This window comes from Cornus florida, unplaced genomic scaffold (assembly GCF_030987335.1).
Source record: "Cornus florida cultivar Cherokee Brave unplaced genomic scaffold, ASM3098733v1 CherokeeBrave_3.0.0_Hap2_Chr11, whole genome shotgun sequence".
Taxonomy (NCBI): domain Eukaryota; kingdom Viridiplantae; phylum Streptophyta; class Magnoliopsida; order Cornales; family Cornaceae; genus Cornus; species Cornus florida.
Window position 1 is genome coordinate 74,879,290 of NW_026775581.1, and position 61,955 is coordinate 74,941,244.

The following is a 61,955-nucleotide window of genomic DNA, read 5'->3' on the forward strand; positions in this document are numbered from 1 at the left end:
CTTATTAAATTTCTATTTTTGATTTTTTTAAAATTAATAAATTAGGAGTGGGGCTTATGATTTTATAATAATATAGATAGATATAGTATATAGATAAAGATTTATGAAAAAAGTGGAATGTTTTTAGTGAGTATAGAAGATTTTAATTATAAATTCAAATGAAATATATAAAAATATAATTTTTTTGCCTTATAGAATTGTAAAAGGGATAGGAGATTAATACAAATCATTAAAACATTATGTGCTTTAATGAGGTATGAATAATTTTATGTGATTTAAAGAGATATTTTGATTTGAAAAATAAATGAAAAATGTTTGAAACAAAGAAAAGACAAGTGATGTAAAATATAAATTAATAAAGATAATTTAACCTTAAAAGGTATTAGCTCTTATTAAATTTCTAATTTTGATTTTAAAAAAATTAATAAATTAGGAGTGGGGCTTATGCCTTTATAATAATATAGATAGATAAAGTGTATAGATAAGGATTTATGAAAAAAGTGGAATGTTTTTAGTGAGTATAGATGAAATTAATTATAAATTCAAATGAAATATATATATAAAATATTTTTTTGACCTTTTTAGAATTGTAAAAGGGATAAGAGTGGGGTGACAAACGGGCAAGTTAGGTTGGATTTGGGCATGATCAAATATGGGTTGTGACCCATATTCAACCTACTTGTAATGGGTTGAATATGGATTAGATTAAAATGGGTTGGATCAACCGATTATGACCTATTAACCCGTTTTAAGAAAAAGATATGTTATTATTTTGGACAATCTCATTATTATAGTTTTTTTTTCCAGATGGATAAAAGCTTGTAAAAATATATATCGATAATTGTAAATCTTTTAATTTATTTTGAAAATTATTTAAATTTATATTATTTTATTTATAATTGTAAATTCTCATTGTATATATGTTGCGAATGTAACAGAGCAACATTATAGTACAACAAAGAAATTTAGAGAGAAAAATGATGATGCATAGAGAATTTTAGAAAGAGTGGGAGAGAGAGAATTTGGAATCGTATTAGAGAATTTTAGAGAGGAAGAAGAGATAAATTTGAGACAAATAGAGAATGTGAAATTGTGTCTTTTATATAATGGATGAAACATGTGTCAAAATGGGTGACCTATATTCAACCCATTTAACCCTCGATAAAATGGGTTGAATATATGTCACCCATTTTGATCTATATTTTAAAATGTTTCACCTATATCTATTTAAGAACATACTGGGCGAGTTGGTGGGTGATGACCCATTTTGCCACCCCTTAAATAGGAGATTAATACATTTCATTAAATCATTACGTACTTTAACGAGGTATGAATAGTTTTATGTGATTTAATGAGAATTTTTGTGAAAAACTAAATAAAAAATATTAAGAAATTTCTTATACTTCAGAATAAATATATAGATTAGAATTTTAAAAGGGTTAGGAGATTAATACAAATCATTAAATCATTATTTACTTTAACGAGGTATAAATAATTTTATGTCACTTAATTAGAATTTTTATAAAACAAATAAATAAAAAATGTTAAAAAATTACCTGCACTGTTAGAATATATATATATATGGCAATTTAATGTGTATATATATATATATATATATATATAAACATGCATATGGACAGATCGATGAGGTTACTTGGTTCAGTGAGTTGGGGGATTATACACAGTTTCAATTAAGGAGAAGGACAGCATGGCCAACAGGAAGTTCTTTGGGATCCTCTTTCTGTTCCTGTTTCTCTTGGCTTCTGGTGCTCCCCCCCCCCCCTCCCTCTCTCTCTCTCTCTCTCTCTCTGTAACGACCTTTCATTTTAGAATTTTTGAAGCATTTTTATTTATTTTATTTTATTTATTTTTTAACAAGGCAAGAAGGGTTAGAAGTTAGATTAGTAGGTGCAAAGAGTCGGACACTCCCAAAATCCACCAGAGGCACTAACCACTGAGCTATCGAGACATCTGCTAGAATTTTTGAAGCATGAACATTACAAATTAACTTTATCTTTCCAATACATATATATATATATATATATTTTTATTTTTTTCAAATATTTTAATATAAAATTTGAAAGAAGTATATATACTGGTCACGTAAGCATGCTAGATTTGTGCTTGAACTACTCTCCACTTCACATAAACTCTTTGGCATGCCCAAAGGAGATGTGGAGGTCATAGGACCTAAGTCAAGCTCTCACATACATCTTTTCACTTTCTTTCTTTTATCTTTAATTGTTGACTACATCTTTGGGTTCGTGGCAAGTTAGTTCTAAAAATTTAATGACTTTGAATATAGTAATAACAAACATAAATGGATTTATTTTATTTTATTTATTTATTTATTTTTCATATTGATTGATTGATAGAATCGGAGACAAACTTTAATGCATCATATGATTTTGTGAGAGTGGTCGCCTAATCAATCTGATTTTGTGAGAGTGGTCACCTAATCAATCTCATGAGTTAGTCGGGCAACGTAGTAGTATTCTAATGGAAGTATGTGATGCAAATGCAGACCTAATTATAAGAGGCAACAAAGTATTGTCAAACACTGAGCCATAATTATAAGACGGATTGCAAGGTGGTGGGTGGATGCGACCTAGAATGCAAGAATGAAGGTCACCTTGGTGGTCACTGCCTTGGGAGACAACAGTTCTGCTACTGCAATGGACCTTGCACTTGATCATGAACTTGAAGATCAATGGTAGAACGTACACGTTTATATGCTACTTGTTCCAAACTTGAAGTCTTAATTTATGAATAAAGTTTATTATTACATTTGAATATATATATATATATAGTTTTCTGTGCTTGTTATTGTAGTATTTTGTGGATGGGTATTTATGCATCATTTATGAACTCATATTAGGCCACACGAGAAGGTATGACACACAGTCGCATAATAACATCTCCTTTATTTATTGTAGAAGATTGATCTTTAAGGTCAACTGATCGATACTACAAGTCAAATATAAGAAGAAAATACGTAGGGATATTTTTGTCATTTTACTAAATGATCTAAATTGAATACAACACAATTTTAAAGCAAATTCTTTCCCAATTCACTAATTCAATTGGGTCAATTCAGGAATCCTTGAATTCAGGACGATTTCTTATCCATTGAATTATCGACAATTACACGAACCTTTATTATGGATAATATTTCTCAAAATGTACCAAATATTGAACAAAATGGTTAAAAATTGTACAAAATTAAGAATAAAAATGTTTGAAAATTTTAGTTTTAGTTCTTTATTTAGTCAACAAGCTTATTATACTGTAAACTAATCCTTTCATGTAAGAAAATTTAAACAATATCTGTTAGAATTTAGAATGAATATATAGATTTATCAGGTCACACTTTTATTTAAATAAAAAATACTAGTAATTAGAATATCCATTAATATTAAAAATATTTTTTAAATACACACACAAAATAACATACAAGTGTACAATTGCTCTGGAGGTGCTCCCGTCTCTGGGCAAATTTTAAATTTTATCGTTTTTGTACTCTCGCTCTTGAATTTTCTCATTCCCATTCTCACTCTGTATAACTTAGGTCATGCCCGTTATACATTTACCATGCCTATATATATATATTTTTTTCTAAAAAAAGATTTAATAAAAGAAATTTATTAAAAAAAAAAAAAACACGGAGGGGAGTGATCTAGCCCAAAAAGCCTGCAGGCCCACAGAACAAAACAAAACAGGAAAAAAGCCGCAAACAAAACAGGCCCAACTATTCCAATAGCAGGAGACATAACAGAACCCAAAACAATTGAGTTGGGACATTTGTGTTAGACGTGGGGGTTGCGCTCCGACTTGGAATGACAATTTTGTACAATAAATTTCTAATATAATCACTCTCAAATCACGCATAAAAAAAATTATATTTGTCTCTCCTTATATTCTTCCCCGACTCAAGTTATACATTTATATCGTCCCTTTTACACACACACACACCCCGACAAGAGGAAACAAAAAATTCTCATCCCCATCCTAACTTTCTCTCCCTCCATTGCTCACAATTCCATTCGTAGATTATTTGAATAAACAGACAATTGATTGCATAATGGAATCGGAGATTGAATGATAACATGGTTGATATATATATATATATAGAGAGAGAGAGAGGGAGAGAGAAGAATGTCTAGAGGTGTTAATAATAAAGTTAACTTCAAATTTGAGTCATGGATTCGATACTCACAAACATAACACGAATTTGTAGTCAAATTCTTAAATATTTATTTTAATTAGATTTGTTTTTATTTTTTATTTTTTTTACTCCGTATTATTTAGAGTCACTCCCACTGATTTTATTTTATTATTTTTTGGGCTCCTTTTACCATCTAGCATTCAATTTGAACATTTAGATTTTAATTATATCAAAAGGTGAGAATTGGAGTTCAAATATGATAACTAACCATAATAATCATAAAAAAGAAATCTACTTTAGAAAAGCACTTGGTCACTCATTTTGACTTAAATTTCATACTAGTACAATTCATGTGCCACCAAATGATCCATTAGCAATAACCCCACGCGACCGCACCAACCATCATTATACATTAGTGCCATCCAACAAATGATTGCAACAAAGCTCACGTAACAACCACACAAAAATCAATAAAAAATATTGAAAATGAAAGTGTCATTGCACCTAACAAACAATTGATGTAATCCCATAACAACTTCTTCCCACAACCTTATCTCTATCACTCATTATAGTGGAAACCAACCAACTATATATATAACAACTATTAATTTCATCTTCACTTATCATTTATCTTAACATAAATATATATATATATATATATATATATATATATATATATATATATATTAGTACTTGATGATGACATTAATGATAAAACAGTTCTTACTTATAGAAAAATAGTCCGAATTGCTCACGTACTTGTATCAAAACACTTCGAATTATCCAGCGATCAAATTTTACATAAATACAATTCAAATTGCCGACTGTCAAACTTTAGTACTAATTACATCTTTTGAAGACCATGCAAGAGACAAGATGCTACATATATCGCCAAAGTCGAATCTTCAAATTACTTGAAAACATTCTTTGTCTATTAGTACACATTTATCGACCATGTTTTTTTGGTCCATATTATTTTCCACATATTGCTTTAACAAATAGACAATACACATCATTTTTTTTTTTTCAAGCCTAAAACATCTTTGTCACGTGTTTCTTAAACCCTAATATTCAAATATTCATCCTCTTTCATTTTTCCCATATTCAAGCACACCCTCCATGCCCAAACCCTAGCTTCCCTCCAGCAACATCATACACCACCTCCAACGTCTGCTGCTGCACATTCCCGAAAATTGCCACGTCACCGGCATCACTGTTTCCGGCGAAAGCCAAACACACCTGCGACGTACTCGACGCGTAGAGTATCCCGGACTGGTCTATATCCAACCTCGCATTTCCGCTGAAGATGAAGCTTATTGTAGGTATGTTCACAGTGTTGTAATTGCTGAAGTCATAGCAAGTATCCAATATCGAAAGCGGTTGCGCCATCGGGTAACCCTTCATCTGTTGCCGGAAAGCTGACTTCAAGGGGGTGTAAGCGTCCGGTGGTAGCCGGGTTATCACCGTGCCGGAGTCTATAATCGTCCCCGCAGTTGAAAAAACCGATTTATTGATCGGTAATGTCTTTCCACCGACGGCTATCGCCACAATGTCGATGAAGTAAAATGATGGATTCTGTGGGTTCAAGACCAAGGTGGTGAACTTTAGGGCACTAGGGTTTCCACCTTTCCCGAACGTTAAGTGTCCGGTGGAGCTCGACGAAGACGGAAGACAGTAGGAGAAGTACTTGCCGTACTTCTGAGCAGTTTGGGACACGACGGAGAGCTTGTCCCGGCCTAACCCTAGCAGCCCGGCGGTTCCACCGAAGAGTCCTTGGTTGTTCTGGCCGCAGCCGAAGAGGAAGCCGTCGAACACGTCGGTGGGGGTTAGGGTTAGCTTCTCCTTCCCGAAGAATCCGACGGAGAATGACTGGTCGCCGTATTGTATACCGTAAACACACGCGGAGGCGGAACAACTCGGTGAGTTACCGGTGGCGGAGCTGAGTTGAGAACACACTGCCGAGTTACATGAAATGTTGGAATATGTGGTGGACTTGGAGGGGTCCAGAATGGGTTCTTGCTGTTTATAGCAGACTCGGACGCATGGCTGGCACTGAGTCCAGGTGAGGTCGCTGCCGGTGTCGAAAATGAGCGACAGGTCTCTCTTTGGGGTTCCGAGTCCAATAGTGACGACGTAGTTGCCGGAACCCAGTGAGCTGCCGGACTTGGCTGGGAGGTTGGCCTCTGAGTCCTCCAAACTGTTTTTGCCCGAGTTGAAGCCGAGTCGAGTGTGGATTGAGTTGACTCGGGACTGGTCATGAGATAGGATCTGAGTGAGATCAGTTGGAACTTTGGCCTTGTCTTGACTTGTTTGAAAGCAGGGTCCACGTCTGTCGACAACTTTCATAGATGCCCCTTTGCTGTGATCTGATATATATATATATATATAAGCCAAAAAAATATTATAAATTATATGTATATATTTAAGAGCTAATTGATAAGAGCACATTCATATAAAAGTAATTGCTTTTTCATCAAGGGAAAGCTCCAAAAAATAACAAATACAAAGTTAATTGCAATATATATATATATATATATAAGCTGCAAAAAATAACAAATACAAAGTTAATTGCAATATATATATATATATAATCATCCACTACAAGTGTCTGCAAATTGTGCACTCGTGAATTGCAATTTGCTTTTTTCAATTATTAAAAATGTTGAGTAAGATAACTTGCCATGCAGACATAACATGAAAAAACTTAATGCCTATTTAGTTTAATTTTTTGGGAACGAAAATTTAAAAATTGTACAAAAAATTATTTGATTGCAATTTTTTGAAAAACGCAATTATGAAAATGTATGTTTTTATAAAATTGTCTGTTATAGTTTTTTAAAAATAACTTTTTATTTTGTAAGCTTTTGAGATTTATTTTTAAAAAATTGAATGATATATGTCGTTGTAGAGTATAATATATATATATAATATATATATATATATATATATATATATATATATTTGTGAAAAAATAACCAAAGATTGATAACAAAGAAATAATGATTTAATGACCGGTGGTTACAAAATTTATGTATATATATATATATTTTTTTTTATATATTTGTGAAAAAATAATCAAAGATTGATAACAAAGAAATAATGATCTAATGACCGAATTTGATATTTACAAAATTTACGTGAATGAATACGGGTGATAGTGAATTTCATTAATTATATGATGTTATAACAAAAACGTACGAAAAGTTATAATTACTGGGAGGGATGCCAAAAAATTAGGCAAAAAGGAAGTTCATATTTCACTCTCTTTGCCCTATAGGGGCCATCATGCACTTTATATTGTTTTAAAAAGTACAGAAAACAAAGTTAGACATATGGTTTGATATGAGTAACCAGATCGACCCTTTCCTAAAGGCAATTAGTTTGTTATATACCACATGATCATCATTTTGGATGGTACGTAGCCTAGAAGGTTGTGTCTGACTCCACACCAAGGGATTCTCATCAATCTTCTTGTCCATCTTTTTCGTTGAAAGTGATATATATATATATATATATATATATTATATCTATCTATCTTTATACTTCTATTATTATATTAGTGTGTGATTTTACTTAGATCCTAATTAAAAATGAAAGTAATAATTTAACCTAAATTGCTGAGCAATAGAAAGGGCCGAAGTTGGTGACATCATCATTATGTTATAATTCTAAAATGTGTGACTCTCGAATTATTTATTATTAATTTTAAAATAATACAAGCATTCTCCAAAAAGTTAACCAACATTCAATGGTAAAAACAAACTGAGAACAATAAAAGAGATATGGGTGGGATTTTTTGTTTTTGTGTTTTGTTTTTCTCTAGGAAAGGACCACCGTTGAACATTTGGCACATTTGAGTTTGTTTCCCATAATTGAATTGTTTTTCTTTTTATTTTTCTACTATATATATATATATTTTTTTTTTTTTAAAATTGAGAATTTTATAAACAGGGAAAAAGAATATGTATGAGAATGCAAAGGCATACCCTCAAAACAAAAGAATTCAGAAAGAGATAAGACCAAGCACTAGGCCTAGCCCATAAAAACCAAACACTAAAAAAATTTAAAATTGATATATATTTTTCTCTTTTCAAATATCTTGAACAAAACTTTCAACAGGAATAAATCAATTGTACAAAGTTGATAAATCAAAAACCCGAAATTACCGTAAACCAGAGTTGCATAAATCAATTTTACAAATTTGCTATATGTATAATATAAATCTATTTAATCCAAATTGAAGAGATGAAAAACAAGATTGCATTAGACTAGACTCTACTCTAACTTCAATCCAGTATCTGTAGTGTGTGTGTGTATGACATACAGTTATCCAAATAATTCTCTAAATAATAAAACACACATATATGAATGTTTATACCTGTAAACATATGTGTATGTGTGTGTGTGTGTGTGTGTGTGTGTGTGTATAGATATAGAAAGAGAGTTGTATATAGTTGTGTGAATATAAATTAACCTTTGGGAGAGTGGCTACACACAGAGGACGGTAGCAGAGAGGTAATTTGAATAGTATGATGAGTAGTGTGTTGAATATTTTGATGCTTTTGTGTGGTCTGTCTTCTTTCGAAAGCATATCCATTATTGAAAGAGCTGAAAAGGAAGAAAAGAGAGAGAGAAGCAGAGATTAGAAATCTGAGGATGAGAGAGGAGGAGGAGGAAGAACAGCTGTGTATTGCCGCCATAGTTGTTCCTTCCACTCTTCTCTCAATAATATGAGTAATTTCTTCTTACAAATACTCAATTATATCTCTCTCTTTGTTGGGGTTTGGAAGCTATTCCATTATATAATGGATTTCCAATCTTCCACGTCAACCACTAAGACAACTCGTTTCATTTTATTGGGCAAATAAACATCCTATAATGCTGGTGGGCATATGGACAAATAGGCAATAGCCACGTGGCACCATAAGCCTAACCCACCAAAGGAAAATGAGAAATTATTACATATATAGTCGCGGGGCACCGCGGGGGGTATATGGTCCCGGCCAATAATCAGCCGCGGGGGGTATATGGTCCCGGCCAATAATCAGCCAACACGCAAGCAGTTTTGTCACTTTTACGAGAAATTATTATACGGTCAACTTGACACATTAGCAAATGTGTCAAAATGGTGTAAATTTTATTCATCTTCTTACTAATTTGTTAAATGTTAATTGACAGAGATCAATGATTTCGGGATCATATAATAATTTCTCCACCTTTATTCAGACCTTGCTATCAAAATGATTTACACACACACACAAAAGGTACGCATTTACATGGATAAAAGTGATGCGGAGTATATGAAAATAGTAAGGGTAATTTAGACAAATTAACAATCCACCTCATATTTTAAAGAAATACATGATTTTGAAAAGTATTTATTTTGAGTTAATGAATTTGAAAGTTGCCCTCCAAAACTTCATGTTTTTTTAACTACCCCCCGCCCCCATATATATATATATATATATATACCGAACATTTATATGGTAAAGTAAGACCAATTACATTATGTTTTTAGTTAACCTGGAGTGTCTGAGTAGACACAAATCTTTAGAGCCCCTTAACAACCCTACTAATCTCTGAGAATGTGAAAGGGCGTCTCCCCACTTGGGCAGAATAAGGGATAGCAAAGACTAGTCACAAAAAACACCCAACAACGACCGCTCACCAATTAGCAGAAATGATATAACCTATTCCCTTTGAAAGAAGAGGTAAGAGTTTCGAGTTTCAACCACAGTGAACATGTGTTTTGCGCCTTATGCTCTTTCTCTAACACTAGCTACTAAAGTGGAGATATATTTCTCAATGAAGCCAAACGGAATAGGTAGTCACGAGACAAACATACATGATGGACAAAGTTGCTTATGCAACATCTACACACAATAGATTCCCACCATACGCGTTGATTTGGCTGATTGAGGTTGGCTAGGGTCTAGTACTAAAGTGGGTTCTAGATACATTTAAAAGATTTTTTGTACCATAGATTGTTGTTATATATTGAAATCTTTTTCGTTTTGATTTGATTTTTTGGTACCAAGTGGTTGAGAGATGCATGGGACTCATTTCAGTCAACCTCAAACCTAAACTGAGAGAGGCAAGTGTGGATGGAGAGAAGAAATTAATTTCATGCTTGTGTACTCTTATTATAGCTGAAAGAGTTCTGGTCGGTTTGTTATGTGTCTTCACTTTATTAGTTCAATGTCATTTTCTTTAATATATTGGGACCTATACATGCATATTCTGCTGATTCCTCTCTTTTTAGATAGGGCTATTCGATCTAAACAAGAATCTTAATTTAATTTTGTTAAGTTTTTATGATTACATATATATATGTATGTATATATATACATATATGAAAACTAACGTGAAGATTTTTTTCTTTAATCGCGACAAAAAGTACATTTACACACATTTTTTGTTCATACGGAGACTTGAGCCATAAACTTTTTTATTTTAAAAGGTGATGAGGTATCATTAGGTCATAAGTAACGTGAATATAAATATTTTAAAATTTTGCAAATTATGCAGATTCCTCTTTTAGGGCTATTCTTAATTGGAATCTTAAATTTAATTTTGATCAAAAAATTTATGTTTTACATCATTATATACTATACACACACGCACGGAACTAATCTCTTGTTTATGGCTGGACAAGAAATTTATTCATACCAAACTATAACCGTTGGATGTACCTTTTTTTAATGTAGTTAGAAAAAGAAGATTTACAACGGTTATTATGATTGGTGTGAATAAATTTCTTAGACCGATTATTTTTCGATATATATATATAGAGAGAGAGAGAGAGATAATGATTAGATAGAACCTTTTAGAAAATAGAGGGACAATTGATTATGAAACATGTATTTTGGAGATCTTCCAAAATAAATATATGGACAAAAATTTTGGGACAAATGGAGTTCATTATTTTTATTTGTTCGGGAAGAAAGGTTGGGATTTTTGTTCCCTTTATCCTTTTTATGTTAAAGAAGGGTAAATTAGAATATAAATTCTTAAATTTAAGGACATACATGTACTTAAACTTTTTAAAAATTCAATAGTGAAAGAACTATTCTTTACCGATACCAGCCTTCACTTTTGACTTTGATTTGTTTCAATTCTAATTATGAGGGTAAAATAATTATAGTAATAATAATAATAAATGGAGAAAAATAAAAAAGAGAGGGCAATGAAAGAGGACGACTTTTCACGTTTGTCTTTGGTAACTAATATTTAATCTTTCTTAAAAAAAAAATTAGAAACTCGTAAGTTCATAGATTTTTTCACTTAAATATAGGAATAATTGTTTTCAAGCCGACTCTTCAACGACCAAACCATATAGCATTCATTGAATACGTCTTGTGGACCAAATAATGGGAGAAAATAAAAATAATGGGAGAAAATAATTCTTGTACAGAATAGTTGCGGTGAATTAATGAATTTATTCTTTTAATTAGTCAATTATGTAACAAATAAAGAAGTGGAGCCTTCCACTTAGTTGTATTTGATATAAACAGTCAACTAAAAATTATTCGACTAAACAATTCACTGTAAATATTCGGTGTGAGTATCACTACTCAAGAATGGGTACTACAGTGTAACTATGTTTTGGCCTAAATTATCGGCTAAAGACTAGGTTCTGAATAAGATAACTCTAAAGATAGGATTAATAATAATAGTAATAATATATAATAAAATAAAATAAATCTCTCCACTCAATTGAATGTACGAAGTTGACCTTGATTTCACATATACTTGATGAAACTAGCAAGCTTTAATTTTTGTTAATAATGTTTGGAATATAATGAAAAGGGTGGGTCACATGATGCTTTTATTCTCAGTTCTAATAATGTTTGGAATCTTGTTTGAGCGTGTGGACCATTGAGTGTGTATATATATATTAGCGAAAGATAACTTGAAAATTCATGAGAGAGAGATTGTCATTTATGTTTGGAATCTTGTGTCTCACCACAATTTTATTGGCTAGTGGAAGAAAGCTGGAATCTACCCGTATGAGAGAGAGGCCCATATCAGTTTTTAAAAATTATATATATATATATATATCTTTTTCTATTTCACACCATCTTTAAGTATGATAAAGCATATTAAAATGAAAGGAAGTTGGTATAGTTTCAAATCAGTTGCTCTTACTTCTCAGCAAAATCCACACAACAGTCACCAATAATGATCAATATTAATATGATTGCACATACTATCCAGGAGTGAGGGGTCACAATTTTTTTTCTTCTTGAAAAATAAATAATCTCCATTTGAATCATAGAAATTGAAACGAATGAATTTATATTCAATCATTTTAAAGGTGTATGGCATAAATTTAAAACGAAAATTTAAGTTTAAATCTTAAGAATAATTTGAGAACCAATTATACATGCTCCAATTAGTTGGAAAGAAGAGGGAAAGATGGAGGGACCGAAGAGAGTTTCATTGCTTGTGAGGAGGAAATGGAAGGAATGACGAATGCATTATTCCTTCTCAATCTTAACTTTGCATTCATTTAAAGTAGAATGAAAAGGAGACTAAAGAGAAGGATAACGTAAAGTGATATTATTGTTCTTAATTAATTTTGAACAAATTATATACGGAAGATATAATGATAAAAGAATATAAAATCTCATTTCTTTCATTTTGACCAAATAAGAAAAATGTATACATTCATTCATCCTTACTACCGTTCCTTCCATTCAACTAATAAAATAAGAGCGGAAGACATATTTCCTTTTTTAAAAATGACTCGTCCATCCTTCACCTTTCAACTTGCTTTTCGATCTAATCCAACAATTATTGTAATAAATTACCCTCTCCTACTTCTAATCTAATAGAAATACAAATTCAATAGACAATCTTTTTTCAGACTATAATTTTTTTTTTTTTTCATTTAAAATTCATTCATTTATCAAAATAAAACATAAGATGAAGACACACACTATTATAATAAAGTACTATCTCTCCTACTTATCTAATAGAAATACAAATTCAATAGACAATCTTGTTTTAGACTCAAATTTTTTCATTTAAAATTTATCCATTTATCCAAATAAAGCATAAGATGATGAAGACACACACTTGCTATTTCTAATTTTTAGTGTCTGATTGGTGGTGAGAGACTAGGGTACAAGGCTAGTAACTTTCATTGCCTTCATTTTTTTTTCTCATTGTCAACAAGTTTGCTCTTCGCGTGCACTGTCAAACCCTAAAAGTCTCATTCAAATTGAAAGAGCAAGACTAAAATTTAATGTACACATTATATATCTCGTGGGACTTGGTGGTCCAACCCACCATAGCATGCTGTCTGCAACAATGTTACCCTCATTGTCATGTTAGAAGAAGTGGTGCTACATCCCTCGAGCCTGCTCCGACAGTAGTAAGTCACACACATTATTACGTGCAGGGACCGAATAAAAAATTCCCTTCAGAAGGGGCACAATGTAATTGGCTCCGTCCAAAATTACATTTGAATGAAGTTAAAATTTGTATCTTATAAAATTGCGTTCGTAATAAATGTTGAATATTTTAGATAATTCTTTTTCATTAGATAATTTTATTTTTTATAATGACAATTACACAATTCCTTAATAAAGTTACTATTATCAAATATGACAACATCATATTAAAGGATATTATTGTAAGATTACTAATAGGAGAGGTTAAAAAAATTTTGTTACCAAATAAAAAAATAATAATTTGATTATAAAAGTACTTATTATAATATATTATCAAACATGTTTTTTAACTGACCGCAATTTTTTTAACAGTTCTATTGATAAAAACACTTTTTCTATTTCAACAACTCCAAATGGGCTCCTAATCATCTGTAAAGAATGAATTAGCTTATTCTATTTTTAATTCTATGTAACTTTTAATACATTGTGTTGGGTACGGCTAAACACAATCGATTGTCACAAAAAAACATATGTAATGGACAAAGTTGCTCAGGCAACATGTAAATATAAAATTTGTGTAGGGCGCATTTTGTTATAGAAAGATATATTGTTTTCATTCTCAGTAGAAATGATTGAGAGATGTTTATATTGTTCCAGTCAACCACAAACCCAAAGTGGTAAGAAATTTTCGTGTTCCTTTTTAGTTGTTTTGTTATGTGTATTCATTATTGTGAATTTAGGTCCATTCTTTATATGCATATTTCTTAATGCTTCTATGACCTCTAATTCCATATTAGAATGTTCTAGCTAGGATAAACAAAATCTTATCAGAATTGGTCAAGTAGTGCACTATGAGTATTGCTGCACCCACTGGCTTCAATATGGTATATTAGTCGTGGATAAACCATCATCGATTCTAGTAAATATATATATATATATATATATATATATATATATATATATAATGAGTTGGTTGAGTTATCACACCACAATGAGAATATAAATTAAAAAAAATAAAAGATGAGTTTTTGAATTGGTCAAAACTATTCAGTTCATAACTGATATCATTGGATTTTATTCAGTGGTCTAGTTAACAGAGTACTTAGCTAGTCGAGCGGGTGTGCCAATGTTCGAGATCCCTTTCTCCTAATTTAACCAGAGATAAATAAATAAATAAAACTCGCAAGATAACCCAATGGTTAAAGATTTTTAAGTAGCAAATTGTAAACTCTTGAGCAGCCACAAGTCTAAAAAAATTAACCAAAAAAAAAAAAAAACTATCCAATTTATGGCAGCCTCTCTATCTTACCAATTTCATTAACGTGGCATAAGGCGACTCTCCTCCTCTTGTGAACTCAGTGCTTGCACGTCCTTAATTGAACTATTTTCATTTAAATATACAATCTTTACTCATTAATTTTTTTTTTTTTTATTATTATTTTTTTTTTTGAATTTGCTCAATTCTAGTATATGGTATTATATAATTGGTACTTCAAGTGCTCACAAAATATAGGTGAATCTTCATAAATGTTGCACTCAATTATGGAGTTAGATTCATTCGATCTTAATAAAATACTATATATATTTTTTTTTGGGTCAATAATTCTAGAACGTTTTTAATGATTCACAATGTGGATTTTTTTTTTTAATGAAGTCACATGCTTTAATCTAATCATGGCAATATCTACAACTTGGATTATTTCACTAATTTTTATTTTATTACAAAGTATTTGTCCATCTAATTTATGCATTCAAGTTTAAATAATAAGTCAATGATTATTACAAATAAAGTATATCAAAGGATTACTCTCAAAAATCAAATTAGACAACTTGGTTAAATATCAATTGAGAGATTAAAATAATAAACTCATAATGAAGCATTTTTCCTTTTATTTTTTATACATGTGACACCCACCAACAAGCCAACAATTTTTAGTGCTGCTGTTTGACTTCAAAAGGTGAAGCAGGGAAAAATGGGAGGGAAAAATGGGAGGGATTGGGGAGAGAGATTTTTTCTCCAATGAGTTCAATGACTTAACATCATTATTGTATGGAGTCAAAGTAAGAGCCAAGCAAATGAAAGATTATTGGGTGGAAGTTAAAATGCCATTAAACCAGACAATTTATAAAATAATAAAGGAATTTGATCATAAATTAAATATTTTTGGAAAAATTACACATAATTGGAGTTTTTGGAGTCTATTAACTCAGAAATGGAGTTAAAGTTAATACTTTTTAAAATCTAATGTGGACATAAAAAAACACTGTTCATTTAACCAAATTACCCTTAGTACCTTCGAGTATCACTTTTGTGCATGTAAGTACTACTTTTGTGTACAGAAGTACCACTTTTGTAAACAGAGGTAACACTTTTATCCACTTAGGTACCATTTTTGTGCAAATCAAGTAATTGAAATGGTCTGCACAAAAAGTAGTACTTTTGTGCACAATACCTCTATGCACAAGAGTAATACTTAATAGCTAATCCTAATTAGCTAGGGCTAACTATTCATATATAAGCAGTCCCAACTCGATACCATAGGGGTTTGGATTGCATTTATTTATTATAAAGAGAGTTAATGATATTAAAAACATAATATGTTTCACAAGTTCATGACTTGACCTGAATCATTCAATAACAATCGAAACAAAGTTTGAAGTCACCTACTTGAACTCTCCTTGAACCAAATTATCCCTAGGTCAACTTATTTTGATTCCTTGCGCCTTGTAATAGAAAAATTTTAGAAAGACCTAATAGGTCGGTCAAAATTAATGACCTAATAATTTATATTCCTTTAAGGCAATGAAATTTTAGGTCAAATTATCTATATGTGAACTTAATTCAATTCATTACATTTTGTAGATTTGTACTAAGAAAAATATTAAAAAGACCCAAGGGTCGGCTAAAATTGATGACCTAATCATTTATATTCCTTGAATGCAATAAAATTCGACCGGCCATAGTGGTTGACTTTTTAGGTTTGAATAGCATAATTTCTGTTCTTAATTTGTCAAGTGGACAGTTTTATAAAAACAAAATTTGTTACTTACAGACATATACTTCCACTTCAACACTCTTTTAAAATTTCAAGCAATTTGACGATAAGAATCTTATATGAAAGTTTGATGTGTGAAACCATTTTTCTCATTTTCACCAGACCTTGGTTGCACCAAAAATTTCAAGGAACCATAGGTCAAAAGATAATGACACTTGAGGGTGACACCAAGCTTGAATACTCCTCTGGGCCAATGGTGGGTCCCATAAAGCTCAACTTAGTTCTTTTTAATGTTTGGAATCTTGTTGTACATGATTGATCGGGATAATAAAAAAAAAAAAAAAAATGGAGTCCCTTGTATTGTATACACACACAATATATAGATATATAATTAGAGATTGTCATTTATCTGGAATCTTGTTTCATTGTTGGCCACAACACTCTTCTAGTGGGTGGAGGAAGAAAAAGCTGTAATCTGTCTGTATGAGAGAGATGATCACTTATTTTCAACACTTTCACATTTTGGGATCCATTTTTTTTCTTTTACTTGACCCAAGAGAGTGACTACAGAAATTTGAAAATGAAAGAAAGCTGGTATTAGTGTGTGTGTGTGTGTGAGAGAGAGAGAGAGAGAGAGAGAGATGGTACCTATTGTCAACACTACATTTTGAGTTGGATCCTCCTTTTTTTATTTGACAGCATCTAGAAGTTGGTGTTGGTTCAAATCAATTGCTCTCACTTATCTGCAAATACTCACAATGATCAATAATGAGCAATCAAAATGCCTTTGCAGATTGTATTTAACAGATTTAAGTGGTGAGTGTGAAACTTTGATTTAATATCTCTACAGAAAAAGGATGACAACTTTTTAGCCTTCAAGAAGAAGAAAGCTACTTTCTGTTAAGGACAAACACACATATATATATCATTGCAACTTGCCATTTTTATTTTTTAGTGCATGATTTGGGTGATAGAGACTGAGGCCTAACACTACACTCTTCTGTGTTTATGTTCACATTAGTAGATGCTCTTTGATTTCAGTGTCCAGTCATGTCTATATAACCATAAAAAATTGAAAGGCTAAATAACATCAGAAAGTGAATTTATCATTCAAAACACAGCTCTTATGAGGCCACTAACCTCACATTCTTTTGTGTTTATGTTTACATTTAGTAGGTGCCCTGTGATTTCAGTGTCAAGTCGTGTCCCACATGTCCCATAAAAATTGGAAGGTTAACATCAGAAGTCAAAATGGGAGGTTATGAAATAATTGACATGACAACATAGCAACAACTGGCATAACCTTAGTTGCTTATTGTAAAGGAGAGGTATACTTAGGTTTTGTTTGCAAACCTAAATACACAGCCCATTAGTGTGCTTAGCCCAAAATCACTCTTATTCAGGCAAATATCCATACTAAATTAGTACTGTTGTATGCAAAAATTTTAGGCAACGTAAAGAAATAAACAACCAATTCCAATAAGGAATACAGATTGGAAAGCACAAAAACACAAAATCTTTTAACATTAGCACAACAGTAATAACAACCAAGCATTTTCCCAATTACTGTCGACTACATGAATCCAATGTTTCCGTTCCGCTCTATTTAAGGCCATAAACTCAATCAATCCACATGTTATCGTATCTTTCTTTACTAACTATACTCACATTAAGTTTGGTCTTCCTCTTCCCTTAGTGTTACCCTCAGTGTGGATTATGACACTTTTCCTAACCAGAACACTTGAAGGCCTTCTTGCACATCTCCAAACCATCTTATAACTGATTTCCCATCATTTTATCAATAGCTTCAACATTCATAAACAACTCTTTAACATCCCAAAAACCAACAATCAAGATGTGAAGTCTCCAAAATCCATAACAATAGCATAAAAACATGAAATTATCACGTCATCACAACTATAAAACAATTACAATCTTCAACATTCACAATCAACCACTAAAGGAAATATCCATTATCCCAACAAGAGAAGTCTAGTAGCAGCTCAAAATGAGAAAACACCCGAATTCCAAAAAAGCAGAAATCCAAGCTCCAAGAAACTTCTTTGTACCATCTCCTTAATTCCACAGATGTTCAATTAGAATTTACATCATTTAGTACTTAACAAATCAGCAAATAATAAAAGCCATCAACAATTTTATCATTTACAGTGAAATTTGAGAGGCATAACAATTGAAGATACAGACACAAATTCAATGTCCTTACACTTCAATTATGACCAAAAAATATATAAAATGGCATTACACAATTCTGGTTCCATCACAGCAAGGTCATGGGAAGAAATAACTCGAGAAAACCTAACCTTTGGTATGTTAGAACCACATGAGATAAAGACTTATTTCTTTTCCTAAATATACCTGTTCCATTTCCAACCTTCCCTTGCATCCAATCCTCCATCCTTCGTACCAAACAGACTGTAAGAGAATCTTTTCCAGCCACAAACAAAAGATCCAATTCAGTGATTCAAAACATCCATTGACAGAGTGGGTCTTTTTCTCACGTATCTTCGGATGTGACCTTGGAGATTTTGACAGGGTGGCCCATGTAAATTCAAGTTGATTCAAGAGAGGGGTGGAGAGATTCTTTCCCCACCTAGTTAATCGACTTTATCTTACACTCATTGTATGCCTGTTGGCATTATTGTATTCCATCAATAAAATTCCTTTCTTATGGGAAAAAGAAAGGTGATGAGATTCTTCAAACTTAACCAACATGTTCATATACACCTTGGAATATACCGAAATCTACAATAAAATGTTAATTACCAAAAAAGAAAAAAGAAAATATTGGAGTCCCTAATTTCTTCAAAAACCTTTCCAAACCCCAAGTAAACTAAATATTCATCAAGGTTATGACCACCAGGGAGATACATGCCTAGCTAGTAGCGACCCACAACTCAGCATTGCTAGATATCAACAATATTAAGTTAGTAACATGTTATAGTCTATTCCCCAAATAAATAAATAGAGCGACAGATGCAAGATAAAAGCAAGATGATGCAGATTCAGAAGCGAGATTAGAGTTCGTCAGCACCAAAATATTATGTATTTCTGGAGTTATTGAAAACAAATTAAATAAATCAAATAAAAATTAGCATGTACAGAGGAAAAAAAAAAACCTTGATTAAAGACTATCCAAAATGAGACCAACTGTTTGCAGTATTCAGAATATTCATTAAAATTTCAACTAACAGAAGAAATTGGCTTTCATTCATGAATGGACAAGAGCAAGTCAGTAATTAATAGAATTATGTAATATTGTTAAAAAACATTATATTAATGATCCTATTTTTGCCTCAAGTATACTAACTCATAAGCAGCAATAAAAGTTACCTTCTTTGGAGCCTCTCATGCAATGTTTTTTCTCCACTAATATCCAGAAAGGAACATGTTCACTCAAGCTTTCTGATCTGCAAATTGTGAACTAAAAATTAGTGTGATTGCATGACCTTTTCAGTCATCTTATTCAGTGCATTTTTCTCCAAAACAATCTCAAAGTCTTTTGAAAAGCATTTAACTAAAACTTAATTGCTGGGATCATCAACTCATTTTGAGTAGCATAATCAAATTTACTAGTCCCATTAGGCATCAACGGAGAATAAATGAACCCCACAAGCACCTCACTAGATTGCTACAACAAGTGAAGGTGCTAACAACTTGGTAATGTCATGCAAGAGACCTGGATACAAATCTTCCTTACATTTCAAACATCATTGTAATGTGGTGATGACAGTTGTCATTTTCATGGCACAAGTTCTTGGGATGTGAACCAGTTGAATTTAGTTCAGTATACATAAATCTCTCTATTTCTACCTACTAATATATGTCATACAGATTAGAAAGACAGCCTGAGACCATTTTATCAAACAAGGCATGAAACATGATATGTAGAAAGTTTAAAACATACTTTGTGGTGTCGTAAACAGAGAGACAATAGATGTGAACTACAACATGTACATCATGGAGAAACATAACTAAAATGTAAAACAACAATGTTAATGCCCAATAAATTCCCATTTTTGTTTCTAATGCATGTTTCTGACAATTGTCTACAATTAATGATGGAAGTGTAAGCATTTTTTTTCCCTCATGAGTGAAGTGTAAGTGTTACTTCAAAGAGAATAAGTTCTGGAGTACATGTTTCATTATATTTTCATAAATAATAACTGATACTATCAACAACTAAAACTAAAAATAAAAAAATGTATCCTGAAAAGAAAGTTTTCGTACATTACAAGCATCAGTCGCCATGAAGAGAGGAAGTTAAGTCAAATTATCCACATCTTGAATTAGTTCTGGAACACATATTTCATTATATTTTCATAAATAATAAATTGATACTATCAACTAAAATTAAAAATTTAAAAATGTATCCGGACAAGAAAGTTTTCGCACATTACAAGCAACAGTCGCCATGCAGAGAGGAAGTGAAGTGAAATCATTCACATCTTGAATCACTGTATCAATCTGCATTATCCAAATCATGAATCAAAAAGTTCTCAATTTGCACAATCAAGAAGTTCTAAATTAGTATCATATTCTAAACTCTTTATTTCCTCCAGCAATTCTCCCAACACCTGGTAAATCTCTTTGCAGTAAGGGTGAGAATGATCTTCTGCATTAAAAGCATGCACCTCATTCTTAACTTCTATCCAACTGCAACCAGGTACCTTCCTAACCCTCCTCTCCCTCATTAACCTCTTTACACTAGCTTTTTCATCCCACCTCCTAAGATGCCCATATATGTTAGAGAGGAGAACATAAGTACAGTGCTCTTCAGGCTCTATTTCTAGCAAACGCCTTGCTACTTTAGTTGCCAATTCAATATCACCACAAATTCTACAGGCACCCAATAAAGTTTTCCATACCATTGCATCAGGTTCAAATGGCATTGCTTCAACCAAGGCTTTTGCCTTGTCTAAGCATCCAGCCCGCCCAAATAGATCAATCCCACAAGCATAATGCTCCATTCGGAGAGGAATTCCATATTCAGATTCCATTGAGTTTAGAAAATTGCTGCCTTCTTCTACCAAGCCAATATGGCTACACGCAGTTAGAACTGCAACAAACGTTATATGATCCAGCTTCACATTTCTCTCTCTCATTAGGAAGAAGAGTTCCAGTGCCGATTTACCTTGCCCGTGTTGTGCATACCCAAAAATGATCGAGTTCCAAGTGATTGAGCTGTCTTTAGTGGTTGCTTCAAAGGATTTCCTAGAGTCTTCAAGAATCCCACATTTGGAATACATATATATCAAAGAGCTGGCTACAAAATCATTTGGCTCCAATCTTGATTTTAGTGCCAAGGCATGAACTTGTTGACCCAAACGGAGGGTTGCCAGATCTGAGCAAGATCTAAGAACAGCAGAAATAGCATACTGATCAATCTCTAGAGGACCAGATCGCATTTGCCTAAAGAACTTCAATACATGTTCACTCAGCCCATATTGTGAGAATCCATTCAAAATTGAATTCCATGAAACACGATCCTTAACCTCCATGGATTCAAATATTTCTATCGCGTCTTCCATGTATTTGCTATTTGATTTGAGATACATGGCAATCAATGAATTAGAGATTGATGTTGATTGTTCCAATCCCCCCTTAATTACCAAAGCATGAAAAGATTTACCTTGGTTTGGATGTGCTTCTTCAAAACAAGCACTTATTATACTAGTGTATGTATAGATATCTGGCTCAATGCCAAGCCCTTGCATCTCTAGGAAGAGTTTAAATGCAAGGGCTCCTTGATCATGTGCAAGATAAGCCGCTAGCATGGAATTCCATGTGACCAAGTCTCGGGTGCCAATAGCAGCGTCAAACACTTGCTTGGCATCTTCAATGGACCCACACTCTGAATATGCAGTAATTGTGGCATTGCATACAGTGTTATCAGATACCAGCCCATGCTTTATAATTTTAGCATGGACCTGCATTGTTAGTTTGTAAAACTCAGGGTCATCAAGCAATGTCAAAAGCGAAGCAAATGTGGCATCATCAATTCCCGCACCTTCCTGCTCCATACAATCTAGTAACCAAAAAGAAGTCTCGCGATCACCTACTTTTGCATACCCGGCAATCAGGGCATTCCACGAGACAGAGTTCCGTTCTGGCATCCGCTGAAACACTATATGGGCATCTTCAACTCTATCACACTTCGCATACATGTCTAAAAGAGCACTTGCTGAATACACATTTCCCCCATAGCCAGCCTTAAGAACGATCGAATGCGCTTGCTGCCCGAGCTCAACAAACCCCACATATGCAACACCTTTAAGTATGCTTCCGAATGTATGATCATCAACAGCAAACCCGCATCTTTTCATGGTTTTTAAAGTCTCCCAAGCACTCTCGAATTTCCCACGGTTTACATACCCGCTGATCATCGAGTTCCAAGACACAGTATCTCTGTCCGGAATTTCGTCGAACACCTGGTGAGCAATGCCTAACTTTCCACATTTCGCGTAGCCACTTAAGATATTGTTGGCTGTATAAGTATCTGTGATGGTTCCTAATTTGATTGCCCGACAATGGGTTACCGAAACCTTGGCCAAATAGGCCACAGAGTTTCCAATGAGCGAACGCGTTGACCTCATTCTTTTCTTTTCTTTTTTGCAACAATGGCCTCATTCATGAGTAACTACCATAACTGTTTTCACTATATGTGTGTGTGTGTATAAATATATATGTATATATGAACAGAAGCAGAAGTACTTGTTCTTCACCACCCAATAGTATATAAAGCATGTAAATTTCTCAGTCAGACTGTTGTTTTTGAAGAAACCAAAACCAAACGGATCCATTTTTTTATTCCTGGTGAGCTACTATAGTTCTATTAATATATCTAACTTCATGTTCTCAGAGGCAGAGACGCATCTTATTTCTTGAATAAAATACTAGTAATTATGTTCAATCTGAAAAAATACGTTTAAAAAATAAAATTGAAAAAAATTATAAAGTAAAATATTTTCCTCTATAGTGTAGAGTACGTATAAGAAGATTGTTATAAATTAGAAGTATTTCATAAATTCTAAGCTCTATTAATAGTGAAAAGTGAAAGTGAAGAGACCAAAAGAAAAATAAATTTTTTATTTTGTATTTTATTAAGATAAAATTTTCTTAAAAAAAATTATCATTTATGTTTTTCAGTAAGAACCATTTATGGTTTGAATAACATAAACTCAAGTTAATAATTTTTTTTTTCAATAAATTAAAAATTCTGTATGTTAAGTGGTTATAAAAAGTAATTTTTTCTCAAAAAAAATTATTTCATGCTAACCAAACTTATAAAGTGGTTGAGAAATTTTTTATTTCTTATTATTTTCTTTTTTTCATTTTTTAGTATTCCTATCTAACCAAATCAAGCATAATTATATAAAATGAGAGAAATAATAGTAGTGATCTTGGTTGCTTTTTTTTAATATTTAAGTTTCCCTTCAACAACTATCAAGTATCAAGCCAATCTTCCACTTGTTGTCAAGAAGAGTTGGGTTACTAAAAAAAAGCTCAATCTTCAATTCAGTATTGAAATAGCTGTCAATTCTCTTTATTAACTATTTAATTGAAGGTATTATTTATTGACTAAATTGACAGAGTGTTCAATTCCGTTTATATTTGAGTCATTATTTTTTTAATTTGTCAAAACTAAAATAAAATAAAATAAATCCTACTTATCAATGACAAGTCAAAAGAATAGATGAAACATTAGAAGTACATCTCTCTCCAATTTGTCCTTACCCTGTCAAGTATTAAAATTGACCTTATTTCACTTTGTACCTAAAATTTCACATCCAAGAACATGGTGTATATAGTTTGCTACGTTACTTCTCGTGAATAAATGACATGATGGAGCAACATTACAATAATTTATTTATATTAAATTGCTTAAAGTACTTTTTCTCATGAGACTGAGGATGGCAAAGGGGCAATTTTGGGCTGGTAAACCGTCCCGTCCTCGCAATAGTTTAGAAATTCCCTCTTCATTTTCGTCTAAAATTGTCTAAAATTGCCTAAATGGGGGGCCTTTCCGTCCCATCCCCGCCCTCTTTTAGCTTTTTTACTCCGGCGGGTACCCGCCCTCCCCCATTTAGTTCCATAATTTCTCCACATTTTTAATTTTTTTTCCTCAAATACAAGTGTATAACTATTGAAAAAATTCTTAAAAAATGGGCAATATAAAATTCAAGGGTATAAGCGTTCTTAGTTTGTAGATTCTCTAGAATGGCTGAGAAATTGAATGAATGTGACCTAGGATTTCTAGAGCTAATTATATATACTCATAAAATAAAGGTAATTTAATAATTTACTTACCTAAATGGAGCAGGGCGAAGTGACCTCCCCCGCCCCGAACTCGCACGAGTTTTCATTAATAAAAATTATTCCCATCCCAATAAGCTAAACAATTCTCCAAAATCACTATAAATAGGGCGAGTACATATCCCCGTGGAGCAAATTGCTGTTGTAAATTTACTTAATCTTTTGCTATTTCAATAACAAAATAACCTAGGTAAAAAAATCCAAACCAAACAATTATTTTTTGCTATTTTTGCCCCCATATAGTCATTAGTCACCATATATATATATATTTTTCATCCACTATTAGTGACTGAACAAGATTGCCTAATCTGCCCTTCATCACCTGTCTTCACTTCGATGCTAACCAGCTTCAAGAACGACTGAGCCCAACTCTGGAAAAAAATTCCCTGGTCATTTGCCAAGTCCACAACTTTGGTTCTCGTTCTTGCATCATTAGCCAGAACCGAGTCGGATTGGAAGAGGCCTTTGTGTGCTAAGAGATCCTTGTAGTATTGGTTGTCAAAGAGCTGAGGTGTGTCTGGATCATTGTTCACTGTCACTGAGGCACTTGCACCTACTGGACACTGTTTTGTGAGCTGTGCTGCATATTGTCCGTCTAAGGTTGCATCAATCAGGCTAAGGTTTCCGGTCGAGTCGGCCTTGAATCTATCGCTGAATGCACTGCAATGGGCTGATCCTATGGTGTGAGCTCCTGCAAAGCAACAAAAAAATATATGCTTTAATGTTCTTGAAATGTCAGATGATATCACCGACTGATTAAATACTGATACTGTGATACACAGCATGATATGATTCATTAAATTTGAAGTAAATGATACAAGTTATAATATATTATTGACATCGTGATAGAGAAATCCTTAGTATTATATAGAGAAATCACCATAATTACAAAGAGTGTCGTTGTAAGTAATAATAATAGGTTTAAATTAACCAAATTAATGTCAAATTGAAATATTTTAAACTAGAGTTAATTAAAGAAAATAAAAATGAAGTGAACCCTGCTTAAAACAACTGATTGGATTCAAAAGAACATGTAGAAGTTGTACCCTATGGTGAAGTGATGAAGGTCGGTTTCTTGAAATCCAGAGTACAGCCCATAATAAATTGCGTGCGTGAAGATGGATGAATTGACAGATAAAGGAATATTGAATGTGACTTCAATGCATGCATTGCTGTCACTGACACTTTAATCTGAATTTATCACATCGACACCACCATACGCCCTCTCATTCATAATTCATTCAATGAAAAAGACTATATATATATATATATATATATATGTAGTTTACACTTACACAGTATCGTCTTATCAGTATTTATGCCACAGTTTCTTGGCAACATGCCTCGAAAGAGTAATGTCACACATGCCCACCATCTCACCCGTTTAATGGATGTGGTCTAATACTTTGAGAAGTCAATTTATGAACTTGTTCAAAATTTCTTTCATATTTTATATACACATAACCAAAAAATTATAGTAATGCTATGCAAATAGCTTACAACATTAATATATACATAGGTGTTGAAAATTTTAGGGTAAATTACATACGAATAGATCATTATTACTTTTACCTATCTCAAAATATTTAATGTATTGGACCTTTTGAATAACAGTCAAGAAGATCTTAATTGAACATTTTCAGGTATTGAGCATTCTAGAAAAGCAGTTCGTAACTGATTTATTGTAAAACAAGTTTTAAATCCAATGGGTTTATTTCTTTTTTAGATCAAAATGAATTTTGAATCTTTAGCACAATCTATTTATTGGGGATGATAGCCAAGAAGTGATTTTGAGCGTGAAAAATCAATAATACTTTTATATTATAAAAAATTATTATATTGCATTTATATTAGTAGATCTGTTAATGGCTTCCAAGGCTAAGAATACGTTTACAGTTTACCTAAAATATTGATGGTCGACCAAAAAAATATTGTTATTGCAGAATCACAGTGTTCTAATGAATCAATACTTGGGAATGTTGAAATCAAGTAATTTACAATACCCAATAAGCATCAGTTGCTTATTAAAAATAATAAGTATTAAACAATCAACTCGTAGGTAGGGAATTAAATGTCGGTGTAGTTTACTCAAAATTGAACATAGGTCAAAGTTACATGTACCATTATGAACTCAATATTTTAAACATTATGAGTTCATGTTTAGTATTTACATGACAATTAGTTAGCTAATTAAATATATTGTATGTACCTGAGAGGATAACAAGATCATCCACAGACAACCCTTTGGAGGAGAAGATGTTGATCATCTCATCTAATGTGAAGCTTGTGTCCACTATGTTTGGCCTCACATTCGAAACTTCAGATACCATCCCATCTCTCCTCCCCGTCGGAATCTCAACCGCTGGTCCACCGGTCTGCATGTTTTGCGGAACATAATTGATCATAAAAAAAAAAAAAAATGAGTTTTAAAAGAATTTTCTTGTATTTTAAATATAATTAAATACAATGAGAGTGTGTGTGTGTGTGTGTGTGTATATATATATATATATATATATATATATATATATATGAGTAATTTACTAATTGAACAGCATCTCTTGCAGCCAAAGCAAGAATATCAGCACAAGAAACAACGCCTGGACAAAATATTTCGAGCACTCTTTTGGCAGAATCTATTACTGAATATCCTCCGAGAGATGCGTTTGCCGGATCACTTCTCTCCGTCCCATTTCCTTGTATAAGCACAGATGCATCACAACCCTATTTTAAACAACATCACACACCATGCATGCATGTTAGAGCTAGCTACTACTTTAATTTATATATATATACATATATATATATATGTATATATATTTCTCTCTCAAGTCTCAAGAGAGATGGAAGACTGGTCACCTGGACGAAGCAGTCATGGAAGAGCAAGCGAAGAAGCTTTCCGGGGAGCGTTGGGTCGAAAGAGGAAGCTGATCTAACTGTGTTTTTAACCATCATTTCAGCTGTTGGGCACGAAGCTGCATAGAAGTTTAAGGAGAGGTCGAAAGAAGAAGAAGAAGAAGGTGTAGACAACAACATAACAAGTAGTAGTAACACAAGGTTACAGAGATGAGATGTTGGATTATTAAAAAGTATTACTAGTTTTTGCTCCATAAGGGAACATCAGTAATATATGCTGTTTATGTGCAATGTCTGCTCCTTTATTCAGTCTCTCTCTCTCTTAAACTTCACTTGACATGTGACCAGTTTTTTGAGAGAGAGTTGAAAGAGGTGCTTCACCGTGTATACATAATTAAAGCTAGGTGTGCATTTATTTTGGTTTGGTAATGGCAGGAGGTGGATGGGTTTGTTTAGTCATCCACATGTTGTCAGTGTGGAAGAAGACTGTGGAAGAAGACGAGTGCTAGCTATGCCCGATGCTCTCATCCACTGTCAGAGAGACTCATTAATGACCCTTAATTCTTGATTAACCAAAAGCTCTAATTTGGTCAACGAGCTCTACTTGATATAATTTATGTGAAGTATGATAGCTGTTGTGGTGTTAGCTATTTGCTTTGTGAGACACCGGCTAGTCAACTATGTTGCTATCGGCATCTCATGCTTTGTGTAACATTAGTCATTCGACTAGGGTTGCAATGATAGTACTTTTAAGTGAATATTCTAATTTCTTAATATTTATAAGTTAAATTTTAGAGTAATGCTATCAAGAGAACTCTTTCTTGACAAGAGTCAAAAACTTTTCACGTTTCACTATTGAATTGAAACATTTTTTTGAATTCACGATTGTAACATCTTGAGTTACACGAACTGAATCCCTCAACCCTAACCCAACATGATTAAGTGAACGGATTAATCGCGTTAACCCATTTATAATCCAAATCAGTTTAAAATCAACCCAAACCCACTTATCTCATACTGTGTTGACAGATCATGTTGTAATTTGCCACATAGGTAAGAGTTGAATCTTATTGTAAGTAGAAAACCTAACAAATGCAAAACAATACGCCCAATTAATAATAATGAGATGTTATCATGTGTGACCCGCATGACCAATCTTATACATATATTGCAAAAATTAGCATCATATCCATGTCTCAATAATTGGCCATTGTTAAAAGGAATATTTTAAAGGCAAAACAAGCCTCTGATTCAAGCCGGATGATTAATGGGGAATAAAGGAGCGACCTGAATGTAGAGTTTGGAAGCATACTACTACTACTAATACCTTGATAATTATCATATGTACAACCATATATAATAATATCAAGTAGCTGTCAAAATTTAAGCCATCTCTTCTCTTTTTCTTTGCTGACAACAGCATTTGATGCAGATGCATGGGCTGCCTCAGCCTCCGCCAAAGCTTTGCGCGTCTCATTCAGTTTCCTCATAGCAGCCTCGTAAACCACCTTCTCTTTCCTGTTTCGGTTCACCATTTCTTCCAGCTTCCCGACTTGAGTTTTCAGCCCCTTCACCTCATCATCGTAAGCAACAAGGGCCCGTCTGTCTTGTTTCTTCTCCTCCCTGGAACCTTTATTCTGCTGCTTCTTTGCTGACCCGTTACTCAGAGCTTCACCATGCATTGCAAGCTGAGAATTAATAAGACTAAAGACGTCCGGTTGCAATTCCTCTTCCTCTTTGGCAGCCCTTGCTGCTGCTGCAAACTTCTTATCACGTTTTCTCTTCCCACCTCTGCTCCGTTTCTTCCCACTGTTATTTTTGTTCTCTTTGTTATCCTGAGACCCGAGGGCATGATCAAGAGATTGCTTTGGTGGAAGGACTTTCACGGAGATGGGATCCAGCATTCCCTGTCCGGATACACCTAAACCCATTCCTTCACGGTAGCCCATATTGGCCATGATCTTGGATGCTATGCCCCGGGTGTGATTCTCCCACTTCGAGAAAATGGCTGTTTCAGTCTGGATGCCCCTTTGCAAGGCAGAGCTATCAAGAAATCCTAAGCCTTGGGAGCCATCTTCTTCATCGTCACTGGAATGATCAGACTGTTCCGAACTTGAATCATATTCTTCTTCTTCACTCATTTGGGCATATTCAGACAGTGCAAGACCTTCAACCCCAAGCTGTGAATAACTTCCATCGTCTCGAAAAACAACCTGCCCCACTTTAAGCTCGTCATCCCAGGATTCCAGTTCAGCTTCCTTCCAAATGCCAGCTTTGATATCGGAAATTGCCCAAATACTGGACCCCACAAGCGAATGCTCCCATGTGGTGGGTACATACTTCTTCAGAGAAGATAATGGTGCATCAATCCCTGGTGCAAGAATAGCTCTTCGTCATTCTGAGAAGATTTTCAGAACCCATAGTAGCAACAAAAAAACCTACTTAGGCTACTTTAGCATTCAGAATAAGCTTCTTATTAAACACAACTAATTCAGGAACTGAAAAATACAACAGAGAACACGGGAAGAATCAAAGAAATATACCTTATGTAATTATAAGACAACCTAAAGGTGCATTAGCTGAATGGAAAAGTAGTCTTGGAATGACTAAGTCCTATTTTTTTTTCTCGGTGGGAGCAAAAGAAGATTATTACCATAAATGTCCTTTGATTGTCCAAACAAAAAGAAAGTAATCTCTCTATGTTTTCTTGGAATGATGTAGCCATTCTTTTTCTAGGGATATTCACATTTGTCTCATATCATGCAAACTTTCCAGACACAGATAAATTTGACCAGTGAGAGGTTTCTGAAACCCATAAGACTAGGTCTATTTTTGGGGTATTAATAGATATAATTGCAACATACCATGTGATAAGCGGCAGTTAGTACCAAATCGACATCGCTGCTGCAGAAAGAACTTGCATATCTGCACTTGGGTGGTCTAGCATTAGTAAATTGATGCTACTAAAACCATATGATTCAATGAGTCTACAACAATCTGATCAATAAAACTTTTAGTGATGCCAAACTCGTGTAAGCCTGCTTGAGAATGCAGCAAGCAATATAAATCTTCCTAGTACTTCAACCAGAGAGAAGGGAAAACAAAATAGGTATATGATATCTACAATCCACTTTTGTACTCCATTTTTTTTTGATAAATAAGCAATTCATTAAAAGCGTTCAAAAGGGGAACGCGTCCCTACACAACCACAAAAACCTGGGTACCCTAAGGCCCCAGGGAAGCCAAAAACTCAACAGTCTCCTCAGCAATCCACTCAACAATCCACTTTTGTACTCCTACACTCCATTATTGCCTTTTTTTCAATAAATGAAATGACACAATTGTCCTCAAAGAGGAGTGTAAGAGTACTTTTAGCTTTTCAAGGACAATTACATCATTTCTTCTATTTAAAAAGCAAGTGGAGTGTGAACGTACAAAATTGAAGTGCAAATATAATATTATATATATATATATATATATATATATATATATATATATGTCTCTTTGGACAGCTGTATAAGAACTACATATAACATTTAATGAGTACATAAGTGATGTAGTTTGAAGAATATAGTTTCATTACAAGATGTTATAATGGATTGGATTGTGGGTAGAAAGCCATAAACTCCAAGAAAACCATAGATCAAGAGGGATGAATCTTTTGTTTAGCAAAGTCTTTTGGTGCAGTGAGATTTGAGATTCCACAAAACTCTAGTATGATTATTTTGTTCTAGTGGCTTGAAATGCCTCGGCCTCTCTCTTCTATTTTGTCTATAACTTAACACATCCACATACCAACTTTTCACTGAAAACCCTTAATGCTTCATTTCAAATTCAAAATTCTACTTTAACTAGCTCATGTTTGGTAAAGGGCAGAGGCAGCCATATTACTCAATCATAGGAATTGTGCGGCATTAAATTTGGTATTAGAGCTTTCCTGCATCATAAGCATGAAATATTTGATAGAACCAACTATTACAAACTCATTGGTTTTGTCATTATCATAGCAGAAAAATATAGTTGGCAGTTTCAAAACGATTCCAACAAGATGTGCAAAAGTTTCCATTTTTTTTTTTTTTTTGATAAGTAAAATTGTAATAGAAAACAAAAGTTTCCATTTTAAAGGCAATCAAAGTAAAACTAAGGACTTGTCAAAACTACATGGCTTCGACCAAAATAACTCAAATATTATCAGTACTCTCCAAAACCTTTTAAAACTTCTCAAAACTTATCAAAACTCACCACTTTAGTCTTTATTCACCGAATAAATATCAATATTATCTAAAAATTTATGTCAATCATCTTAACATTAAATTAGGGGTCCACATTTCAAAATAAAATAATCAATATGAGCCTATCCAAAAAAGTATCACACTATTTATAGAATGTAAATAGATCTTTCATATACAAAATGTTTCTAAATATATATAACTACAAAATAATCTCATAAAAAAACTTTTTTCTTTTTTGAGAATATGACAAATTATTACAATATGGAAAATGTAAAAGAATTTGAAAATTGATTTTGGGCATGAGCACACAATTTACTACCATATGGAAAATGTAAAAGAATTTGAAAATTGATTTTGGCTAGAGCACAATAAGTGAACCCAAGAGAAGCAGTAATCATCTCAGGTCAAAGACATGAAAGAGAAGTGAGGTTAATAAGAACATCAGTTAAAGATATGAGAAAGACGTGATGCAAAAGGATTTTACCAAGGAAGCAGATCTACATAGAGGTAAATTGAGTAAAAAGATTCATGTAGCAGAGTCCGAGAAGTTAGATTAAGGTTTTAAAAAGTTGAATTATATGAACAGCCTATATATGATCTTCATAGATCTAATATCTTATAAGTAAATTTATTTAAAGTATGTTGTACAGCATTCAAACTGAAATAAGAGAGTATTAACATAGAGGAAGACACTTAATTATTAAGAGAATCAATACTGATCCTAACTCATCAACAAGTAATTATGCAACCAAGTGTCATGGATTCATGGCCAGAGAGAGAAATGAGCAGTGTGTTGTCCAGGAGGTGAAAGGCCCGCCTTTAACAGAAATCATTAAAAGAGAAAGCACTCAAGCGGAAATCGTTGAGGCGGCATGGATTGGAGCAAGGTACTTCGTGGAGAAATACAAGAGTGGAAAGGGAGATTTGCACTCCATAGAGGTTCAAATCTTTTTTGGTGTGATTGCGGAAGGATACTAGGAAAGGGCAGAAAAATATTTGAAGCAGTTACAAATGGTGACTGGTAACTGAGACTGGGAAGAGAGTTTGATATTGCCTTCATCATTACTTATTAGTGCAATGAAGGCCCTATGTCAGACTTCCGTAGGTCTTTTCAGGATTGCAGTGGACTAATAGGTTGTAAGTACAGATTGTCCCCGGTTCAGAGGGTAGGGTATTGTGGAACATTTTGGGAACCATCGCAAGATTGGGAGTTTGGACAGGTCAAGGTTTTTTCCATATTTTGTATACATAGGCAGTTACTGAGGTGGAGGATGCTGTTTAAAGACGGTTAAAGCAATGGAGAAATTTATGAGGTGAAATCCTATTACAGCTGCTTTAGGTAGAGGACTGTTTGAGGTTACCATGAACTGGGTGTCGCTTATAAAAGCTTTCCTTAAAGTTGCATTCTCTGGATAAACGAATACTCTTGGGAAGATATTGACAATCGACAACCTGAGGAAGAGGAAGCAGTTATAGTTAATTGATCTTCCATGGGTAAATGAGATGAAAAAATAGGTTAATCATCTGTTATCCATTGGCCCCTGGCAAGAGCTAGGATCTGTTTCTTCCGGACCTTTTGGGTAATGCCCAAGTTGATGGAATAGATGCTTGCTAGATGGAGGCAAGGTGGGGCTGTAGAATGGGTAGGACATTTTTTCTTTGATCACTACAAATTCTTCCTTATTATAAAACTCTTTGAAGAGTTTCAGGTGAGATGCAAATATAGCTTGAATAAATACCTTTTGTCTATGCTGCCTGTGCGCATAAGCAGACCTCATCTCACTGGTTAATTGGTGAGATACTTCATGAACATTTTGAATATGTGAAATGACAGCTGTTTGTTTACTTTACGGAAATGATGAAAATATACTCCAGCACCACAAAGGTGATAATGTCTTAAGATCTGGAGATCTCCGCAGAGATGACCATGGAAACCGTGAATAGACCGGGTAGAGAATATAACTGGCAACTGAAGTATTCAAAAACAAGATTCACTAGATATTTGTCGAATGTGCTCGACAAATTGATCAAACTAGGAAAACGAGTACGATCGCAAATTACCCCACCCCGCCCCTATTGGGATGGTTTTGGGGTGTTTAGTGACTTAGTCAGGGACAAGGTGAGGGGATAAAAACCCGTGCAGGTGCGGGGCGGGGACGGATATAATTTAATATATGAATGTAATATTTTAGTATCTTTAGTATTATGCTTTAAGCAGTTCAATGGATATCTTTGCAGTTCAATGGCTATCTTTACTGCTGCTAATTTAATTAATTTCTATTATGTTCAAAAAATGTACCCTTTTTAGATTCATTCTTCAAATAAAAATTCTAACCACATTGGTCATGTAATTTGTAATTAAGATTTCAAGACAATGAGAAGAGTGCATTCATATGTCTAAACAGTTAGACTTACTGAACCAAAATGTAATAATTTGTACATAAATAGTGTTGAGTGTGGTAAAGTTCGGAGAGAAGTGCAAGCAAATAGAACAGCCAAGAGATAGCTTTATTATAAGATGTCTATATCAGAGCATGATAAGAGGAAGCTACTATATAACAAACAGAAGAACTTCAAGCATATGCCGCATATCCCATAATTATGATGCGATACACTGCTCTTGAAAATAGAAAACTTATGGCGTCTATGGACCCAAGCGACAAGTACAAGATTAGAAAGTATTGATGAGAACTACTACATTACAACTCTAGAATCTAGCATGCAGATGCACATAAAATGTCATCGAGTGCCTTCTTAGAAAAAATATTATCACTCAATATTGGTCCCCATTGATCAAAGTTGTTGGGAAGGTGGACTGTGTACACAATAAACATTTAGCATTATATTCACAACATTATTGTGATCATACTCGATCACGCGCACACTTGCACCTGGCACCCCGGCTTTTATTGTTGCACGCCAAGTAATGACACCGCCTAAGGATGCAAAATGATAAAATATAGTAAAATCAACTATCAGGACAAACTAGGGTGCTAGAAGTCAGGAGTCAACATTTGTACCAGGACTGTATGCTTCAACAATTATTACTAATAAAAGCATTTGCTAAATTTCCATATATTACAAGAAATTTCTCTCAACTAAACTTTTGGATGACTCATTGTTGCATCCAGTGATTAATCACTGATCATTATCATCCAGGCACGTGAGATATTCTATATACAAATTGAGTTTACTGCTACCCTCCACGGAAACTTTAGGATGCAACAAGATGTCAAGAGCAATTTTTTTATATTTAAACAGGTTTTGCCTTAACCTAAAGGTGTCATACACAAAAGTAGGAAAATTCAAGAAATAGATAAAACACAAATTAGAAGATCAATTTAAGAAGAAAAGTTGGAACTATGGTACAGTAAAAAGCAGAAAATACGCACCATCATGTTTTCAGATGTCGGTGTGAGGAAAGAAATCCTCGCAGAATCCAAACCTTCCAAGCCAACAATAAGACCGTTATACCAGCGTCCATCAGTGTGTCGAAATCTACATTTCGATCCAATGGAATAACTTTGATCTTCCAGTGATTCTGCTTCAACATCTGTTGGATCGATAGGTTCCGCCTTCACCTCCTCTGAAGTATATTTGAAAGCCTGTGAATCGATAGGCTCCACTTTCACATCCTCAGGCTCCACCTTCACATCCTCATAAGTATATCTGGAAGCTTGTAAAGCTGTATCAACGTCTCGCAACAAGCGTGCTCGTTTCAGGTGAAGAAGCCCTTCCTCTGCATCTTTGATGGACTGAGCAAGTTCCTCGTGAACCTAAGACAAAAAACCATTAACATTTAGCAACTTCAGGGACACGTTAAAAAAATAAAATACACACGTCACCTCCAGATAAATCTTTAAAATATAGTACCTAATAAATTAATATATAAGATGATCTTAAGAAAATACTAAATCTTTTTTAAACTAAACACCATCACCCTTCTTGCTGAATTTTCAAAACTATTCTCCTTAACTCTGGTTTGAACCAAACACACTAAAGTAACATTCGAGGCCTTTAGCAAGTTTATTACGTCCTGAATTTGAGGACTATTCAAGCCTTTATAAAGTGGAATTCTAATTATATATCAGATGCATTACTTTATAAAGAGATGAATCATATTATGTTCCGACCATGCAGCACTAGATAACGATTATTATTATTATTATTATTATTATTATTATTATTATTTTGAAAAGTAACACTATATAACTAAATTCTCAACAAAGCATCAACACCTAGACATGTCTGCTTAACATTCTAACAGGAAGGCGCGATTACCCACAAGTACAAGGCAGCAGCACAAGGTGGCTGATGCAGTACACTGAAGCAGTCATCCTCTTGTTCTTTGTACAGCTTCCTAGTCCATTGCGGATTTGGTGCCCATTATCAACAAATGTACTATCCACACTTAATTTAGACCAATATGTAGCAAGTATATCAAGAAGGGATTGATGCAAAAGAAAATTCACATCAATGCCATAATTCATATTTAAGCATTTTAATATGCACATTAGGGTCTATTTCTATTTGGCTCCTTGTTAGAGTTAGTGAATCTCTCAAAAGAAACAGAACAAGACGTACTTCTACAGACTCTGTACCAAACCAAGTTCAGATTCTCTTACTCTCATTGATTACTCTCACAGGCATTAGGATTAGCATCATAAATAACATGCAAAGATGATTTATCACAAAACAAAGAAACTTATCACCAAACAGCATCATGAAACTGAAAATGTAATGGTCTCGTGCAAAAGGTTCAGCTTAGCCCCATAAATTGTCCAAAACACCAAAATATTTTTTATTTGCACATTATAACTTGATGTGTATTTTATAATAAACCTCAGAATAGTATATTTCAAAAAAAAAAAATCATAACATTAATCATTCAAACTCATAATTTAGTTAATCATACCAATATTGTGTTCAAATCACAAAAAATATCCGCACATAAATCATCAAGCAATTCTTGAACGAAAAATTAAATAACAACACAGATTTAATATATATATATGTGTGTGTTTATATATATATATATATATATATATATATATATATTGGAAATCGTAATTTGTGAAAAGATTAAGAAAGAGAGAAGGCGAACCGTGACAAGCTCATGATTGGTAGGGTCAGAAACTAGGGCTTCTTCGAGAGCAGCGAGTGAGTCTCTCTGCTCCTGTAATTGAAGCTCCAGCTGTTCCTCCAGAAGTTTCTCTTCATTATCCGCCATTGCTTACTGAGAGGTTAGAGAGAGAGAGCAATGAAGAGGAGAAAATTACCTCTAGGTTGTAACATTACAAGAGCGAGAAAGCCAAAAGGAGCTTTTGAAAGCCATAAGCCATCCAAACAGGGCTTAAGTTTTTCTCTCTGGGCAAGACTTGGGTCATATGGGCTCATAAGTTAAAAAGAGATGGGTTATAGATTATGGCTCATTCTTTGCCTGGAGGCCCAAGACTTTTTTGTTCTGGTTCGCAATGGTGGTGTTCGGCTCTTAGCCATACTCCACCAGCGGACACAAGCAGTCGTCTCAGAATTTCAAATGTCTTGATTATATATATATATATATATATATATATATAATTTTTTGTAATTTCCTTTTTTTCATAATTGATTAGTACCAAAACTTCCTTGCTGTCGGACTATGGTGCACTAAAAGTAGGGGTGGGCAAATCATTCAAAAATTCGCAAATTTGAACCGATCCAATTCGTGCAGATCGGATCGGATCGTTACACTCACGGATTGAATTACAAATTGGGTTATTAAAATTCGATCTGATTTATTACTCTGATTCGATCCGTGAAATATATATATATATATATATATATATAATGTATTAGTTAATGGTCATTTAATGGACTCCAATAATGTATTTATTAATGATCATTTAAATATGTGAATTTATATTGATAAATTGAATTACTATGGTTAAAAAATAAACAATATTGGATTATTTAGGAAAAACCCAATTCGCAAATCCAATCCGTCATTCTACGGATTCAATCTGACTTGTTATTCCACGGATCGGTGGCGAATTAAAAAAATTTCAATTCATTGGAAGCGGATCGTATTAGGATTGATGCTTAATCTAATGCGATCAATGGCCATCACTAACAAAAAGTGAGGTGCGAGGTACACCATCACAGGTTGACTTGAGAGCAACATCGGTGCACTGTGTATCACATTTACATAAAATAGTAGGGGTGGTCACAGATCAGATCGGATTAGGCATCAATTTTAATCCAATTCACTCCCAACGGATTAGAAAATTTTTAATCCGCCACTGATCCGTTATTCTACAGGATCGGATCCATGTAATAACGAATCGAATTGGATTTTATCTAAATTATCCATTATTATTATTATTATTATTTTCATAAGTAATAGTATTATTTATTTATCCTTTAATCCTAACCCAATAGATAAAATTTTAATTTATTAATATTAATTCATATATTTAAATAATTATTAACTAATAGAACCTTAGAATATATTAAATTATCATTAACTAATATATTCTTTGAAAAATATATATATAAATTTCACGGATAAGATTGGATTGGACTCACGGATCGAATTGGATTTTTAAAAGTCTAATTTGTGAGTTACGGATTTGATTTTTTTAGATTCAACACTGATCCGTGAGTGTAGCAATCTGATTTGATCCGCTCATCTAAACCGTATTCATAGATTATTTACCCACTACTATAAAATAGTTCACAAGTGCCGTGCACTTAGTGAATATGCAGAGGGCTAGTTGTAGCCCAAATCCAGCGAGCAAAAACACTATAGGCCCTCCAGCGGGCTAGCCAAAACAAATGGGGCCCATTAGCGATTGCGGGCTAGCTCGTGGTAATCAGCGAGCCGGGCCTCGATTGCTATAATTTTTTTTTTTTTTTTTTTGTCTTTTCTTCCTTCAAAACGGCGTCGTTTTGGGCTGCCACTATTTTGTCTTATTATCCCACTCATGCACAGTGCGCCAAACAGTGCCTTAAAAATAGGCACTGTTTGGTAGAATTATTATTATTATTTTTTTAAACCTAAAAATAGGTTATTTTTAGCTCCTTTTAGGAAAAAAAAAAATTAAATAAAATTCATTAAATAAAAATATATTGTTTAGGCACTATTTATCGAAAAAAAATTTAGTTGGGCCAAAAATAAATTCAAAAAGCTTTTGTTTTTTTTTCCTTAAAATTTGTTTTTATTTTTATATTTTTTTGCTTTAAATTGCAATCCTTATTTTCTTATTCCAATTCATTATTTTTAATCCTTATTTTGTAATCCTTAAAAAAAAAATTTATTTGGGCCAAAAATAAATTCAAAAAGCCTTTTTTTTTCCCTTTAAATTGTAATCCTTATTTTCTTTTTCCAATTCATTATTTTTAATCCTTATTTTGTAATCCTTATTTTCCCGTTACAAATATAGCCGTTTAGGAAAAGTAAAAAAAATAAAATAATAATAATAATAATAATTTTAATTTTTTATTATTATTTTTTTTGGAGAGTCAAAATTCGGAGAGTTTGATGGAGTGCAGGTTAATGGAGAGCAAAAACTGCTGATGTGGCTTTTGAAATTGCTGATGTGGATCTTAGAAAAGCTAATGTGGTATTTTTAGAGAGTCAAAATTCGAAAAGACTGGTGCAGATGGCCTTGCATGTATTTTATATAGGTAATTTTAGTGTGCCAGTGGGTAGTGCACCAGCTCATCCAAATCCTACTTGCATAGCACAGCCCGCACGTGCTCGAACGAGCCGTGCCTCGTGCGCACCTATCCTTCTCATACCAATGCGTTTCGATTTTTTGAACTGATCTTTTCATAAACAATTTTTTGCGTTTTCAATGTTCAGCAAAAAAAGAGACGAAAGGATCGAACAAGGATTTCTTCTTCACAGTGCACTGTACAGTTAGAGAGACAGTTTTCTTCTTCACAGTGCACTGTACAGTTAGAGAGAGACAGTCTAGAGTGAGAGAGAGAATGGGGCATCATCACATTCTTCATAACGACCACCATGAATCAGCAGACGGTCTGGCGAATCTGTTCAGGAAAGCGAACCACGATCTCACTGTGGTCCAACACAGACTCGAAAATGAGTTCCAACAAATCTACCCTGACCATGTAACCAAACAACCCCCTTAAAGTTTCTTCTAGGGTTCTAACTAATATTCACTCCCAATTTCATTTCTTGGACTATTTTCGTTGGTTTTTTTTTTTTTTTTTTTTTTTTGGGTATTTCATTTTTTGTTTTGCAGGCAAATCCAATGAAACTCGTATATCGCATAAAGAAAATACAGGAAGATCTATCGTCTTTGAAAGAGCAGTGCCGTCAGCTTCTAGCAGCCAAACAGGTACCTCTTCTTCCATTTTTGTGTTATTACCCTCTGTTTGGTTCCTGGGAAAATGTAGCAAAAAATAGGACAGGAAATGTACGATAAAGTTTTTAATTTACAAGAAAAATAATTGTTTTGTTATTTATTTATTTATTGTTTTTGTTTTTGTTTTTCCTGGTGGCCCAAATAATTGACTGAGTTGTGTTGCGGAATTTTTGTCGCTGGTGCTCCAGATAACTGGAAATCACATATACTTGAATATACTACTACTACTATTATTATTTTTTTATTTTATGTTTTACATTCTCTCAGATTCATTTTTTAAATGGGTTTATTTGTTATGAACTGAATTTGGAGGTTTTGAGAACAACAACATGAATGCGTAAACTTTAAAGCTTAGTTTGTTTCCCTTAATAATTTCTTTCTGAGCTGTGTTCCCAAATAATTGGAAATCACATTTGTTACTTGGATATATTTTCTGAGTTGTGTTCCCAAATAAATGGAAATCACATATGAATACATATTATTAAAATTTGTAATTTCGCTTATTCTTTTGACATTTTCTTAGTTAACAAATGGTGCTCGGAGTCATTTGAATGGGTTTACTGGTTATTAACTGAATTTGAAGGTTTTAAAGAACAACAAATATGAATGCATTGTTTGTTTCCCTTCATAAATAATGGAAAAATAAAAGAATTTTATATGTATATTTAAAATCAAAGTTACTTTATATGTGTATTTAAAAGAGAAGCATTTTAAAAATACTTAGCACCATTCAAAACTTCAGATTATTTGTGGCTTTTCAGCCATCTAATAGTAGTAGAGTTCCAACAAACAATATTAACTTTGATATGACTCATTAAAATTTAGGTGGAGACAAGATGGTATCAGGTATATCACTGTCACACTTGTCCATTAGGGATCCTGGGGAGACTTTGATGATTCAAATTTGATTTTAGATTTTTTTTATTTTTTTCCCCCTAGTTGATACTAGGAATTGTTTGCAACCAAGAGGAGTCGAACCTTAGACCTAATGCTTCACGAGGCACCAGGGCCAAGTTCTTACCCACTTGAGCCAACTCCTTGGGGTTATTTCATTTTAGAATTCTGATGAAACGAAATATGCAGTTTTAGAATTCAACTCTCATAATGAAGTTAAAAGTGATTAGAGCTTAAGGCTGAAGGTTTTAGTACTGGATAGGGCAATGCCATTGATACTTGATGGAATCCTTTATAAGCACCCAGAAAAATTCTGTAAACAATAAAAGAAACTAGAGAAGGTGGGAGTTCTTTGATCTATAGAATACTTGGAAACAAAGATCAAAGTTTCACCATATTGACATATGCATGCATGTTCTTAAACTTCTTATTAAGAAAGTATAGTCGCAGATTGTTCCATGATATATAGCTATATAATTCCTGTGTCAAGAATTATAAAGAGACAATAAATTGATGAATTTGTTTTATTGACCACATACTAAACCGGTGAGAGAAAATGGTTGATAGTGAAGGTGATACAGATGCAACGCATCTACAGAATACTGTTTCAGAATTTGAAGAAAAAATCCTCCTGAAGTTTTTCGTTCACAGGTCTAGTTAAAGGGCAAGATGTTTTACATGCCTTCCATGATACTTGTGTTGAGAAAAAATACGCCTCTTGCTTATTCTATCTTTTGATACTTGAAAGTTACAGATTTAAACTGTATTCCCCATGTTACCTTCCATGATTTTGTTGAATAGAGTAGTGAACTAGAGCTATTTCAGTCATGATGAACTAACATTACAAATATTCTCTTAGCTTTTGTTTTGATTGATTGAATATCTTTTATAAGAATTCAGAGCTTGTAAAATCCCTTGAATGAAATCTCTGTATTTTGAAGTTGTGTTTTACTTGATTCACTTTGCTTGCAGGATTTGATTGACAAGACCAGGACTACCCTAGTTGGGAACAGATCATTACTACAGCGGTTGCAAGCATCCACTGGTGCTCCTGTCACCAGTGATTCTGATGATCTTGCATACACTGATTTCAACCAGGTAGAATTTTTTATGCTCCATTAGGAAAGGAAAGACTAATCATGTAACAATTAAAGGGGTCTTCTTACATGGATACATGTCTGGGCTAGCGTTTTTTCAGTATAAAATGGTTCTTTATCTATTTATTCTTTTAATATTTGTTATATTGCTTTAATTTTTATTATTTACTGATTTACCAGGAGAATGACTATATTTAATTATTTTTAGCATACTGTTCCGAAAGGTTGTGTATTTTCCAAGTGGTGTCTAAAGAATTTGCACCATTTGCCAGCAAGCAACCGAAATTGAACCAATGGCCAGGCTTTCCGCATGAACCAATATCAAGGCAGAATGTTCTGTCTCTTGTGGTTCTTGGTTAGCTTACCAAGTCTACAGTGCCAAGCCTCGCTACATATGATTTTTCCTTCATCTATTATCTGCACACACATGGTTCCGAAGAAAAATTTGACTTACTTTTGATCTTTGACTCATGATATGCAGATCATAGATGAGTGGACTGCTCAAGTCAGATCAGCAAAGGGTAAGGAACATCATCTGTACTCTGTACTTGAATTTTTTTAATGTATTCCTCGTGGTAGTGTTTGACACCATGAGGTGGCTTAGAACTTTATGCTTTCACATTACATTGAAAATGACTAGATGGGTTACATAGATGAGCAGTGAGCCAGTGAGTAGTGGATCCACCTTGCCATGTGTGGCACACTCGCCTCAGCAAGTATTGCCACATGAATGCATCAGTATGGCATCCTTCCAATCACTCTGCATTATCCATTCATTAGTTGGCATGTGAAGACATCTATGGAATGGGTAGTCTCATACAAGTGAGGCACATGGCTTATCTCCACTTTTTCACAAGACCTTGCTATGCAACCCAATGGTCCTTTGGCAAGGCAACATATGTGGAGCCATTACCATTGGACTTCCATATGTGGCAAAAACAAGATTACTTGATACTTAAAGACTTCTCCTCATTATCTTGATAAGTCGCCACAACTATGCACTCCCCTACCCTGCATTCTAGTTGGCTCATATCTCCAGGTTGATCTCTATTACCCACCAAGGCCACCTCTACACGTGCACCCTAATGCATTTTTTCTGTCTGGTTTGTAGCAAGACTTAAAGAACTTTTTGGGTTTCTGGGAAACGTGGTGGGATTTCAGGGTTACACTGCAATCCTCAATGGGATCCTAGGTTTTTTTTTTTGGCTTGATGGAAAAAAAAAAAAAAAAACAGAGGGCTTGCCAATGTATGTTCCTTGTTACGGTCTACAATTTGGTTGATCTTAAAGATATCGCATGTCCTCTAAGGACACATGTCCCTTTGCTTGATACTCTTTATGTTCGCTGTCTCAACTCAAGTTAAGAAAGCCTTTTCCTATCTACATGGGTTTGGCCATATGTTTGGCAGCTTTGGCTATATGAATCCAATTTTTTCCTTTTGTTTTTTCTAAGGTAGTAGCCTCAGTCAAACCACTTGTTGCCATAGCATTACCCCTAAGTGGACCATGTCACTCTTCCTGGTTCACTTAGTGGTCTTCTGTACACATGTCCAATCATTTTAATAAATTTTCTCTAATTTTATTTCCAATCGGTGCCACTTCTATCATCTCGGGAATGTGTTCATTTGCAATTCTATAATTTCTCGTATTGTTGCACATCCATATCAAGATTTGCATTTCTGTACATCCATATATTGTTTCTTCACTACCTAATACTCTTTCCCATAAAGAATGATTGGTCTAATAGCTGTTTTTAGAACTTCCCTTTCAATCTTAGAGGGTTACGCTGATCACATGATATACCACACGTATTCATCCATTTAACTCATCTTATCTCCTAAATTGTATTTCTAGCTTTATTAAAATTACATGACATATATGCAGTTTTCTTCCTATTTATTTCAAATCCTTTAAAATTCTAGAGCTTGCCTCCAAACCTCTAATTTAGCAGTTACCCTTCTTTAGTTTTATTAGATAAACAATATTATGAAAAAAGATACGAGACCCTTGATGCAAGCCTATTCTAATCGAAAATTCACTTGTTTCCCAAATAGTCGTTCTAATTATGATCACACTTCCATCATACACATCTTTTATCACGTCCATATATCCTTTTGTGACTCATTTATTTTCTAAAATCCTCTATGTTGGATCTCTAAATATCCTATCATAGCTTTCTCTATATTATTAAAAACTATATGAAAATTTTGATTCTTCTCTCTATATATTTTCATTAGTCTACTCAATAAGTAAATAGCCTTATTATAAACTACTCCGACATAAATCCAAATTGATTTTCCTACACATTAGTTTCCTGCCCTAGTCATTTTTCAATAACTCTCTCTCAAAGTTTCGTAGAATTACTCATTAATTTAATACCACTATAATTAGCAAAACTTTATATATCCCTTTTATTTTTTATATCTAGTTGCCCCACTTATCAGACAATGTCTTAGTTGTTATTATCTTATTAAACAATTTTGTTAGCCAAGACAAGCCATCATCCTTTAAACACTTCCAAACCTAAGTAGGAATGCCATCTGATCCTAATGCCTGTCTTGATTTAATGTTTCTTAATACATTTTTAACCTAGTACTCTCTAGTCCTATGGAAATATATTTTCTCCCTAAGGTTACTGAGCTTGAACTTCCTAGATGATTTTCATTTTTTTGTCATTCTTTGATTTTATCTTTTACTAAAATCCTTAAATCTCCACTCTTGATCCATTTAATATGATCGAATCTTTTGTTTTTCTCTCCCTTTGTTTAACCTCTTTATATATATTATTCTCTCTATCTTTTGTACCTATCCTTCGGTTGGTACGAAGGATGGGAAAGTCGGTGGAGGAAAGGGGAAGGATGTATTTGGCATCCCTAAGAAAGAGCAGTTCTTCTCCCATTTTGTTTGGTTGAGTGGATGGGAGTAGGAGGTGACACCTTCCATTTTTTGGTAAGAGGGAAGATGAGGTTTTTTATATTTTTCTTGCCATTGCACTCATTATATAATTTGATAATTATTTATGAAGGGTAATAATGTCACTTTACATAATATACAAAAGTTATTCTTCTCTCCCTTCTTCTCTTCTGTCTAATTTTTAGACGGATGAAAAATGGTCAGTCAGGAGGGATGCCTCATCCATCCATTCTTCCCTTCCCACCTACTCTATCTTGTATCAAGCAGTGGAGACTTGCCCTATTCTTCTTCTCTTCCCCTCCCTCCCCTCTTACCAAACGTAGTGCTGATTTAGAATAGAGATTATTGTAAGCTCTGTAACTAGTTTCTCTCATTACTTTTATGATGATGATGATTATCGTAAGCTCTATAACTTCCCACCTACTCTATCTTTTATTCTCGTTTTGCTTTTATGATGATTCAGGCATGTTCATTCCACCACCAAATTTCCTTAGATTATGGTCTTTTTCCTTTTTAATTCTGTCCTTTTTTTTTTGTCTTTTTTTTTTTTTTTTTTTTTTTTTTTTTTTTTCTTTCTTTCTTAGTTGGCACTCACATACACATGCCTCCCCTGAGGCTCGAACCCCTGACCTCCCTTTGGGAAGTAGGGGCTTGGTACAGCTAGGCCACTGGCCTTTTGGTTCTCCATGGATGTCTTTTTATACTCAATTCAAGATTTATACTAATCTCATTCTACACTGAGTTAGTTTCATCTTCTAAATTCATATTGCTTCTTTTAGTATCATATTCTTCAATAATTCTACACTCTCCCCTCTTGAATTCCGTCTCTTAGTTCTTGGATTCTCTCTCCTTTTTTATGGTCCTTTTACTAGCCTATGTTGTGATGTTAAAGTCTCGCATGGAATGATTTTACAGTCGTTAAATGTTAATGAATCTACCTTCCTAGTTAGAAAAAAGTTGATTGGACTCTTACTTAATCCACCCAATCATAAGATTATATGCCATTGTAAAGTCTAACATATCCTTCTTAGTGTCATCTCTCCTAATATGTTGCCACCATGTACCATCTCAGAGCCTTCACAATCTTTTCCTACATGACTATTTAAGTTTCCTCCTATGCATATTTTTATCCTTTGGTCATTTTGAACTAATCCATCCATATAGTTTGTAAAATTGTGCTTTGATATGTTCATCTAGTCTAACTAGGTTGCTAAGCTCTAATTATATTAACTATTTTTTCTCGTAATACAAGTTTGACTGATATTATTTTCTTTTCTAATATCAGATGCGACATCTTATTTTAAATTCTTATATACGATCATCCTTAATCCACTTCTATGTCTATCTTTCCCGGTGTAATAAATTTATATCCCATGTTCTCAATTTCTCTAATTTCTATGTCTATCTTTTTTTTTTTTTTTTCATAGTTGATACTCACACACACATGCCCCCATGCTACTCCTTTGTCATTTGAAAAAGCAAATCTCTATTTCTTAAGAGCTAAGGAGGTGTATTATTATTCTAGTGTGTGATAAAGTAATAGACTTTTGCTGAGGTGCTTTTTGGTACAACCATTTTGACGTTGGACCCCATCCAATACACTGGTTGGTTATATTTATTCATTTATCTGTTTACTTTACTTATTTATGTATTTTTCAAAACAAAAAACTGGGCTTTAAATTTCTGTGTCACTTTTTGGTCCCTTAGAAGGAGCATAATGCAAGAATTTAGAATGTGTTTTGAGTGTTCAAAAAAGAGAGATCAAATTCTGAAGGTGTCCTCAGTGGAAAGCAACTGATTGTTGGAAATATGTATCATTATGTCCATCTCATTTTTTTTTTTTTTTTTTCAATAGTTGATACTCACACACACATGCCCCGATAGATGTTTGAACCCTTGACCTCCCTTTAGGAAGCAAGGACCTGATACCGCTAGGTCACTGGCCTGTTGTTTTTTTTTTTTTTTTTGGTAGACATAATATTTAATACTCCTAATCATAGTGTCTATCAATTCCCTTCTTTTACTGACTGATGTTCCTATATTTTAGAGTCCCTAGCTTGGGCCTACAATCCTGACTAACTTCTTTACCCGCACTCCTCCAGAAAAACGTGGGAACTTCTGCCTACTTTATACAGCGTCTGAGTTCCGATGCAATGCCTCTAAGCTGATGCAACATGTCGATTAAGAGAACGTCCTAGCATTTACTCATATATTTTTAGTATTAGTGTTCATGTTGGTCCTGGCAAAAGTTTTACGCTGGTTGTCAAGGTACCTACTACCTAATGCAACTCCCCTCCTATTTCCATGCTTGGAATGTACTGTGTAAAAGACTAAACATGATCCAACATGTTACTATTTAGCCATCTAATAATAGTTTTTCTATTTAGCCACATTGCCCCTGCATGTGCTCCATCATCAAATGCTCTCTGAACTCCCATGTCCATACCATTACAAATAGTGGATGAGCCACTGTCTCATTTCAAGAACATTTGAATGTATATCTTCACTGCTTCTTTCTCTCTCTAGTCGCCTCGGTTTTCACTCACTTGAGATCTACATTATCCTACTTGTATAGTGACATGGTGAATACTCAAGAACCTGTCCACTGAAATGATTTTCAAAATCCCCTTATGCAATTAGTTTTCTAAACCATATGGCAAAAAATTGAAACAACTGTGAATTTAAAGCCTTTCTGATGTGCCTAATATGAGTCCACTTGCTTAACCAATGTTTTAGTGTTAGTAATTGTGGTATCTCTATTTTATTTATTTATTGATAAATGCGTCAATTACGCAGGGGATGAGAGTCATGGATCGGGCGCTGAGGATATCAACCAGCTGCTCTTTTCAGCAATTGTTCAAGGCAACTGAACAAGAACAGGACAATCTTGACAATCAGCCATTCCCATTAAATGTATATCTTCATTTTCAAATAGATCATTTTCTGAGTGAGGGAATGCTTGTTTTATCTCTCTTTTCTTCACAGAATACGGAATATGGCTCAGTTTATATGGTTTAACTCATTACATAGTGTTCAATAGATCCTTTCTTGTATTTCTCTCTCTTTAATTCAATGATACTCAACTGGATGGTTCAAACTACTACTCTACATCAGCCGATTAACATTTATGTATGAATTGTTAAATGACGTGCATTCTGTTCATATAATGCATATAGCAACCGGTTGTTGGTTTGACTGATTCGTGATCCCTTTGACCCTGTTCTTGATCCAATGTGGAGACAGGGTACGTACCTATCTCCTTCATGACTTGTTTATAGATAAGTAATTCATGGGGCTGATGGAGCATAACAGGAGGGGCTATAACCAACCTTGTTATTGTTGCTTGATGATGAGAACAGCTAGTTGTGAAGTGTTTGGAGCCATCAAGGAAAATGGGAGAGGGAGAAAAAAATACAGGAGAGGATCCTGATTCACTTCATGTTGATGGTATTTGCAGAGCTTATGGGTTGTCACACACACACACATATATATATGATACTATTAGCTTCCGCAGCCAGTTGAACTTATATTCGGTCTTTGGCAATTGACAATGATTGACAAAGCAAAATATTGAAATTTGATGTGCTGTAGTCAATAATGCCTAAACATGGTAATACGGTACAAGCGCAGTTATCAATAAGCAGACTCTTGCATCATTGCTTGACTGTATTGATCATTCTGGCAGCAACAATACCAAGCAAGTTCTAAAATAAATTGTAAACAATGGAATTTTATTTCATTCCGTGAAGTTAAAAAATAATACAACTGTGGGTTATGCATTCAAAATAATTCATGATGTAATTTGTAAGACGGGAGTTTATGCGCCTCAGCGATGTCTTAAACAATGTAAACAGAATCAATCTATACCAAGAAACGTCAGAATGATGGGAGCAGTTTTAACGGATGCGTGCGCAACAACTGACAGCCAGCAATATTACTGGGAGATTGGAGGCTCTTCCAACCACTTTGCACGAAAGCCTGTTCCCTTGCAATCGGAGCAGCATGCTGATCCCTGCCACCCAGAAACATGACTGATGAAAATCTGTAACATAAGGATTCCATGTACAACAGGAATGCAAGCAATAAAGAAAAATATTATGATGAGAGAGCTCTAATGGTCAGATTCCTCTTTCAGCCGTCAAATGGAGATTCACTGTGAGGCTCTCCATCGAAGCAATGAAATCCCACTTTGATAATGTCATGGTTTCAGTTTACCTTTCCAGCACAAATAACACAGCTTGTATTTCTGGATGGCACTTGACATAGCATGTTATCACCAATGATAAAGAAACCAGTACCGCCGCACCATTTGCATTCAACATGCCCCTTTGAGTCACAAGAAGAACAAGCAATAGGACCGGGTTGCTGCATGCACCAAGAACACAGGTGATATTAGGAAAAGAAACGAAAAAGAAGACGAACAATATATGGGTTCAGTAGCAAAAAGCTTAAAGGTGGTCCATTGCTAAAAAGTAGGTAAACCATACTGGATTTCCAATTAGTATTAAATTCGGAAAATTCTGACAAAGCTTACTCCCAAAGAAAGAGCCAAAGAGCCATGTTCTCAGACAACTACCCTTCTCAGATACACACATCTTAATTGTGTCCATATTGTAATAATAAGTTTCTTTAATCTTGACCAACAATTTGAAACGTGTACAATAAACCTTAAACGTTTGGATAAAACATTATTTTTAGCATGTAAAGAAGTATAATTCTAAGAAATATCAAGTAAATTTATACTCCGTATAAAAATATTTTTTAAGTTAAAGATATAGGAAATCCTAATTGGAGGAATGGCAGGTGATTTAAAAAACGAGTCATCAAATTGTGTGTGCATATTTGCATACATATACAAAAACACATATGCAGATATGTCTTTCTTTATGTGACAACAGTGGTTCCACTTAAATGCTTTTGTCCTATATAATATAATTTATCACTTCGCCGTGTTCGTGTCCTATCTTTTAAAATTTGTTGAATCAAATCCATGTCTTTTGTCCATAGCTGTGCTTCTTAGGTCTGCCTACACTTGCAAATTATACTATATCAATATCGTTTTATCGTCATGGTTGTCATCGTCACTGCGCAAGAAAAACAAATTGCTATTCACTTTCTCTAATCTTGCATTGATACGGCCTTAGCTCTTAACTCCGCAATCAATAGTCAATGTGATTACACTCCTACTTCAACAGAATGCTTCCCTACTGACAATTTACTCTTTGGATGCTTCCCTACTGACAATTTACTCTTTGAAGCCTAGCGGACAGGAGAATTATGCTATCCATTTCTAACCCACTTACCCAAATTGTATAGGTACATAATAGTTCACCATCATTTACCAAATTTACTGTATAAAATATCCATAATACCTGTGAAAAAAGTGATCATGTCCATAAAAGAACTACTTTCATAGTAGTCAGACTTCAGAGCAGAAAAACCTACACAAAAACCAACCTCTTTACGCCCATCAACTGCTGCCAGAATAACTCCATCTTCTATTCTGGCAAGACAAGACAAAGCATTAATGGTCACGAGCCCCTTTTTACCATTACTAGTCAAGGAGGGGGTGGTAAAATGCTAGAGTCATGATGGCGCCAATATAATATGGGGCATAAGAAGCATAGGTCATCAAGAGAGATCAAACTGATGGTTTGATAAGCAAACTCTCCTTCAAGAGAATGGCTCATTGAAGTTGGGACATGGTGCAATCCACGAGAAGCTACCAAACATGTTTGCCAAATAGCTCGCCCATATGTAATGAAAACAAAAACGCAAACTCTCCCCAAATCCATCACACCATGGACATCACCCCAGTATAGAGTGGATAGGAGTGCAGTTTACCATTAGTTGAATCCATTAACAATGAAAATGCTATAATGAGGGCGCTTTCACAGCAAACCTACCCCCTAAACCATTAGATCAAGAGGATGATGAGGTCAACTTCTCGATAACGGTTGAGGTGGTGCCACATGATAGACTTACTCTTAAAGAGAAAAAGTACTGATCTAATAAAAAAATCTGACATGTCACTGTATATAGATCAAGTCTGCTGATATGTAAAAAAAAGAACTCCAATCCGGTAAGTTAATAAATACCATCCAAATAGAGTGATGAAATACATGAATGGTACAGATTATTCAAAGTCAAGGAAAAATAAAGAAACCCTATAGTGACAGAATGAATCAACACATTAATTTCCACTTGCACCAAACACTCCAACTCTTCTCCCCCCAACCCCCACCCCCCCCCCCCCCCCCCGCGGTCTTTGTCTAGCATAAACTTTCATTGACTTCAATTACAAAGTATAAGTATTGATAAGAATCTGAGGGAGAGAGAGCTGCAACTTGCAAGAAAGATATGAAATGAAAATAAAAAACCTCCTATATTTTTTCTATATCTGCAGCATCAATTTTCTAGCAGCAAAGAACTTATGGTGAATATGAGAAATAAGTTCATGTATGTTTGTGTGTAATTTTATATAGAAATATATTTGATTGAATCAGATTGATTATAACTCATCATCATTAATCGATCCATTAATTTTAAAAAATAAAATAAAAATAGCTCCATCAGGCATACCGACAAGGTTTTCGAAGTTAACTACAGTTATAGGGCATGCGAGACAGTGGATCTTTCACGGGACATATGGCTTTCTGTTGGTTCTTGAAATCAAATTATGATGCTCATGATCCTTCAACATAACTATTTTCTTTTTCCAAGCACTCCCATCTTTATAAACTCCTCAGCTTTCTTACTTCTGTCACACCTTTCCACATCAATCCGTCTTCTTCATAAAAGTTCTATATCGGCCACCAATTCTCTTTCAACTCTACCCAGAACATCGATTGCCCACTACTTCGCTATGATCATCTCAACATTGAGGATAGTGATTTTGAATTAACTAGATTCCTAGATAGGTTATCTTACGATAATCGTGGTAAAAGATACTAGACTTCTTAAGATTTCCCAACATTTAGAAGGCGTTGACCGAAGGGAGATCGGTGGCCTTCCACCATATGAGAAAACAAGAAACCATCAAATCTTTCAACTACAAAATCTCTCTCCTGCACATCCAATGATAAAAATTAAGATTTCCCCATCAAATTTGTCAAACTGGAATTTGAGTAAACTGGGGTGCAGAATTAAGAGAAGAGTTATAACCTTCATTTTTGAGCTGATCGTGATACACTCATGTCACAAGAAATTCAGCTTCATATTGTTAGTAATGTGAAATAAAATTATATAGTCTTTGAAGACCTAAAGTTTGAGTTCTGGTCCTCCCCGCTAGATGTCAACAAAATGACGCTAGACTCATAAGGCTTGCAGGACAAGCTTCATGCAGTCTACGTTATCTAGACAATCTCTGGCATCCAATATAAAATAGGGTAATAGAATACTGAGAAAAATGAAGAGTAGATGACTTCATCTTGCACATTTTATTTTTAGTTACTCGACTTAAATTCTCAATTCACTTGGTCCACTTTGCAATAAAATAGACTGTTTTGGTTATCATAATAGTTAATACTGGCTGGAAAACTATCCTAGTGCCATTGAGAAGCATTTCCTTACCAGGATTTGAGCATCATCCCACCCTAATATAGTCAAGATGAGAGCCCTAGGGTTAAAATACTTTTTGTTAAGATTCGTAATAATAAGAGGTCATCTGACATAGATTTTAAGCATTCATTTGAAGATTAAAGGGCTGACAATAGGATTAGAAATCCCAAGCCTGGTTCAAGGAAAATCTTCAATAGTATGTGTAGAAGTCAAGTTTTGGAATTAAGCAAATTTGGGCACAGCCACTAATTAGAACTGCCTTCAATATAAGAAAAACTTCAGGAGAGATGTTCTTTGGATGAAGAAGATTGCATGAAGAATCCGAACATGCAAGATTTAAAGTGGCAGTCATGGTCGCATTGCAGTTGGATGAAGAAGATTGCATGAAGAATCTGAATATGCAAGATTTTAAGTTGCAGTCATGTTGCATTGCAGTTGCAGTGGGACAAAACATGGGTGTGATGGATGTTGTTAAAGAGATGCAATGCCAAAGTCATGAATTCAATTATTTTAGGTAGCACAAGTTCTTTTGATATTAGGTATTTTTTTTTTATGATTTAACCCTAAAATCCACACATTGGTAATTTTAATGATTTTTAGTGAATTTAATTCAACCTAAAAAGATAATTTAGTACAAATGGTTATTTTATATTGGTTTCCAGACATTGTCACCCCCCAACCCCCCTTCTCTTTTTCTCTCTGGGGAGGAGAGGGATAACTCCTGGGCCAATGGCAAATTTGACACAACATTTGTTTATGACTTGGAACCTTTAAAGCTTCCAAGCTTTTGAATGGACAAAATTATTTGATATGAGCCAATTCTTATGCATATTTTTGTCTACTTATCGAAAAAAAAGGGTCAAAATTATATCTTTTTAAAATGTAAATAGTAAAATGGCGGATACACTAAAAAGATAATTAAATTTATTGTAACTATTTGAAAATCCAAGAAATGCAAATTTATATGTTGCCAATGACACTTGATTTTCAACCTAGAGGTATGCTAAGATAGAAATGAAGAATCTAAGCCCAAATAAGCAAAAATAACATGCAAAATCAAAATCAAATACCCTATCAATTACTTAAATTAATATTTAAGCCTAAACACTTAAGTCTTTTTATACTAAATTTGTTATAACTAAGTTAGAAATGTGATTTTGAAGACGTGGAATAGAAAATATAAAGAAAAGGTAAAAAAAAGGTTCAAGAAGGAGATTTTTTAATAGCGAGCCATTAGGGGCTATTATGAATTGTAATGACTTCCATCTAATAGTAGGCTTTAGTAGCACAAAGCATTAATTGCCTATGTTACTGGACTCGTGTGTGATGAATTCAGGGGCCTGTCTAAGCGTCAGATCCTTCTAATTCCTAAAACATGGGATACAAGGACACGAATGAAGTAATAAATAATTCTTCCAATAAATCTGAGTAAGTATTAAAAAAGTAAGAGGAAGGGCACAATTGAAATAAAGACATAAATTATTGAAAAATTGTAACAATAAAGTACTTTTATGAGGTAATTTATAAATTTGAAAAACTTAAGATTCTATCGTTTATTTGAATGCGTCGACGGCTCCCGTTCCTAAAGGGGCAAAAGCTAGTGGTGTGTGGGCCAACCCAGACCCAAACCCAACCCAATTTATCACGGGGTTAAATAATCATTGTTATGATTAGGATTGGACTTGAGCTGAAAAAGCTCAACTCAAATTTAACTTGAGAATGGGATTAGATTGAGATGTCGGCAACTGGAACCCAGTCCAAACATAAACTCAAACTTTTTACATTTATAATTTTACATATATTATGTATTTGTAATCATGATAAACCTTTTTCTAATTTATTTTCTTTAAATATTGTTATTGCATATTAATCCCTTGGAGAGTCTATTTCTTGAGAATTTATTCATAATCTTTATTTATTTATGTTCAGTCTTAAGAATTTTTTATGCATAGGAGTAATACAACTCAAGGCTAAATTGAGATTGACCTGCACTTCTGCTCAATTTTTCTAAGCTGAGTTCAATTCAAGTTCAAAAAATTGAATGTGGGTTGAGCTCAGGTTGGTGAGCTTGAGTTGAAGGTCAGGGTGGTTTAGAGTTGGGTTAAAATTTTTATATCTTTAGTAGTTGATTCCTCAACTTGCATAGCTTGCCTGAGTCACACCCCTAGTGAAAGTCCAGCACCTCAATCAGCAACGGGACCACCTCCAGCATAGTTCCGATGATATTTTCCAATTTTGACAATGACAAAAGGTTAGTAGCTTTTCTGTTTTTTTCCCTTTCTTCCTTTTCTTCTTCCAGTTCTTTTCACCAGTTTAGACAAATAGTCGAGTCATACTGGTCTATACTTAATATGTGTGTGTGTGTGTGTGTGTGTGCATTAAATAAGTATATATTATACTCATATTAGTATTAAAGTAATATATTTTCTGATACCATCACTGCATTATGTATAATCATAGTTGATGTTTAAAACCATGACCTCAAGTTAGAGATTCAATTGGATACAAAAGGTGGGGGCAAAAATCATGCAATGGGCAATGGTAGGGTAAGATCCTCTTGCAAACCATATAATGATGCAAGTAAATAATAATAATAATAATAATATATCCTCACCAAAATGCTAGTAAATGATGAAATATTAAACCAATAAAAATCCTTCAAGGTTTTTCCACTGATATTTAATATTTTAATAAATCAGCATTCCCTTATGTTGATAGTCTTGACAGAAATAGTGTTTGAAGTGTGATCAAAATAATATGGCTAGCGCAGTGCACGAGGTTCACGCCACTGTAGGGTTTGGGGCGGGTTAGATGTATGCAGCTAAAATAACACTAACTGAAGAATTCAGACTTCTTTGTGAAGAAGTGTATATGTAATCTGATATAAGATGTGGAAAGGACCAACTAGTTCTTATATATTAATCTTGTGGTCCACCAAAGTGGATTATAAACTTTATTGGATTTATTTTGAGACTTGTAAGAGTGTATCAGTTGCTATGCGAGAGAAGTTTATATCAGGTGTGGGGTCTTTCTCTAATAACGTTTCACTTCTTTATCTCTTGCAAACATCTAATCCAAGCTTCTTGAATATCCATAAGATCATTGTGACTTTTGTATTAGTAAGAATTCAGGTTATTTATTGGGTTGTATATCATTCTTGTAGATAGGCAAATACATCAAACTCGCTCAAAATTCTTCCATTGTTATTGAATTATTTCTTGTTAGAATTCTGGACGTAGACCTTAGTGCCCAAAACATAGACTGTCTGTTTTGCTGTGTGGTTTCGTTTTCTACATGAAATTTACTGTTTTCTCAAAATCAAAATCTCAACACATTTTTTCCTAATACAGTTTCTATTGGCAATTCCTTAAGATATTTAAGTAATCATTTAACAATAGCCAATATTACTCACAAAATCTGGTGCACCCTCTACTCCTATTTTAGCTCTTATACATATTGCTCCCTGTTCCCGGGTCCAATCTTTCTACCCAACATTACAGAATGAAAAAAACTTGAACTGAGATTCCGAATGCTATTCCATTTCCAAAGAAGACTGTATACAGCTGTTATAAACCACTCCTGATGTTAAACCGTCCATAAAGTGTGCATTTGTAAGTCACTCATCGAATGTTCAAATAAAATAAAACTCTCATCATACAGAATCAACGACAAGAGCCCAATCCAAACAATCAATTTCTGGGAAAAAAATAGTTTACGAATGAATTAAAGAATGAAAACCCTAACGAAGTACCTGAGAGATTAGCCACGCTCGTTCCATGCGCTTAACGAAGTTGGAGGAGCTTTCGTAAGAGTCCACCATTGAAGCACGAACAACACAAACCCTAGAATTGATAGGCTTTGTAGAAACATGAACGCGGCCATGAGGTATCGATTCAACACCAATTGGGACACTTAGGAAGCTGTTATTGATCGATTTTGTCGGAATCACAAGTCTACAACACATACAGGTCGACGACATTCCAACTGAGACCAAGGAGGCTCAAACTTAGAGAGAGAAAAATGGCTGTTTAGAGAGAGAGAGTTTGGCGGTCGACGGATGGGTTCGGAAGAGCCGTTCGTTTTTGATGTCTTGTGAAGCAAACCTTTCTGAAACTTCCGCCAGTTGACAAAGAAGATAATCATTGACCCAACAATGGGCCTCAGGGCCCACCTTTTTCAGAATCCATGCCATACAGATTGCCAGTCAAACCCAAAGATATGAACAACACAATTTGTTTATGGGATTGTTTATGTTTATGGAAGATGTGCCACTTAACTTTCGAAAAAAAAAAAAAAAGATGTGGGTGGTCGGTCAAGTTATGATAAGAATACTTAAGCAATTATGTCATAATGGGTAAATTTTTATTTTACGCGAACCACCTAAAAATGAGATAACATTTTGAGATTGGGTGAAAAAATATAGTTGAAAGTTACTTATTTTTTAAACAAAAATATCCCTTCAAATTTAAAAAATAAACAAAAACCTGAAAATAATAAATTAATTTTATTACCCTTTAATATAAAAATGATATTTTAATTATCTTAAAAATTTCTTGAATCAAACACAAACCCAAACCCAAACCCAAACCCTTAATGCTACGTTTGGTATGCAGGAATGGAATGCCCATTCCAAGCATTCCTTTGTTTGGTATGCAACTTAAAGTGGGAATGACCATTCCATTGGAATGAAAATCCATTCGTGGGAATGAAAATCCATTCTACAACTAAACCTATGGAATGACCATTCCATTTCCAAGTAATTTATTTTAAGAAATCAACTTCCTAAAACACCCTCATATTCTAAGTCCAAAAACCACCATTACCTTCCACCACAATCATCTCCGCTTTCACCACCACTACTACCACTGCCTTCTATTACCACCGACTTTCACCATCGCCCACCACTTTCCATCACCACCACCACCACCTTTCACCACTGCTATCGCTACCGTTTACCGTAACCACCACCGCGGCCTTTCACCACTGCTATCGCCACCACCTTCCACCACCACCACTGATACCGCTTTTCACTACCACCACCACCTTCCACCACCGCCACCGCCACCGCCACCGTCACAGCCCTACACCACCACCGCCGCCGCCTTCCACCACCGCCACCTCCACCTTTCACCACCAACGCCACCGCCGCCGCCTTCCACAACCACCAGCGCCACCGCCATTGCCTTCCACCACCGCCATCGCCTTCTACCACCGCCATCGCCTTCTACCACCTTTTATCACCACCACCACCTTCCACCTTCCACCACCGTCACTACCACCGCCACCGCCACCGCCACCGCCACCACCTTTCACCACCACCACTGCCTTCCACCACCGCCACCGCCATCGCCACCGCCACCACTACCACCGCCGCCGCCTTCCACCACCGCCACCACCATCACCATTGTCACCACCTTCCACCACCACCACCACCACCACCGCTACTTCCACTGTTTTCCACCACCGCCGCTGCCTTCCACCACCACCACCACCGTCACCACCTTCCACCATCACCACTACCGCCACTTCTACTGCCTTCCACCACCACTATAGTCACACCACTATCTCCTTCCACCACAACCACCACACTACTGCCACATCCTTCCACCAACACCATTGCCACCTTTTACCACTACTGTTGTCACCAATTTCCACCATTACCACCACCGTCGCCTTCCAACACCATCACTTATACTACTACCACTTTCCACCATCTACCACCGCCACTGCCACCATTTATTTTTAAAAAATTATTAGAGAATATCATTTTGTTAATTTAATTTAATTTAATTTATTTGGTACTAAGAGGGAAATTTTGGAGAATTCAATTAGAAATTTATTCCATTCTAAATTTTAAATTGGTTCAACCAAACACTAGAATGGTTATTATCATTCCATTCCTACACATTTCATATTTATAACCAAACAATAGAATGAGAATGACCATTCCATTCCATTCTCATTCTCATTCCATTCCTACTTGCATTCCATTCCATTCATGCACACCAAATGTAACATTATACACACACTACATAATAGCCGCCACCGCCAAAACCCACACAATCTAATCCCAGCCCATCACCAATCGCTGCCGTCACCACTCACACAATCATCGCCTCTCAAACCCACCACCAATCCACGGCCTCTCCCTTAAACCCAGATTTTGCAGAGCCCCTTTCTCCTCGTGTATATATATACACACAGAGATTACAAACTTTGAATAGTTGAACTAAACACGTCTAAGTAGCATCTCTCTTGTGTTGGGAGTTTATTTTATTCGTAAATTTGATTCGATTTGATTAGGTTCTTGTGTTTGGGTTGATTTTTTAATCTATCCGATCAATACCTTGATTAAAAAAAAGTAAATTGATTCATGTATTCTTGTTATTTAATACAAATATATATTACAGTATATATATATATATATATATATATATATATATATATATATCCTAAGCATTTTGATGACATTTGTCTATGAACTTCAAATTTTTTAAAATTTCATTGTACAATTGAAAAATGGGCACAAGTCATTTGCTTATAATAATATTTTGCCCATAACTCGTTCCAAGACAGCAGCGAAACTGCCGCTGATCTTCTGACATCGACACCGGAGATGATGGCGAAACTGCTGTTGATCTTCTAACACCGACGCCGGAGATGAGGAGAGCCATATAGACGTTGGCCTTGATCTACCTTCTTGATCTGGCGGCGGAGGAGGGATCGGACGACCCGTTCGACTCGTTGTAGTCGTTATTGGGGGATGCGCCACGGAGAGCGGTGGAGGCTGAGGTGTGATGGCGGCGACGGCCGACGACCCCTGCGCCTGCCTCGTCGGTGTTGGTGGTGGTGTTGTAATATATATATATATATATATATATATATATATATATATATATATATATGTTAGCAGATAGAGAGAGAGAGGGGCATGGATGGTGTGATAGGAAGAGAAGAAGAGAAAAACTGATAAGGGCTATTGCGTCATTTTGTAAGGTTTGATATTTTGTAATATATCTGAATTTAATATGGAGGGATAATTTTGTCTTTTCATACGATTTAAGACCTTGTTTGGATGAAATTTCAGAAAGGGAGGTGTCATTGTCTAAAAAATGAGTAACTTTTTTCGGTATGTCCTTTTGCCAAACCTTAAGGGGTGTGGCTGTACTTTACCTTTAAAATTTTATTATCACAATAGTTCAATAACTAAATAAGTAAGTTGTGGGAGTTGTGGGAGCTGAAACACGTGCTCTAAAGAAAAAAAAATAAAAATGAAAATAAAAAATAAAAAATAAGTAAGTTAATACAATATCATCATGTAAATAATTATGTCAGAAATATGCAAATTTTTATTTGGTTTTTTATCCTATGTGTTCAGTAGTAATTGACAGAGATCAATGGTCTCGAGTCAACCATTTCATACTATCTAAATGTTGTCCTTTTTAATTGAGGACTGCTAAACACCATTGCACTTGCAACTGGGTCTGCAGTTGCAATTCTTGTTGGATAGTTTAAAATGGATTTGATTTCCTCTCTTTTTATAATTGTTTCAAGTCACGTGTTTACAAACACGTGAATTATATTTTATATATAACTTTTGATCATGTATTAATCTTTTGGGATATGATTAGATTTAATTATGGGTGTAAATAAATTTTAGTCTTTTGTAATTGGAAGGACTAATGGCACTAATATTATTAAATATTTTCTATTATTTATTGTGTTTTAAAAAATGAGATTAGTCAAATTTTTAGTACTTATTGGCTAACACTACTCCTAACTACAACTTTAGCATGAATGAACAATCATAAGATGGGACTTAGCTGGGAGATTAGGAAGGACAAATACTTTAAGAAAGCGATGTACTCGTATCGGAACCGATACAGTGATATTCCACGGATACTCACGGATAAGTTACCTGTCCAGTACTCTTTAAACGTATCCATAATTTTAAAATAATTTCTTAATTTTTAATATGTATCCGATATTTTTCAAACACTTTTTAGATATTTCGATTGTATATGCAACACTTTTCAGACACTTCATAACACATTTTTAAAAAGTTTGAACATTAAAATGTAATTTTTTCAACAATAATAACAAAATATAATTGTTAAGAAAAGTTAAAATTTTATTAAGTGTCTAGTGATACTTATTTTATGTATTGTGAAACGAACTTTTATGTTATATTAATGATTGCTTTTAGACTCATAATAGTTTTTACAAAAATAAAAAAAAAAAGATCAAAAATTAATTTATATATATATATATAAATAAAATTTATTAATTTTTTTTTATTGCGTATCCTTATTCTGTTTTTTTTTTTTTTTGAAATTTGGTGTATATCCATACTCATATTGTGTTGTATCCGTATCCCTTATCCGTATCCGTGCTTCTTAACTGAAAGATCAATGGGTCAACGACGGGAAGCCAAATCAAGGTATGACTCCCTTATTTGAACAAATTTCCTTATATTACTTACCCTTTTTAATGAAAAAATATAAAAGATTACACGAGTACTGATCAGCCCGTTTGGGATTGCATTTGTAGCCTGTAAAAACGCGTTCAATTTGAAAAATAACTTTCAGTAGTGTTTGGTAAATAAAAAACGCAAAAAAAAAAAAAAAAGTGCGTTTTGATAAAGTTGGAAATCGTTTAAAATTGCGTTGAGTAGAGTTTGGTATTTAATAATTTTTTTTTTTTGTATATAACCCTTCTTCATTTTCATAATTACAAGGCTATCCTCTATAAGAATAAATAAATAAATAAATATATATGTATATATATATAAACTATCAGTACAAGTAAATAAAAATGTTTAGTTGGGACTTTCTCATCGTATAACACCTATCTTACCTATTATATATATATTGAACATTTAAAAATAAGTATTGAAATATTACGAGGACTAGTATTGCTAGCCTGATTTCATTTCCAATCTACTTTCATTATTTATACCCCAATTTTTTATTTTTTACATTTATAACGCAATTTTACATTTACCTTATAAGATTCTAAATTAAAAATATTTTGTAAATTACATTTATCTAACAAATTATAACTTTGGATTTTTCAAAGACATTTGTAATATCTGAAGATTTTATATTTATTTATTTGTTAAGAATACTTTATAAAAGCGTAT

The 61,955-nt window shown here is 34.1% G+C and overlaps 6 protein-coding genes across 6 annotated transcripts; 1 reads left to right on the forward strand and 5 right to left on the reverse strand.

Annotated features, from left to right (window-relative positions):
- Window positions 1–5,051: 5,051 nt before the first annotated feature.
- LOC132282370 (aspartyl protease family protein At5g10770-like) lies at window positions 5,052–8,973 on the reverse strand. Its single transcript, XM_059784025.1, has 2 exons — window positions 8,640–8,973; window positions 5,052–6,531 (listed from the first exon to the last, which is right to left on the reverse strand). Exons 1-2 carry the CDS (start codon window positions 8,863–8,865, stop codon window positions 5,270–5,272), a joined length of 1,488 nt encoding a protein of 495 aa, XP_059640008.1. The 5' UTR covers window positions 8,866–8,973; the 3' UTR covers window positions 5,052–5,269.
- An 11,893-nt stretch (window positions 8,974–20,866) lies between these two features.
- Window positions 20,867–23,555, reverse strand: LOC132286565 (putative pentatricopeptide repeat-containing protein At3g25970). The gene has a single exon (XM_059788915.1). It carries the CDS (start codon window positions 23,171–23,173, stop codon window positions 21,077–21,079), a length of 2,097 nt encoding a protein of 698 aa, XP_059644898.1. The 5' UTR covers window positions 23,174–23,555; the 3' UTR covers window positions 20,867–21,076.
- A 1,323-nt stretch (window positions 23,556–24,878) lies between these two features.
- Window positions 24,879–28,037, reverse strand: LOC132285644 (peroxidase 46). Its single transcript, XM_059787840.1, has 4 exons — window positions 27,750–28,037; window positions 27,435–27,614; window positions 27,103–27,268; window positions 24,879–25,584 (listed from the first exon to the last, which is right to left on the reverse strand). The coding sequence occupies exons 1-4, from the start codon at window positions 27,999–28,001 to the stop codon at window positions 25,166–25,168; spliced, it is 1,017 nt and encodes a 338-aa protein (XP_059643823.1). The 5' UTR covers window positions 28,002–28,037; the 3' UTR covers window positions 24,879–25,165.
- An 821-nt stretch (window positions 28,038–28,858) lies between these two features.
- LOC132283915 (zinc finger CCCH domain-containing protein 18) lies at window positions 28,859–37,307 on the reverse strand. Its single transcript, XM_059785956.1, has 4 exons — window positions 37,083–37,307; window positions 35,371–35,754; window positions 30,611–30,671; window positions 28,859–30,117 (listed from the first exon to the last, which is right to left on the reverse strand). The coding sequence occupies exons 1-4, from the start codon at window positions 37,206–37,208 to the stop codon at window positions 29,123–29,125; spliced, it is 1,566 nt and encodes a 521-aa protein (XP_059641939.1). The 5' UTR covers window positions 37,209–37,307; the 3' UTR covers window positions 28,859–29,122.
- Window positions 37,308–39,774: 2,467 nt separating this feature from the next.
- Window positions 39,775–48,445, forward strand: LOC132282665 (uncharacterized). Its single transcript, XM_059784411.1, has 5 exons — window positions 39,775–40,093; window positions 40,228–40,323; window positions 42,217–42,342; window positions 42,823–42,862; window positions 48,050–48,445. Exons 1-5 carry the CDS (start codon window positions 39,953–39,955, stop codon window positions 48,121–48,123), a joined length of 477 nt encoding a protein of 158 aa, XP_059640394.1. The 5' UTR covers window positions 39,775–39,952; the 3' UTR covers window positions 48,124–48,445.
- Window positions 48,446–48,963: 518 nt separating this feature from the next.
- Window positions 48,964–56,939, reverse strand: LOC132282667 (uncharacterized). The gene is made up of 3 exons (XM_059784412.1): window positions 56,565–56,939; window positions 49,469–49,618; window positions 48,964–49,265 (listed from the first exon to the last, which is right to left on the reverse strand). Exons 1-3 carry the CDS (start codon window positions 56,790–56,792, stop codon window positions 49,188–49,190), a joined length of 456 nt encoding a protein of 151 aa, XP_059640395.1. The 5' UTR covers window positions 56,793–56,939; the 3' UTR covers window positions 48,964–49,187.
- Window positions 56,940–61,955: the final 5,016 nt, after the last annotated feature.

Coding starts and splice junctions, on each gene's coding strand:
- LOC132285644 (XM_059787840.1), bottom strand. CDS start 28,001: ATGGAGCAAAAACTAGTAATACTTTTTAATAATCCAACATCTCATCTC. Junction 27,615..27,749: donor TCCATGACTGCTTCGTCCAG/GTGACCAGTCTT, acceptor TGTTTAAAATAG/GGTTGTGATGCATCTGTGCT. Junction 27,269..27,434: donor CAAGAGATGCTGTTCAATTA/GTAAATTACTCA, acceptor CAAAACATGCAG/ACCGGTGGACCAGCGGTTGA.
- LOC132282667 (XM_059784412.1), bottom strand. CDS start 56,792: ATGTCGTCGACCTGTATGTGTTGTAGACTTGTGATTCCGACAAAATCG. Junction 49,619..56,564: donor GAGCGTGGCTAATCTCTCAG/GTACTTCGTTAG, acceptor TGGTGCATGCAG/CAACCCGGTCCTATTGCTTG. Junction 49,266..49,468: donor GTGTTATTTGTGCTGGAAAG/GTAAACTGAAAC, acceptor TCTGGGTGGCAG/GGATCAGCATGCTGCTCCGA.
- LOC132286565 (XM_059788915.1), bottom strand. CDS start 23,173: ATGAGGTCAACGCGTTCGCTCATTGGAAACTCTGTGGCCTATTTGGCC.
- LOC132283915 (XM_059785956.1), bottom strand. CDS start 37,208: ATGGCGGATAATGAAGAGAAACTTCTGGAGGAACAGCTGGAGCTTCAA. Junction 35,755..37,082: donor CCAATCATGAGCTTGTCACG/GTTCGCCTTCTC, acceptor TTTTTGTCTTAG/GTTCACGAGGAACTTGCTCA. Junction 30,672..35,370: donor CGACATCTGAAAACATGATG/GTGCGTATTTTC, acceptor ACCCAAGTGCAG/ATATGCAAGTTCTTTCTGCA.
- LOC132282665 (XM_059784411.1), top strand. CDS start 39,953: ATGGGGCATCATCACATTCTTCATAACGACCACCATGAATCAGCAGAC. Junction 40,324..42,216: donor AGCTTCTAGCAGCCAAACAG/GTACCTCTTCTT, acceptor CTTTGCTTGCAG/GATTTGATTGACAAGACCAG. Junction 42,343..42,822: donor CATACACTGATTTCAACCAG/GTAGAATTTTTT, acceptor CATGATATGCAG/ATCATAGATGAGTGGACTGC.
- LOC132282370 (XM_059784025.1), bottom strand. CDS start 8,865: ATGGCGGCAATACACAGCTGTTCTTCCTCCTCCTCCTCTCTCATCCTC. Junction 6,532..8,639: donor GTGTAGCCACTCTCCCAAAG/GTTAATTTATAT, acceptor TATATATATCAG/ATCACAGCAAAGGGGCATCT.